Source organism: Rousettus aegyptiacus, unplaced genomic scaffold, assembly GCF_014176215.1.
Source record: "Rousettus aegyptiacus isolate mRouAeg1 unplaced genomic scaffold, mRouAeg1.p scaffold_m13_p_5, whole genome shotgun sequence".
Lineage (NCBI taxonomy): Eukaryota > Metazoa > Chordata > Mammalia > Chiroptera > Pteropodidae > Rousettus > Rousettus aegyptiacus.
Window position 1 is genome coordinate 79,038,488 of NW_023416308.1, and position 60,948 is coordinate 79,099,435.

Consider the following 60,948-nt stretch of genomic DNA (forward strand, 5'->3'; position numbering starts at 1 on the left):
CTTAGTTTAAAAAAGAAGTAAATAGTCTATGGCCATGCCACTCTGAACAAGCACATCATCTTTTAGTTCTTAAAATTCAATTTTAAAATAGCTTCCTTAAGAAAGTATTTTTATTGACTCCAAGATGAATTTAGATTCCCTTGATATAGTTCCTTGTGTGTCCCTTTATTCTCCTACTAAAATTCTTAGCAAAATAAATCACAATTCCTTGATTTATGTTTGTTGTGCTCACCAGACCATTAGCTGCATAAGGGAAGAAACTATCATCTTGTTTTCCAGTATTTTTTCCTTGTGCTCAGTACATGTCTCCTTTACAGACAGGAGAAGAGAGCATATGTGTAAATGGTTAAATAAAATGGAATGGAGACTACTTTGTACTGTATGGCTAGGGAATCACTTAATTTAGTTGAGATGTAAGATTTGTAAAAAATCACCTATTGTAAGAATTAAAAGGAGAATAGATGAGAAAAAACCATTGCTCTAAAAGAATAGAGTACAGTGAGAAAGGATAAATGTTATAAAGAAATAATTTCAATGTGAGCAAATATCAAATTATTTATGGCATTGTTAGCCAATTTAAAGAAATGAGATTTTTTAAATGTGTCATTCAAAAATATGTGTTATTCAAAAATATGACAGCTTTTTGGAGCATGGCTTGAAGGTAGAAAAAAAGAGGTGAGAAGTCAGTTATGAGGTATTTAAGAAGTTCGGATGAAAGTTAGAGGGCGTGTGATAGAAGCGAGGGAGGCATAAATATAGAACTAGAGAAATATTCCATTGTAGATATACAGTACATCTTCTTTATCCATTTATTGATGTACACAGGTTGCTTCCATATCTTGGCTATTGAGAATAATGCCGCAATGAACATAGAGGTGCATATATCTTTCAAATTAATATTTTTGTTTACTTTGGATAGATACCCAGAAATCAAAATTTGGGTCATACAATAGTTCTATTTTTAGTTTTTTGAGGCACTTTCATACTGTTTTCCATAGCAATTGCAGCAGTTTACAATCCCACCAGCAGTGCCCGAGGATTTTCCACATCCTTGCCAACACTTGTTATCTGTTGTCTTTTTGACAATAGCCAATCTGACAGGTGTGAGGGGATATCGCAGTGTGGCTTTTATTTGCAATTCCCAGATAATCAATAATACTGAGCATTGTTTCATATGTTTCTTGGCCGTCTGTATGTCTTCTTTGAAAAAAAATGTCTATTAACATCTTCCTATTTTTGAATCAGATTGTTTTGAGTTGTATAAGTTCTATAAAGAATTTATAGATATTTTGAATATCAAAACCTTATCAGATATATTATTTGCAAATACTTTCTCCCATTCAGTGAGTTGTCTTCTGGTGTTGTTGATGGTTTCTTTCACTGTGAAAAAGTTTTTAAATTTGATATAATCTCATTTGTTTATTTTTGTTGCCCTTGCCTAGGGAGACATATACAAAAAAAAAAAATGACCATAAAAAGAATGAAATCATGCCTTTTATGACAACATGGATGGACCTAAAGGGTATTACACTGTGTGAAATAAGTCCAACAGAGAGAAAAAAACTTTACTGAAGCCAACACAATGTATCATACCCAAATAATAATTAACATGTGTTTTCACAAGTTCCTTCTCTGTTGCCCCTGCTAAATGATGATAAACTTACTAGATTCTCAATGTCTCCAAATAAGCGCATTCATCACTACAGCACATTACCTAAAAATGGAATGTAAAGGATTCTATTCCTATTATGATATTGGTATTGACAGATTAAAATTTTTCTTTCCTTCTTTCTCTATTCCAAAATCACACATGTGATACCCAAACTACACGAATTAACCACATCATCTCTAATTTAGGAAAAAGAAAGTTGACTATTTACAGTCTAGTATGTTTCAAGTACTAGTAAGCAATTCATCTGTTTTATCTCATTTAACAGTCAAAACATCCTGGTGAGGTATGTTTGTTACAGATGACAAAACTGGATCAAGGAAGAAGTAAATTGTTTAGTTAGTAGATTTGTGACATAGATAGTAAGTTAGTAATAGATAACACCATCATTATGTATGTTATTTTATCTTCTTATTGTTAATTCTTAATTTTAAAAATAAGTTTAAAAATATTCATTAATTCAGGAATCCACACTAGTAATGAAACCGGGAAAAAGTCAAAGAGGGATACATATCTTCTGATTTCATTTATATGTGAAACCTAAAAAACAAAACAAATAAACAAAACAGAAACAGACTCATAAATATAGAGAACAAACTGATGGTTATGAGGGATGGGGGGATAAAAAGCTGAAGGGGAATAAGAGGTACAAATTTCCAGTTAGGAAATAAATAAGTCATGGGGATGTGACAATATAGCATCGAGAATACAGTCATTAGTATTGTAAGAACTTCGTACAATGACAGATGGTTACTAGACTTTTTGTGATGATCACTCCGTAAGGTATATAAAATGTTGAAAACTATGTTGTACATCTGAAATTATATAATATTGTATGTCAACTATACTTTAATTTTAAAAAAGAAATATTTAAAAATAGAACTAGAAAACTTGGTTCGTTAGATATGATTATGAGCAAAGAGACAAATCAAAGATAATTCACAGATAACAGGCATGAATAAGCAGATGGCGATACAATTTAATGAGGTGAGAAAAATTGACATTGTGGAGAAAGAACTAGAAAATAAGATTAAGAACATTGTTATTACCATATTAGTTTTGAAACGTCTGTGAGACATCAATAGGTGATGTCAGTTTTTATCTAGATGTTTGAGTTTGGAGCTTAGATTAGTAATTTTGTGAGTTCAGCATATAGCTGACATTTAAATTCATGAAAATAGCATTCATGGAAATAGAATTTAGGGAAAGTAAGAAAGGTGAGAGGTTTCTAAACAGAATGCCAAAAAATCCCATAACATTTACAGTTCTGTTAGAAGTGTACAATTTAGCAAAGGAGACTATGGGGAAGGTTAATTTAAAATTTTATATATATATATATATCTCCTATATATCTCCTCAAACCCATGAAAACAGAGTATTTAAAATATGAAGGAGAGAATTTTTGGTTTCTGTTTTTACATGCAAGAAGCTTAAAAGTTGTCTCTCCATCCTAACAAAAAGGTAAAAAGCTGAACAGACTGAAAAATGAACATTTTGTAGCCATAAGAGAGAGCCAAATACTGCCTCCAAGATTGCAGAGAGACACAGGTGAACACAGGGAGTCACAGCTCTCCAAAACAGAAACTCTTGAGACCGGAAAAACATAGCCTAATTCTGTGAATTGTTATAATTTGTTTCAAATTTCAAAGGATAATTAATGCGATCACAATAAATTAATAGCTAAATTGTGATTTTTGCTTAGCATTGTAAGAGTGAGTTAACATGGTTTTAAATTTGCTAATCCTAAGACCCAGGTTCTTCACCAACGAAATCAGGATGTCCATAAAGCACATAACAATTTAACAGCAGTTGGCAAATATTTCTAAGAGCATTGTTAAGAATATAGAAAAAGCAATGACTCCCTCCAGTCAGGGTCTTGAAATAGGATGATTGGAAAGCAGCCAGAGAAATAAAATTAGTTAAAATGACTTATTATGAAATGTGTTTGCTTCAGCTCTTAACCTAGTCATTTGTCCATGACATATTTATCTTTTCTTGAGTCTCATGTACAAAACATATGTTCTTATTCTTGTTTAATAGATTTGTTATGTTTACATAAAGTAGGAGGATAGCCTCAGGATTGGACTCTAAGCTGTAGCTGGAACATAAGTGCTCCTCATAAATTAGTTGTTGTTAAACAGATCACTTAATCTCTGTTTGATTTCAGGGAAAATAGAATGGAATTCTTCTCAGGGTGCAGACTGTGGTAGCTATGGAGGAAGAATGGGAAACCTTACCCCTAAATGGTTTGTTGGAAAACCTGAGTGCTGAGTACATATTCAATTTTGCCAAAAGACTTACTCATCCTGATAGAGCTGCTTAGTCATCACCTCTAGATTTGGGATACGAGGATCATAAACAACACTAGGTTTATAAAGGCAATGAGAAATATGATATTTCCATCACCCAAAAGAATCTAAGTTGCTGTCGTTGGGAAAATCCCTGAGCATTTTCCCTGGCAATCAGGCCAAGTAAAGGACCCTATTTATGAGTCTTTAGAACACTGCAATAAGTGTCATACAGCTAATTTTCAATGATTTGGTGATAATTCAGAACACAGGAGCAACTGAGCAGCTTAAAGTGAAGGAAGCACCCTGATAACTCAGGCTGCAAAGAACTGTCTGATCTGGATATGGGGATTCTAGGTGAGAGGAAGCTATGAGAGATGACCATCTATGGAGAATGTGGTTAGGACTAGATCTCAGACTGATGGCTGAGGGGACTGTTAGCAGAGTCAGTACCTGGTCCAAAACAAGATATCAAAGGTGGTCCAGGGATAAGGGCAAGAGGAAGAGCAGAGCTGAAAAGATCAAGGGGTAATTCGAAAGGAAAGTAAGAATGATTTCTTTGGCAGTGATATTCTGCTTGTGATGAAGTATAATCACATAATATTTTAAGTGCCTACTGTTTTTTAGATTTATACAATTAAGTTTTCTCATTAAATTTTCTTTTTTAACCATTTAAGCAAGTACAATTATGCTCAACTTTTACTCAGATCTGGAGATTCTTTCCTTAGGTTAGCAACTCAAGGACTTTACTTGTCATATCACCACCTACGTGAATATACATTTAATAGTAAACGTATTTGTAAGAAGATATACATGTTCATAGATTCACGCAAACTTGCAAACATGAATTCTACATCAAGGAGCATGGTTATACATATAGCTGCCCCCACATGTATGCATATGCATATGTTCATGTGTATGTTTACATGCTTATATAGATATATACATATATACCTACACATACACATGCATCCTCTCGTCCTGTTTTCTCAGAATTTGACTTATGACTCCCCAGAGAACATCTCCTGAGATATAATTATTTCTTCAGGCCCAGAGGCAATATGTTCTGAGACTGGTTTGCCTGTGTTTCCAAATACTGACTGGCAAAATTGGGGAAAGGAAAAGGCTAGTTCTGGAGTCATAATAAGAAGTCAAGAAGACCAGTCAGCTTCTGCCTCCAGGTAGTGAGCTGGAGACCAGGCCTGAAACCAAATACATTGAAAGGCAGGTGGGCCTTCATAGAGGAGTGGAGTTTGCTTGGGAGTCTAGCCTATTGGATCAGGAGGATGAGAAATCTGTTCCGGTGAGTTGAATGAGGGGTTTTTGTTCTGAGATGCTCTCATTTTATAAAAGATGAAGTACTTTTTTCCCCAAACTCCAAGCCTAAAAAATAACACCGTATATTAGTGTGTACCTTATTTCCTGCCTTACCTATTCACTATCTCTCTTCTCATTTCTTAAGCCCTGGTGATATGCTTAAAATATAGGCTGTAGGTCTTCTTTGGAAGAGCTTGCAAACAACTAGAAGTCACATAAACTAGATTAAAGGGTAGTGCTGTCAGAGGCTGTTATATATAAGTGAGGAAAAAAATCACAGAATTGACATCTAAGCTAGATGTTATAAAACAATGGTGGAAGTTGTATTTATTTGAAAATATAAATTTTTATTAGCATAGAATATATTTTTTAAAATTTCTGTTGAATGATAAGGGACTGCTGATAACATTTCTAATGCAGACTTAATTCATGGAGAATATTTCAATGTAATATTAACTGAGCAAATTATATATACATAATATGTACACATGCATGCATAATATATACACACATATAATATACATATTCACATAATATATATATACATGTGCATAAGCACACATATACCCATATACAAATCCATTCATAGTAATAATATCCCACTGAAATAGTAGGTATTCTGTATGTTCAGTTAATGATGTCAAATGATATAGAAAATGCTTATTTCATTTGGTTACAGTTCTGCTAATTTTGCTGCTGTCTAATCATATTGAACATGTTTAACCTTTTTCTTTTTCTGTGACTTAAGAGCTTAAATATAAGTGAATGGTAAAATAAAAAGAGAAATCCGAAATTAATTAATTAATTGAAAAACAAATTTCAGTTGAACTGAATGCCAGAGTGTTTATGAAAGGAAAAAAATAATAAAGCAAACAACAATAACAAAAACAAAACAAATTTATAAAATCATAGGAATTACAAGAAGGGAAAATATAAGTTAGGCCTTAACAAGTGCACCATTCAAAGAGAGTACATGTATGGGTTATAAAGAATCTTCCTTTCATCTTTAACAGTAACACAGGGAACAAAATCACTGTTCCCCTTATTAATTCACACTGATGGGTAATGTTCAGATGCCATAAACTTCCTCTCCACCAGACCATTTTGCAGTGCCAGGGGATATCATGTATTTTAGAATCAGTTTTCTTCACTTTTTTCATGATGTCTCCAAATTTAACATACTCACCAATAGACAGTGAAGATGACAGACTCAAACTCTAGGCTAGATCCCAGACCACTTTTACCTCCCACAACCTGAATCACAATAAGCATATTCTTTCTCAAACCTTATCTGCTTCTGTTTATACAGCTAGGGATACTTAGCCCTGACAGTTCTACACAGTGACTCATTTTCCATACAAACATTTTTTTCTCTGTTTTTAATGTTCAGAGGAGCTTATGGAAAACAGCAGACTTTTTAAATATGTGTGAGATGTAATATCCTTTATGGATCAGAAGACAGGGTCAAACGATTTCTTCGAGACATTCCAGATTCTTGTAATGACTCAGTAGAATAAGGCTGGAATAAAGATGGAAAGTTAATATCTTCAAGCCAGAAAATTTTAAACAATTAAGAAACTGCTTCATTGCCAAAAAAAAAAAAAAAGAAAGAAAAAAAATACATATTATCCATAAGGATGGGGAGAGAAAAGTCTGAAAAAAAAAATGATTATAGATAAAATGCTTGACTTATATTGATGACAATTATTATTACTATTATTATTTCGCTATTGCTAATGTTTACTGAAAGTATATTGTACGCTAACTGCTCCATACACATTAGTTTATTTAAGCCTCAAAACAAGCCTATGGGCTACATATTATAATTATCTCTGCTTTATAGACAGGAAAATGGAGAACGAGTCAGAAAGTGACTGAACCAGGATTCCAATTGCGGCAATCTGACCTCAGAGTCTGCAGTCCTCCCTTTCATATGCAGTGCTCTCAAATTCCATTATCCATACGTGAACTCTGAGAACAATAAATAAGGTACACAATTATAAATGAATAGTGTTAAGTAATCCAAGAAAATTTTTGGATACATATCAAAATCGTAAGCACTAAAATTAGAAAGTAAATGACTTAGACTATTAATACTCTGAATTGAGGCATGAATGGGTTGATTTGAAAGGGGCAATACACTCCAAATATTAATTTAAAAGAGATCAAGCTCAGAGTATCAACAGCACAAGTGGTTCCTAATTATGGAATCCTTATGTGATCACTAAAGTTTATCCCTCAGTGAAAAGTAAGTCTTCACTGAAGATCTGATGTCTCCCACAATGAACGATATTACTTTCTTTTAGCTGGGTGATTATTGCAGTTTAGAAAACTCTTTTACACACATTATTATATTGTTAATATAATATTATACTTATTAAATATAGAATTTCCCCCATTTTACATATTTAAACTTCAAGCTCAAAAACTAGCCCACTGGAAAATAGAAATTAAGGGTTTAAAATCATATCTGAAGATTTAATTGTAAGTTCTGAGCAATTTTACACTAACATGGAAGTAATTTTATTCTTAACCTCTGTGAACATCAGTCACTTAAAATCCAACATGCTCTAACAAGGAATTTATAGAATATCTGATAGATTATAACATTTTTTTATGTCAATGTCTTTGTAATGTCACCTTTAAACAGCATAATATCTTTTAGGTTTTTTTTTTTTTAAATTAAGTTTCTTGGGGCACCATTGGTTAATACAATTATATAATTTTCAAGTGCACATTATAATTTGACATCTGTATATTCTATTGTGTGTTTATCACCCAAAGTCCAGTTTCCTTCACCTACCATATATTTAATCCCCTTTACCCACCCTCCCCCTACCCCTTTATTAGACCCCCTTTAACCGTCTACCTACCTCCTCTTCCCAAACCCTACCCTCTGGTAACCATGAGTCCATTGTTCATGTTCGTGAGTGTCTGTTTGTTTGTCCTGCTCATTTGTTGCTTTTAGGTTTATATCCCACATATAAGTGATATCATGTGATTTTCGACATTTTCTGTCTGGCTTATTCTGCTTAGCATGATTATCTTAAGGTCCATTCTTGTCGTCAAAAATGGCAGTATTTCATCTCTTCTTATGGCTGAGTAATATTCCATTGCATATATGTACCACAGCTTCTTTAGCCAATCATCTATCATAGGACACTTTGGTTGTTTCCATGTCCTGGCCACTGTGAATAATGCTGATATGAACATCAGTGTGCAAATATCTTTTCGGATATTGGTTTTCAAGTCTTTGGGATAAATACCCAGTAGAGGGATTGCTGGATCATATGATAGATCAATTCTTAGATTTTGAGGAACCTCCAAACTGTTTTCCATAGTGGCTGTACCAATTTGCAGTCCCACCAGCAATGTATGAGGGATCCTTTTTCTCTGCATCCTCTCCAGCATTTGTTATTACTTGTCCTCTTGATTATAGCTATTTTAGTAGGTGTCAGATGGCATCTCATTATAGTTTTGATTTTCATTTCCCTAATATCTAGTGATTGTCAGTATCTTTTCAAATATTTGTTGGCCATTTGTATGTCCTCTAGGGAGAAGTGTCTGCTCATGTCCTCTGCCTATTTGTTAATTGGGTCATTTGTTTTTTTGTTGTTATTAAGTCATATGAGCTCTTTGCATATTTTAGACATTAGGGTGTTGCTTGAAAATATATTTTTACATTTGGATGGTTCTCTCTTCACTTTATTAATGATTTCTTTTGCTGAGCAGAAACTTTGTAGTTTGATGTAGCCCCATTCATTTATTTTAGTTTTTATTTCCCTTGCTTTGGAGGTCAAATTCATAACATCCTCTTTAAATCCAAGGTTCTTAAGTTTAATTCCTATGTTTTCTTCTATGCATTTTACTGTTTCAGGTCTTAGATTCAGGTCCTTAATTCATTTTGAGTTAATTTTGGTGTGTGGTGATAGACACCAATCTAGTTTCATTCTTTTGCAGGCGGCTTTCCAGTTTTCCCAGCACTATTTATTGAAGAGGTTTTCCTTTTTCTACTGTGTTTTTGGCGTTTTCTTTTTTTTTTTCAAAAATTATTTGCCCATATAAATATAGGTTTACTTCTGGGCTCTCAATTCTGTTCCACAGATCCAAGTGTCTGTTTTGCTGCCAATACCATTGTGTTTTGATTGCTGTCACTTTGTAGCATAATTTGAAGTTTGGCAGACTGATGCCACTTGCCTTGCTCTTTTTTTCTCAGGATGATTTTGTGGGGTTTTTTGTGCTTCCAATACAAATCCGATGATTTTTTGTTCTATTTCTTGAAAAAATGCCAATGAGATTTATATGGGGATTGCATTAAATCTGTATAATGCTTTCGGTAATATGGTCACTTAACTATGTTGATTCTTATGACCAAAAAACACAGAATATCTTTCCATTTCTTTGTATCTTCTTCCATTTCTTTTAATAGGGTCTTGTAGTTTTCATTATATAGGTCCTTCACATGTTTCATTAGATTTATTCCTAGGTATTTCATTCTTTTTGTTGCAATTACAAAAGAAATTATTTTTTTCCACTTTTTTTTTTTCTGATGCTTCATTATTAGAGTATAGGAATGCAATGGATTTTTTAACTTTGATTTTGTATCCAGAGACTATTGTATGTGCTTATTGTTTCTAGTAGTGTTCTTGTGGAGTCTTTAAGGTTTTCTATATAGAGAATCATGTCATCCACAAATAATGACAGTTCGACTTCTTTGTTTCCTCTTTGGATGCCTTTTATATTTCCCTCTTACCTGATTGCATGTGCTAGGACCTCCAATGTTATATTGAATAACAGCAGAGAGAGTGGACACCTTGCCTTGTTCCTGATCTTAGAGGGAAGGTTTTTATTTTTTCACCATTAAGTATAATGTTGGCTTAGGGTTTGCCATAGATGACCATTATTATGTTAAGGTGCTTTCTTTCTATACCGATGTTGTTAAGTATTTTGATCATAAATGGTTACTGTATCTTGTCGAAGACTTTTTGTGCATCTATTGATATGATCATATATTCTTATTTTTTAATTTATATAGTATATCACATTAATTAATTTGCATATGTTGAACCATCCCTGTGCCTCTGGGATGAAGCCCACTTGATGCAACTGTATTGCATTCCCTAGTATGTTATTTAGGATTTTTGCATCTGTGTTCATGAGAGATAATGGTCTGTAGTTTTCTTTTTTTGTGTAATCTTTACCAGATTTTGGTATCAGAGTAATACTTGCCACATAAAATATGTTGGGAAATATTGCCACCTCTTCAATTTTTTGGAAGAGTTTTGGAATAGGTATTAAATCTTACAATGTTTGGTAGAATTCACTAGTGAAGTCATCTGGTCTTGGACTTTTACTTTTTGGTAGGTTTTGGATGATTGTTTCAATTTCCATACTGCTGATCAGTCTATTTATATTTTCTATTTCTTCTTGATTCACTCTAGGAAGGCTGTATTTTTCTAAGTACTGGCCCATTTCTTCTAGGTTAAAAAATTTGGTGTTATATATTTTTTCATAGTATTTTTGTATGAGTCTTTGTATTTCTGTGATATCATCCCTGATTTTGTTTATTTGTGTCTTTTCTCTTTTTACTTTAGTGGGTCTAGCCAGGGCTTTGTCAATTTTATTAATCTGCTCAAAGAAACAGCTTTTTGTTGCATTTATTTTTTTCTATTGTTTTTGTTTTCAATTGCATTTATTTCTGCTCTAATTTTGATGATTTCTTTCCTTCTGCTGACTTAGGCCTCATTTGTTCTTCCTTTTCTAGTTTTTTAAGATGAAGCGTAAGGTTGTTTATTTGGGCTCATTCCTGTTTTTGGAGACAGGCTTGTAATAATATGAACTTTCTTCTTATGATTGCCATGTCTCAAAAGTTTTGATATGTTTTACTCTCACTATCATTCATTTCTATGTATCTTTTGATCTCTCTTTTTATTTCTTGCCTGACCCAGTTATTCTCCATGTATCTGTGCTTCTTCCTGCTTTCTTTTTGCAGCTGATTTCTAGTTTCAAAGAATTATGATCAGAGAATATGGTTGGTGTGATTTCAACCCTCTTATAATTGTTGAGGCTATCTCTGTGCCCCAGTATGTGGTCAAGTCTTGAGAATGTTCCATATGCACTGGAGAAGAATGTATAAGCAGCTGTTTTGGGACGAAGGCTCTCTGTGTGTCGATTATGTCTAGTTGGTCTAATGTGTCACTTAAGGATATTATTTCCTTACTGATTTTCTGTTTGGATGATCAGTCTATATCTGACAGCGTGGTATTTAGATTCCCTACTTTGATAGTGTTTTGGTATATTTCTCCCTTTAGTTCTGTTAATAATTACTTTACATATTTCGGGGATCCCTGATTGGGAGCATAGATATTAATAAGTGTTATGTCTTCTTGGTGCTTGATTCCTTTTATCATTATGAAGTGTCCCTCAGTATCTTTCTTTACCTTTTTTATTTTAAAATCTATTTCATCTGATATTAGTACCACTACAGCTTTTCTCTGAATGCCATTTGCTTGAAATATTATTTTCTACCTTTTCAATTTGAGTCTGTATTTGTCTCTGGAGCTGAGTTATGTCTCTTGGAGGTAGCATCTGATTGTGTTTTGTTTTTTGATCCATTCTGCAACTCTGTGCCTTTTTATTGGTGAGTTCTGTACATGTACATTTAACGTTATTGAAATATGATGTCTTCTTATAGTCATTTTGTTTTTTGCTTTCTGGCAGCTCAGTGTTTCCATTGTTTCCTTGTCTTTGTGCTTCTGTTTTCTTTGTTTTAGTTGTCTTTTGAGGGTTCTGCCTCTGGTTCTTCTTGTTTTATGTTATATACTTCAACATTGAATCTTTAGTGTGTAGTTACCATTATGAATATGAAAAAGATAGTTATATATAAACAGTCATCCTTTTTCTTCTGTGAGTCCCTTATCTCCATTCCCCTTTGTAAATTTGGATCTTTGAATCCTCCCCTTTTCAATCATTGTTATCTCAATTTGTTTTTACGTATGCTGAACTTTCATTACTATCTTGCTATAGCAATTCTCTTCTTATTATTTAAGCTTATAATGCCCTGTTCTTGGTAAGGATTGCAGTCCGGCTTCTATTTGCCTGATAGCCATTTTACACCAAATTATGGTGTTTTTGTTTTGTTTTGTTTTGTTTTAGGTGAGCTGACCGCTTTCAGTATTTCCTATAGTTCAGGCCTCGTAGTGGAGAATTCTGGAAAGGTCTTAATTTCTTCTTATCTAAAGGATAGCTTAGCTGGATACATTATTCTAGGCTGGTAGTTCCTTTCACTTAATAGCTTAAATATTTAATTCCATTCCTTTTTGGCTTTTAAAGTCTGCACAGAGAAGTCCAATGATAATCTAATGGGTTTTCCTTTATACATTACCATTTTCTTCTCCCTGGCTACCCTGAGAAGTCTATTTTTGTCATTGATGTTTGATAACTTTAATACAATATGTTGGCTAAGGCCTTTTTGGGTTGAGATAATTAGGTGTTCTGTTGGATTCTTGAATTCCAAGCTCCAGCTCATTCGTTAGATTTGGAAATTCTCGTCCAATATTTGACTGAAGATGCTTTCTAGTCCCTGCTCCTTTTTCTCACCTTCGGTAATGCCCTTTATTCTTGTTTCCTCACCTGAAGGTATAAGCTAGCTCTTGAATTTCTCTTTCATTATTTTTCATTCTTTGGTTTCTCTCTTCTTCCTTCTGATTTATTTCTAGATTTCTGTCTTAGATATTACTGATTCTTTCCTCCATTTTGTCAACTCTATTTCCCAAGCTTCCTATTTATTTTTCAGCTCTTGCAGTGTGTTCTTCATCTCCAGAAGATCCATTCTATTCTTCTTGAGAGTGTTAATCTCCTTGTTCTGCTCATCTAGTTGTTGGTTCAATTCCTGAAATTGTTGATATGATTTGTTTCAGAACTCACTGAGTTTTTTCAGAAGTACCATTCTGAATTCTCTGTCCTTTAAATTGCATATTTCTATGTCTGTAAGCTTATTTTCTGGAGATTTTTCTCTTTCTTTCTGACATGCCTTGTCACTTTGGTAGTTCATGGTGTTTAATGGACTATTTCTCTGCCTAAGCATTAATGGAAATGTATTCTACTTTTTTTTCCAGAAAGAAGATTTATTATATAAAGATCTCTCTTTAGCCTGTTGCAAAGAAGGCACTTTTCTTTTGATTTCCAGTAGGTGGTGTCTACGGCTCTTGGACCTCCGCTTTATACAAAGCCTAAATAATGTCTTTTTTATTTTCTTGTAGATATTTAATCACACTAGTTACTCTCATTCAGTCACTGTCAGTGTTAGCAACAGTTTTGGTATCATTTGCTCAGATTCCCCTGGAGCTCCATGGTGTTCAGTCTCGGAGGATATGAGGGAAGGGCCTTCTGGGTTGGGGGTTTGGGGCTGCTGCTCAGCCTCAGTTTTATAACTGGGGTCGGTAAAAATCAACTGCTGTTTCTCTGTGGTCCTGTCTTGCTTTTCTGCTTTCTGCCCTGATAACTCAACCCTGCTGCTGACTGCATAGAAGTCACGGCACTTCCAGGCATAGCTGTTCAGTGAAGTCACTGCACCTTCACTGCTCCCCTTCCTCCTGCAAGGAGCTCTGGAGGCTGGGAGAGACAACTCCTTTATTTTTCTCAGTCTATCGCCCAAAACATGGGGTTCTGACCTGTGGCATTCTTATGTGCAGATCCCATGCTCAGACGTGCTGGTGTACAGTTTGTGTTTTTTTGTTCAGTTTTAGATGTTCAACTTATTGTTGTTTCAAGGAGTGAAATCTGAGAATGTCTCCCCACCATGTTTCCCAAAATCCCTAGTAAAACATCTTTATTCCTGTTTTTGACACTTTTTTTTTTCATTTGAAAGAAGTCCCTCCAATATTTTCTGTAATACTGGCTTGATGATGATAAATTCCTCTAGCTCATTTTTGTCTGAGTTTTTTTTTATCTCTTCTTCAACTCTAAATGATAGCTTTGCTGGATTAAGTATCCTTGGTTGTAGATCCTGGGTCTTCATCTTGTCAAATATGTTTGACCAAGCTCTTCTGTCCTGCACAGTTTCTTTTGAGAAATCAGCTGCCAGTCTTATGGGTGTTCCCTTATAGGTAACTATCTGTTTTTTCTCTTGCTGCTTTTAATATTCTTTCTTTGTATTTAACTTTTGGCATTTTAATAATGATGTGTCTTGGTGTTGGCCCCTTCACATCCCTGATTTTTGGAATTCTTTAAGCTTCCTGGGGTTTTATGTCTATTTCCTTAACCAGGTTAGGGAAGTTTTTCATCATTATTTCTTCAAACGGTTGTTCAACATCTTGATTTTCTTCAGTTATGCTGACCAGATGAATATTTAGACCCTTAATAGTTTCCTATATGCTCCTTAAATTATTTTTATGGTTTTGGCATCTTATCTCTTGCCATTCTGATTGCATGTTTTTGGCTTTCCTGACCTCTAGATAGGGTGCTTGAACCTTTTCTTTATTCACTTTGTTTATTCCTTTTAATACACTTCTCATCTGAGATAATGTGTTCTTCATTTCAGACTAGTTCCCTTTTATAATTTCCATTTCCATTTTTATGTTTTTTCTTATCTCTTTGTTGAAGTTCTCACTGAATTTATCTATACTTCTTTTAGTTAAATGAGCATCTTTATAACCAATGTTTTGAACTCTGCATCTGTTAGATTCCTTTATATCTAGATTTCTGTTCTGTTCTCTCATGTGGTTTCTGCTTCCTTGTCTTCCCATTTTGGCTGCATTTGCATGTCTGTTTCTATGTACTAAGCAAAGCTCCTAAGTCTCCTGGTCTTATTAGTGTGGATTTGTGAAGTAGGCATCCAGTGGCACAGTCCTGAGAGGGGTTCAGCTGCAGGCCAAATTTAGCCCAAGCCTTTACCCCTCCAGGGCCACCTGTTAAGATTCAGCAAGCAATTCACTGATGCTGTGTTTATAGTTGCCTCAAAAAACCACACCAGAAACCAAGGCCAACTGCCTCCAGTGTGAGTCTAGGTGCTGCTCAGCAAGGAACACCTGACTTGCTGAGAATATACCTGGCTGTGACTTGGGTGGAGCCATGAGTAGGGGGAGGCAGGGTCTCAGGGAATCCTCTGGGTGGAGCAACCTGTTATGCAGTTTGATGACGTCAAGGTTATGGTGGCACTGTGTCAGGCACATTGGTATGGAGGAGGGCTCAACATGAAACAATGGATACTGCAGACACTTCAGTACAGAGCAAGTGTTGCCTCGGCCCTCACTGCAACAATGTCCCTCTGTAAGTCCCTGGTGCCCGCCGAGCACAGCCTAATCAGCACTGGTGCTTAGAGTCAGCAGGTCCATCAACATGAAAATCCACTCACAGATGCAGCCCCTTTAAGAGGCTTCTGCCATTGTTGCAGCCACCTTCTCACTCAGCCACTGGAGCCCCAGCGGCCCCATGTCCGTTGTAGAGTGATTTCTTAGATTTCTCCCTAGTTGTATGGGTTATTCATCCCAGGTGATTTTTCCTTGCTGCTGCTCTTGTGTCCGTCACAACTTTGATTTGGTCTCCAGAGGGATGAACAGAACCTCCAGCATCTACACCATTTTTTTCTTCTTCCCACAATAACATCTCTTGATAGAGACATGAGAAACGTTCAGTTCCTACCAAGTATACACAGTGAAACCAGTATGGAGATTAGTTTTCTACCAGATACCCTTATTCTGGAGATATGCCTATTTGTAAGTCATGACTCAACATTTTTATTTAGTGCTGAAGACCAAATGGAACTGATTACAGATAGAAGGAGGGATATAAATTGGCAGTAGTACTAGGCGGAGATATTTGTGGGTCCTTCTCTGATATTTGTAGTTCTATTAACCATTATGTGTCTCATTCCAGGTTGTATCCCTGGCACCTGCTTAAGTCAAAGTCACTCGATTCCAGACATAAGGAAATGTTCAACAGCAGTCAATTCACCCCAAAATATTTTCTTCTGACTGGTCTTCCTGGTCTGGAGGCCCTGTACCCTTGGCTTATTTTCCCATTCTGCTCCATCTATCTTGTGGCCCTTGTGGGCAATACCCTGATACTGGCAGTGATCAAGAAAAACAGCTCTCTGCACCAGCCAATGCACCTATTCCTAGCTATGCTGGCTTGTGCAGAGCTTGGTGTGTCTGCTTCTACACTGCCCACAGTGCTGGGCATCTTCCTTTTTGGTACCAATGAAATATGCTTTGAAGCCTGTCTTTTGCAAATGTTCTCCATACATTCATTTTCTATCATGGAATCAGGAGTTCTGTTGGCCATGTCTGTGGACCGTTTTGTGGCCATCTACAACCCATTGCGGTACACTGCCATCCTGACCCTGCCTCGTATTGCTGGTACTGGAGTTGCACTTGGACTAAAGAGTGTGATGCTCATGCTCCCACTGCCATTTCTTCTGAAGCGTCTGCCCTTCTGTGGCCACAACATCCTCTCCCACTCCTATTGTCTCCACTCTGATCTAATCCAACTGCCCTGTGCGGACACTCGTCCCAACAGCATTCTGGGGCTCTGCATTGTTACTTCTACTTTCGGTCTGGACTCGTTGCTCATCATCATCTCTTATGTGCTGATTCTCTACACGGTGCTGGGCATTACGTCTGGGGAGGAGCAGCGGAAGGCCCTCAACACATGTGTATCACACATCTGTGCAGTCCTTGTGTACTATGTGCCCATGATCAGCGTGGCTCTGGTACATCGCTTCATGAAGCACACTGGGCCTGCTGTCCGTCTGCTCCTGGCCAATGTCTATCTTCTGGTGCCTCCTGTGCTCAATCCCATCATCTACAGTGTTAAGGCCAAGCAGATTCGCCGGGGACTAATCCGACTCTTTCTTCAAAGAAAATAATAAAAAGATCAATAACAATGAGATTGTTACCCTAAAGCCAGTCATTTGCACCATCAAAGGTGATTCAGGAAAGGAAGGAGAGCTTATTACCTTGTAAAAGTTAGAAAATTTGAAAAATGTGTAGACAGTGCACATTTTTTTATTTTAGATGTTGTAACCTAAAATAGAACTGTATAGTATTTTATCATCTATCTTGCTGTATGTGTCAACTTAAAATGTACATGCTCTTTCTTTCACCCAGATATTTCGATTCTTAGCACTGCTCTAAATTCATACTCTGATGCTTATTCATGAACATGAGACTTGAAGAAAATTTTTACTTTGGTAATGTTTTCAATAAAATTAAAAAAAAACTAAATGTCCATCAGTATGTAAATAGTTAAATAAGTTAAGATCTGTCCATATTGTGGAGCATTCTACAGTTTGTTAGGTATTCAAGCCTTAAGCAAGAAATAAAAAATTATACATATATATATATATATGCACATACACATATATACATATATTTGATAAAACTTTTTAAAAACATTTAATCACATGAAAATATTGATTAGTTTATGTGTGTAAAAAAATTGATAATGATAATAGAATAAGAATATCCAATGGGAAAAAGAACAAAAACAGATCTCACTTTATATATATATATATTGTTTTAAAAATACCAAGAATAATACACTACTAAGATGAAGATGTTTTTCCCAAACAACTTACTGTGCTATATGACTTTCTTTAACATACTAAGAGCAATACAGATACATGTTCTTCTAAGTGCTGCGTACATATCCTTGGTCCATATCTCAGTGTCTGCTTTAAAGGGGAGGAGAATAAGTTATTCTATCCTTTTTTATAATTCTGCTGATGCAGAGATGATTGCCAGTGGTGACATCTATATGATAACCTCATTGTTTTATTGATCTAGATTGAAAGAACAAATTTTCCTTGTCCTCCAAGAAGAAATTTAAATTTGTGGACATTTAAGACATTTTACATTATAAGAAACACTTATGAAAAATGTTAAATAATTGTCAAAATATATTTAAAGTATTTTAAGAAATTAAGGAGAATTAATACTGATACAATGTTCTGGAATACAAAAAAAATCATAAGTTCGTTAGTGGGAATAACCTACTAAACTTAAAATATCACATGGCTAGAAATTAACATTGTGGCTGTGTGTGTGTGTGTGTGTGTGTGTGTGTGTGTGTGTTTGTGTGTGCCAGTTTTAGGGGTTTTTTTCTTTGATCTATCCCATTAAGCCCATGGAACCAACCTTATGAAAGATTCAATTTATTTTTCTAAGCTAAGCGAGATATCCTATTGTCGTCCTACTGTTGGCATTTCCATTGTGTCAAAAGTAAAATAACTGGTCTTAAAAATAAAATAATAAAATAAAATAAAATAAAATAAAATGGTATTTTTTTCTTAAAGAAACTTGTATTTTTGATAGATTAGATAGATGGATAGATGTATAGATGGACAGATAAATAGATTAGATAGATAGAAGGATGATTTTGGCTAAACTACACAGAAAATGGATGACTAAATGATTATCTTAAAATGCATAAAATTTATGTAAAATTAAGGTCTACACACAATGCAAATATATTTCTGATAGTATAAACCAAAATATGTGTTCTATGTGTTTACATGTGTGGGGTATTGGGATTTTGCTGCTTTTTATTAATTATGGTAAAACTTCATATGAGATACGGAATACAAAAATATACTGTTTGATGCTTCGAAATTCCTAATGTTTTTTAAAATATAAATTACATAATTCCTGTTTCCTTGTTGTAGAAAAGTATAGCCTCCGTGTTATAAAATTATAAATTCTATCCCAATGTTCCCACTAATGTATATTCTTCTCAGTAAATTATCGCACAGCTGAAAAATAAGTTGGTGGGCAAATATATCTCACAGAAACATTGCAAATATTTTCTGTTTCATTAGTTGCAATGATATAAAATGTGTCTTTCTGAGAAAGGTGGGAGGTGTTGTTCTTGGTGTGGCTTAATTATAATAAATGCAATAATAATAAATTATAATGAATGCAGTTACAATAAGTTTTAAATAAATTATAATAAAAACAAACACTAATTTTCATATCTTGGTTGAGAGAAAAACAATGTTTAAAAGTATAATGAGTGTTAAGAGTGTTGGAAATTTGTAAAGAAAAATTTGACCAAATATATTCCAAAACACAATCCCAGTTTATAATGGAAAATGGCAACCTTCTTCGTGTGTATATTTTTGCTAATGTTTACAACAGGCACTGACATTTGGGGAAAAATATATCAGCTTTTCAAATTGAGCCCAGTGTCTATATTTATCATCCATTCAATGATCTTACATCACAGCTTCTAATTTTCTTCAATTGCAATAAAATTGAATTCAATTCTGCTTTGGCCTCTCTCACTAAATGGCCATATGGACATATTCTAGACCTAGTCATGAAGCAGAGGTATTTCTTTTCTATTCATTTTCTGATCATTTATCTCCTAACTTCTCTCATTATTTTTTTATTAAATTATTGGGGTGACATTAGTTAATAAAATTATATAAATTTCAAGTATACAATTCAATAACATGTCATCTGTATATTGCACTGTCTGTTCATCACTCAAAGTCAAATCTCTGTCACCATATATCTAACCCCCTATACCCTTAACTACTTCCCCCCTTCTTCCTTTCCCTCTGGTAATCACTAAACTATTTCTGTGTCTACAAGTTTTTCTTTCTCTTGTTTATTTGTTGCTTTCATTTTTATATCCTACATATGAGTGAAATCTTATAGATCTCAGTTTTTCCTGTCTGACTTATTTCGCTTAGCAGGATAATCTCAAGATCTATCCATGTTGTCACAAATGGCAGTATTTCATTTTTTTCTTATAGCTGAGTAATATTCTATTGCATACATGTATCAGATCTTATTCATACTAGATTTTTTTGACTGTATTATAACCGTGTCTCACTTAATCCATTTCTCCAAGTCTCAGCTCACTCTTGACTTTATTTGTATTTGGATCTAATCTACCCATGTAATATGTTGTTTAAAGCATCTTCTTACCAATTACACAGAGCTCCCTTCTTTCTTGTTAAAACAGCAGCACAAAAAATATATTTTCAGAACAACTTTAAAAGTCCTATTAATATGTCATGGTGGATTTTTAAGTCAAATCATTATTTTTCTATTGTCAGTCAGAAAATAAGCCAGCAAACCAGACACCTACAAATAATACAAACTCATTGATTCTGCAATTTTAAATCCTCTTTAGTATTGGGTTCTAGATATACTCATTTTCTGCTAACTCTCTCTAGTAACCTTGTCCTGGGAGCTCTGTTTGTTATATCTTCCTGATCAATCTTCCCCTCTCCTGCCCCAACCCAAACTGGCAATTTTCTCATAATTGCTTAACCCCTCGGATTCTGTCATATCCTGATATTATACACCCTTGATGTTCTCTGGATGCCAACGATTTTGTATACTGCTCTTTACTTGTTAAATGTATGTTTATTAAAGTGATAGTTGATAAGCCATAGTAGATTAACATATTATTTCTCCAGGAAATAATAGTTACAATATTAGCTAACCCTTATGGTGGACTTTTTATGAACCAGACACTTTTCTAGGCAATTTAAACATATTAAATATTTTATTTCTCTGTAGATGAGTAATATTATTATACTCATTTCACAGAGATACTGACTTTACACCCTTACTTGTTTCCCTTAGAGTCCCTGGACATTGCAAAGAGGTGATGTAGTTAACTGAGTAATTACTCCTCAGGGAACCCATGTCCCTCTCCACTCCTCCCCATCCCAGAGCTGATCATTTTACAAAGAGGGAAGCAGCATTACAGCCCTAGGACTCGAGAAGTGTTAATATCAACGTGGCAGAGACTTGAGGAAGTGAGGCCAAAGATCTGTTCTGCTTGTAGTGAGTGTTCGATCCCATGATCTTCTAAAACGGCTTCCAGAAGGAGCCCCAACTCTACCCCAAAATTAGCTCTCTAGACTTTCCTTGGTCAATAATCACCACCACCACCCCACCACAGCTTCCTGAATCTGTGTGATAGATAGAACAAGAGGAAGCTTTTCTTAAACTTGATGGCAGGTGAAAACCAGAGGATAAAGTCAGAGAATGCCATGTATTCTAGAAACATTTTTGCCATGTAATATTTTGAGTTAGTTATGCATATATCCTGTTTATATGCTCATCTGTAAATTATGTCCTTGTCTCCCTCAAAAATGAGATCTGAGTATCATTAAGGCAATGACAAGAGATCATTATTAACAGAAATTTGAGGATAATTTGAATTTGAGTGATCCTTTTTGAGAATGTGTGGGAGAGAAGGTAGAAAGAATGAGGGGATATGAATGCTCACTGATTGCTAAAGTCCCACACGAAGTTGTCAGAACCATTCTCTGAGGTAGGTATTAACATCTCTATGTTTAAAATTAAAGAAATGAAGCTGCAAAAAGCTTAAGCAGGTAAAGTTATACTGCACATAGCATTCATCTCCAATTCCCTCTATGTCCAGGGATATAGTATTAACTGCACCACATTCTTCTCTTTCTGCTGATTTGTTGTGTTCTATTAGAGTGAACTTAGACTAAATAAGTCCTTTTTACTTCTCCCAACCTAAAATATTCTTGATCGATATATAGATAGATAGATAAATAAATAGATAGATAGATAGATAGATAGATAGATAGATAGATAGATATAGATATATAGATATATCTCCTAAACTCAGGAGAATATATTTTTGAAAGAGATCTGATCCCTGTTTGGCTGTGAAGACTCTGAAGGTAGAGAATGGGAATGATGCAATAATAAAGCAAAAATGATGGAAGGGAGGAAGAAGGGAGGAGGGGAGGAAAAGAGAGAGAGAGGGAAAAGAGAGAGAAAGAGAAGAAGGAAGGAAGGAAGGAAGGAAGGAAGGAAGGAAGGAAAGAAGGAAGGAAGGAAGGAAAGAAGGAAGGAAGGAAGGAAGAAAAGATTAAAAGAGAGGGTGGAGAGGCAGAGAACATGGCTAATAGGGAAATGGAAACCCTAGGGTCAAGTATCCCTCAAGATTTGTCTCTTCAAGTATCAGGTCATTTGGGGTGATATTGGCAAGAAATATGGTGCAATAGGGTCAATGGTGCAGTGATGTCACGTGCAAGAGGAACAGCTTCTCAACCCCAAGGCAGATCAATATTTGGTCTATTTAAAGAGTTAAGAAAGATACATTGGGCTTTTGAAGGTAAGGAGAGAACATGGAAAAGGCCATAACAAGTGGAGAATGGAAGTGACCCTCAGTTCCCTCAGCCATGGGAATTTCTGAAATGTGTAATTATTTCTGAAGGTCAATAATTTGTCTCTGAATTTACCTACCCTGAATTTGAGCATAGTCTACAGCACAGTTTTCCCTAAGCTAAAATTTGCTGCGATTAAGTTGAATCAAACTATAAGACGTGCACAGGGAGTCTGTATTTAGGCAGGCAATGGACCTTTTTTAAAAAAAAATTCTCATATTTTCATGAAAGTAAAAATTATGAAAAATATCCACAGTTTTAATATCCTAGCGCATCAACCATTTTCATTTCTTCATGTCTTCTTTTATGTCAAAGTAGAGTCTTACATATCCACTGTCATAATATTTTCTGTGTCACATTACACCCAACCTCTCCATTTTGACTAGAAAAACTCTACTAATTCCTCAGGTCTCAGCTGAAATACCACTTTCTGAGGAAAGCTTTCCCTGACTTTTAAAAATAAGTTAGACTTTTCCTTCCAGGTCTCTCCCATTGTATCTTAAACTTTTTTTTTTTTTTTGGTAGTACTTAACTACATAACTAGCTTAGATAGAAAACTTCAGGATATCTGATAATTGCATTTAAATATTCATGAGAGAAAATGTGTTCATTGACCTGTGGTTGAAACATACAGAGATTTTTTTGAGTAGAGCCAGGACTCTGCTTTGCCAGAGTCCTGTATGGTACATGGCATAAAGGAGTGCTGATTAGTTATAGATGTGCAGGGCAAAGAAGAATTTAATAATAACCAGCATGTAATAATGAGGTCCCTATAAGTCCAACAGTGACTGAATGAAGAGTACAGGACTTCAGCCAAGTGTGAAAATATGTATATGTGCAAGTGTGTGGACAAATGTGTGTGTGTGAAAGTTTTTTAAAAAATACATTCAGGAGTCTTTCCTACTCTGTCAGTCTAAGATTCTACCATTGTTCCTATGCTGGCCCATACAGTGCTGAGTTTAAAACACCCAATTTTGAGAGGTAGACTTCTCCTCACTTCTGTTGCCTTCCTCTCCTGCCAGTGTTTCTGTTGCAGTGTATTCAGAAGTGCATCTGAGCCAGAGGGAAGTCTCAGCGGATCAGGTGGGTTGCCTTTAAAAACTGTGAGTTGAAAGATTGTAAATATATCATGACAGAATATTTTCATGAGCCTTAAAGTCTGCATACAAATCTACCAACCTTGGTTCTTGCCTTATTCTGTCCTTTACACATAATCTTTCCAGTTGCTTCCTACTCCTTTTAAAGCCCAGAACAGCTAAATCCAGTGTGAATCCAAGCTCCGTTCTTTTCTACTTTAATTTTCCAGTCACTTGTTCCAGGTTCTTGTCACTGCCACTTCTCAGCCTTCTTATAGACCTCAATTATTTGTATATCTATATTCATTTTTAGGTATTTCAGCTGTTCTTATGTACCGTGTTCTTTGCCTTATATCTATATATTTACCAGTAATACCAGTAATATCTCTCCTGACCTATTCTTAATATTGGTCCATATCTTATGCTGAGATTGTCTACACATGCTTCTCTCCCTAGACACTTTCTATACCAACCACAATATGGGACATGTCAGACATATCCATGCCAAGACAAGGCGGCTATATATCTCTTACCAGATCCATGATGAACTACAATTTACAAAGATACTTTTCTATTAAGTCCTTGAACTTCTCTCTGATGGAGACTATAACCCCTTAATAGTGGAAATTTCCTGATTGTGGCCATCAGTCAATTTTCAGTCATGAGACCTTTGGCCACCTATATCTATGAGCTCTGTTTTCTTCTTTACTTCTTCATTGCCCATAGGCCTTTTTCTATTATAATGTTATTTCACTAGTTTGTTTCTAATTTTCAAGGTAACACTGCTCTCATGAATGAGATTTCAACATGAAGAACTCCAGTAGCTCTTTGGAGTTCTTACCTACAACGTTCATTCTGGTTGGCATCTCAGGGCTGGAGGCAGAGCACATCTGGACATCCATTCTCTTCAGCCTGATGTACATTAGCATCTTCCTTGGGAATGGCGCCATTCTTCATGTCATCAGAACAGATACCGCCCTACACCAGCCCATGTACCTCTTTCTTTCCATGTTGGCACTGGTTGAGGTTGGTGTCTCTGCATCCACTCTGCCTACAGTGCTAGGCATTTTCCTTTTTGACATTACTGAAATTAGTTTTAATGCATGTCTTCTCCAGATGTTCTTCATTCATTCCTTCTCTATTATGGAGTCAGCTGTACTACTGGCCATGTCCATGGATCGATTTGTGGCCATCTACAGCCCACTGCGCTATACAACCATTCTAACATCGCCCCGCATCTTTGGCACAGGAGCTGTCATTGCGCTGAAAAGCATTATGCTCATGGCCCCATTACCCATGCTCTTACGGCGCCTGCCCTTCTGTGGCCATAATGCCCTCTCTCATTCCTATTGCCTCCACCCTAACCTTATCCAACTACCTTGTGGAGACATTTCTATCAACAATGTCTATGGACTTTTCATTGTTATCTCCACATTTGGGCTGGATTCTCTGCTCATTATAGTCTCCTATGGGCTTATACTCCACACTGTCCTGAATATTGCCACTGGGGAGGAGCGTAGAAAGGCACTTAACACATGTGGCTCACATGTCTGTGCTGTGCTTGCTTATTACGTGCCTATGATTAGCTTGTCAATGGTGCACCGCTTTGGACGCCATGTGTCTCCTCTGCTGCATACTATGATGGCCAATGCTTACCTATTCTTCCCACCCATTGTAAACCCCATTGTGTACAGCATTAAGACTAAGGAGATCCGCCGTGGAATTGTTCGAATGCTATCAGAGAAGAGATCCAGAGTTTAGACAAAGGACAAAGTAATCCCAAATGGTTCTAGCTCCTAAATGGTTCTAGCTCACATGTTATGCTAATGGTACTATCTCAAAATGTAGTGTCTAACAGGAGGTTCTTTATAATCTGGCATTGAACTGGAGTCTGGTCCAAGTGGGGTTGGATTATATATGACAGAGCATGTTGTGCAACATGAGGTTTTATATTACTTTGCACAACTGGAGCAAGGATGCAGGAAAGATTTTTTAAGAAAACATAGCACTTCCCATAAGGAAAACATAGTCAAGAGTTAGAAGGTGTCCTGGGAAATCTAGTGATCCTTATGTTCTAGAAAAAAGAGAAAATAAATGGGTTACAGTCTCTTGAGTTATTTATATGAGCTCAATAGCAAGAAGACACACTAGCTAGATCAAAGGGGTCTTCAAGTACCAGTTCTGATGTGGAATTCACTAAACCTCACCAAGGCTCCAAGTCGGGAGTTCCAAAAATTACAAATCTTGTTCATTATGCAAAATCTAAAGGTCTCCCATCCAGAATGCAGAATCTTTCAATAAGGCAAGCATCCTTTTGTGAACATTAACATTTTCTGTCTGATTGGATATTTCTTTGCAGATATTAGAAATAATGTAAAATATTTACATTTATATTTTCAGGGAAAATAAGACTTTTGAGGTGCAAATTCATACTAGGCATTTTGTTATTTCAGTCATTACCCGCAACAACCCAATGAGCTAGGCTTAATTACATTATTATTATTTTTCAGATGAAAAACTGGTACTTCAATATAGTAATCAACTTGTTCAAACCTATGCATCCAAGAGCTGCTGGCACAAAAATCAGGTTGGGTCAAACTCCAGAGTCTAAGCTATTAGCCCCTTAACTATACTATCAGCTGAGTAAAAACTGCAGCTCCTTGGATCCTTTTTACTAGCCAGTCAAGTAGCATTAATTGAGCATGTTTAGTAGGTTAGGTATATATTTAGGCCTTAGAGATTTCCCAGGTGACCAAAGAGACAAAGTCCCTTCCTTCCCTCATAGAGTTTAGAAATAATTTTTTTCTGCCTCTGCAGAGCTCTTCTTTGTGCTTCCTGGAGTGATGTTTAGAACCAATTTTAAATAGACCTTATAACACTTTAATACACAAATGAAGTTTTTAAATATGAATTTAAATTTTTTAAAGTTTTTTTTGCATTATGCATTATAGAGATGCCAAAAACAGCCAAAATATTTTTGTAAGAGTTAATTATGTGACTCTCTCTACCTTCTGGTTTCCAGATAGCCTGTTTGCAAAGATTCTTACCTAGGAATCTTCAATTGCTCATAACAATATCCTAGAATCAAAGCTCTCTGGTGTAAGGCAAAACTCTGCAGAGAACTAAGACTTAGAAATATCAAGTGAAACCAAGCAGATATAACCCACATGAAGGAAGAGTCCAGGGAGGAGATGAAGGGATGTTTAGAGTATCTAGAGAAAGATATCCTATAGCAAGAGAAGTAGAGGAAGAGATGACAGAAGTAGATTGTCTAGTGGCATGACATAAAATGAAAATCTTGGGAACTTACTTCCATTTTCTCTCTGAAATTACATGTTGAATCTTCAAGCTTCTTAAATATGATTACTCCTATATATAAGACCATCGATGACACTGAGATTCTAAATGTAGGTATTTTTTGTCATCATGGATACAATGCGGCTCCACCCTAGAAAGAACTCAATACATAATGTCTCTTCTAACTCCATTTTTTATCTTTATCATTCTATTTCCCTGCAGTCCAATCTCAGTGACAACCTCGGAATGAGACAAAATCCTAGAAAAGCACAAATGAAGAGTCTCGAAGTCTCTGAGTGTCTATGAAATTGAATCCATTATGACTTTGGAGGAAAATATAGTTTAGATCCATCTTTTTCTGCCATTATATTTACTAGAGTAACTTAAAATTTGGATGTTTAGAAACTACCTTGATCTTTTATTTCCTCAACAAGGCAAAACAATGTCATTATATTCAGATAGTCATGAAGCTAAATTATAAATTAGAATAATTTAGAAAAATGGATGAAATAGTGTAAGCATTTTCACATTCATCAAAGATACTAATTTATTTTAGACCAATTCTTCTGCCAAGAACAATTAGAAAAGTTAGTGAAATATTTTGTAAATTACTTCAGAGAGCATCCAATGCAACAAGGATGTAGAGGCTGAAATTCCGTCTACAGCCATACTATCCTGAATAAGCCTAATTTCATCTGATTGCAGAAGCTAAGCAGGGTTGGGCCTGGTTAATACTTGAATGGGAGACCACCTAGAAAAACTAGGTGCTGTAGATGCAATAAATAAATAAATAAATAAATAAATAAATAAACAAACAAACAAACAAATAAGGAATTGTAAGTTGACAAGGTCCTTGCAATCTGTGAGGTCAACCAAGGGCTGCCTCGCCTGCAAAAATAAATGAATGAATGAATGAATGAATGAATGAATATAAAGAAAGAAATAGATAGATAAAGGCTGAGAGTCTATAAATTAGGGAAACATAGAGAAGTGAACCTGATATTTTGTGCCATTTTTCCCACTTAAGGTATTTGTCATTTAAAATGTAATAGCTGATAAAATGAGAAGAGCTTACAGCAGCCTCAAAGGGCTGGAGGGCAGAAGGACAAAAATTGGAATACAGGGAACTTCATGGACCAGGGAGATTGATTAATTTCTAGGCATTTATTTGGATTCCAGAAAATGTACACCTTGGACTAAGGAATATTATAAATAGATTGGCTTAATAAAGGTTATTTTTAATCACCTCATTACTTAATTTTACTACTCTGTAAGAATTAGGGTGACTGACTATCTTATTTTCTTTCAGGACTCTTCTAGTTTTATTTCAGAAAGTACCTGGGAAACCCCTCAACCACAAACTGTGATGGTTGGTCACTCTAATAAGAAGTAAAATTAAATACTCTTGGCGGGAAGATATTAACAAGGATCTAAAATTATTCTTATAATTTTTCATGATGTTCATTAAAATATAACTAGAAATGCAAAATACAAGAATTCAAAACGATCAGGAGAAAAAAGAAAACACAAAAGTTAGATTTACAGAAGATTTAACTATTGGAGTTGACATACCCAGACGTTAAAATAATTTTGATTAATATTGCCTAGAATTTAAATTTCAAAGTGTAGGATTTAAGAAACAAATTCACAACTATGAAAAATAAAATGGAAATTCTAGAACTAAAAAATAACTCAAATTAAAATTTCGATAGATATGTTTAATCATATTGGACACATTGAATAAAGAATCAAAGTAATGGAAAATAATTTCGAGTATATCTAGGCTATACACACACACACACACATGTATATATATACACATAAAAGAACAAAGAATAATAAAAAAGAAAAAGAAAAAGTAAAAATCTTTAAAGGATATATGGTATTTGCTGGAATTACACAGGTAATTGGAGCCCCAAAAAGAGAGTATCCTGAAGCAAAAGCAACATTTGAGTATAATGACATAAATATTTTTCAGAACTGACATAAACATAAGCCAAAGTTCCAAGAAGCACCATAGACTACATACGGTTTAAATTTCATGAAACTTACATTTTAATGTAAATATTATTGACAATGTTAGACATTCACACATTTGAATTTTCCTAGTTGAATGCATATATATTGAAAATATTTATTTTAAATCTCTATTTCAATCATCCTGGTGTCTTTCTTCAGAGCCAACAAAAATTTCCATTTTATTGCATTTCTCTTTAGGAAAGAATTTATACATAAATAGGAAATTACATGTGTTTATGCTATTTCCCAGTAAAAATTATTCACTGTTCTAAACTTGACTTTTAATATACACATATATCTTTGAGATAATTCATAACCTGTACATGAAGAGCATTATTATTTATTTTTACATCTACAAAACATTTTATTGTGTTGATCCTGGTACATTGTATGTTACCAGAATTTATTTATAGTTGATGAATATCTAGTTTGTTTCCCTTTTTTAGTGTGTGTTCTTATAAATAATATTATAGTGTATAATCATGTATATAGGTCAGTTTGCACACATATAAATACATTTGTAAACTAAATTTTTAGAAGTGGAATTGCTGAGTAATAATTTTGTGTATTTATAATTTTTATAGGTACAGTACTTTCATTTCCCTTAGATAAGTCATACCTATTAACTGTCCCATCAGCAACTGTGAAAGTGCTTCTTTCATCCTACCCTTGCCAACCAATCTGTTTTAACATTTTTGGATTCGGGTACTATAACGAATAAAAAATAATCTCAATTTGATTTCAATTACTTTCTACCTTAAATGAGAGCAAATGGCATTTTATATGACCAGGAAATATTTGTATCTCTGTTTCTCTGAAATTTGCTTATCTCCTATGTCCACTTCCTATTATGTCAGAAGTCAGCAAATTTTTTTCTTCAAGGAAGGGGCAGATAATAAATATTTTAGGCTTTGTGTGACATTTAGCTTCTTTTAAAACTATTCAATTATGCCATTGTAGTGTGAAGGGAGCCATAGATAACACATAAATAAGTGAGAATAAGTGTATTGCAATAAAACTTTATACCTGGACACTGAATTTTGAATTTAATGTAAGTAATGTGTGCCAAAAAATATCATTGCTTATTGTTTAATTTTTTTCAATAACTTAAAAACAAAAGTGATTTTTATCTTGTGAGCCATACAAACACACACAGTATCTACTCTTTTAATATAAATAATAATAAAGAAACAATGATATAAATAATAATGGATTTCCCAGTCTGCCACCATCTTCTACCTACTATCTTATTTTTAAAATATTTTATTAGGGAAATGTTCAGACATACATAAAAATAGAGAATATTATAAAGAATTTTTATATATTCTTTCTTTAACCTCAACTTCAAGATTAATCAATAGTATCAATATTTTATCAACTTTGACATTTTAGCTTTATACCGGTAAATATAGTGATTGGTTTAATGCTTTAATGCTTTTTTTCCCCCAATTTTAAATTTTGTCTTTTAAACCTTAACCTAAGAATGGAGTAATCACATATTTAATACTATATCCTAAAAATAATTCAATACTATATTCCCAACCAAATTGTGTCTTTATTTAAATTTTATATTTTCAGGGTTTATAACCTTATATTCTGCTCTATGATCATAACTTCCCTGTTGGAGCAGTGGGAATCATATAGAGGTGGAAATTCCTTGAAGCTTAGATCTTAAAAACCAAGTAGGCCAGATACAGAGGAGATCACAAAAATAAGCCATATTCGTGGAAACACCATGCCTTCGGTGATAAAAATCAAAAGAAATGTTCACAATGAACCCTTAAACAGCTGCCAATTTCCACCATCTATAGAGAAGTAAAATCTAAATAAAGTCTCGCATAAAACCTTAAGTCATTTGTCTCTAGGTGGTACTCATCACAGCTCTTTTTCACATGAGTAAAGATCCAGCATTTCTAGTGAAAAAGTAAAGGACAATGTATGTCAGAGCTAATATCTGTAAGACTCTGAGAACAGAAAATCCCATTTTGCCTTTCTGACTTTTGAATCTATCAAGAGATCTCAGATGCCTTCCCCAAAATCCTCAAGGTGTATCAAATCTGAGTTTGGTCATATTCAAGCTGACGGCATCAAAGAGCAACTCTATTCCAACTTGACTGTCCTTCTCAAAGCTACATAAACTACTATAGTAAGCAGAAGGAAACTAATGATCACTGAAAAAAATAATCTTCCAGAATACGGGCTCTGTCTTTTCCATGTCATCTAACAAAATCTTCACATTCCCTTGAGTCGGTTAACTCAATTATTGGTACATGTTTAGCACTCGATAAATGTTAGCAGCTATTACCTTTATTATTACTGCTATTTCTCCCGGTTTTGTCCCTTGGGGCCTCTGGTCTCAGAGTATAATTTCCATACTTCTATAAGATTCCTATAAGACCCAGACGTTTCCCCATATACCTCTTGTATTCCAGCCTGAAATCTTCAGGAGCATATAACCACACTCAGCCACAGAGCAGAGAATAGAAGCCAGAAAAAGCATTGAAAGAACAAGAAAGCACAAAGGTAAGGACTACTCCACGGATGATCAGTAACAAGAAGAGGAGTATACCTCGGGAGTGAGAACAGAAAGTACTCCATAGAGACAAAGGGGAGAATGCAGCCAATCCATTTTAGAAATATGTTGACAGGATGCAAGATGAACATGCCATAGCAGTTCATCGAAATATTTATCGCTGTCCTCCAACTGAGTTAAAAAAGTAGCCCTGATGCTGTTATTCTCTTGTATACCAAAACTGTGATTATCAAAGCTGAAGAGTTTTCAGTGCATGTTGGTAAATGTCAGCATATCATCTATCGACAAATCCTGCCTTGAAAATGGAACATTCCTGGGTAGTTCCTGGGCCATTCCTGGATATTTTTACTTGTCCTCCTCTCTGCCCTGCAAATGGCTCAACAAATATCTCAGAAAGAGGTGGGTTCAAGGGAAGCACGAAAAGCACTTGATGAAAAATGAACAGAAGTCAGCATGAACCAGCCAGGGGTTCATGAAGTACACTGCCTTCCAGTAAGATCTTGAGAGGTTAGAAGCGAATATAAAGGTTAAAAAAAAAAATCGTTTCCTCAATATTTGCAGTTACTGAGTTCACACCTTAACACACAACACTATGTCACAGAAGCAAAGAAAAGAAGCAGAGCTGGAAGAAACCTAAAGATCACAATGAACTATCCTACAGCTAATGCAAGAGTCCTCACCATCTGCTCTTGGTAGGGAATCTCTAAGAATTTCAACTATTGGGAGAGTTAGAGCTACTTGAGGGACTAAAAATAAATGCCCTTCAGCCGAGAAAAATTATTATCAGGTTTTTACTGATAGTAAGATTTGATTTTTTTTTTTTTTCCTTAACACATACCATTGGCTTTAGATATGTCCTGAGGCCGAAAATATTAAGTTTGAGTCTTTAAATTCTGTATTTTCTGATACACTTTAGAATAATGTATCTTGTCTTCTGTCATGTCTTCTTTTTGTGTCCCACTCCCTCCCACACACATGTGGCCATAAACACTAACATGCCCACACATACTCACAGACACACACACACACACTCCTATTTATCAGCTGCCTCTCTTTAGAAAAGTTTAATTTCTCCCTAAGTCTATCTTGTTTTATGCAGGCCCACATCCTCTCTCTCAACTAAAAATGTGGTGACCTTACTCCCTGATTTAAAGCTGTTGATGAACCCACTGTCATCCTTTAAAGGCCTTACTCTGTTCTCGCCCTTTTTCTGCCTCAATTCCTACCACCCCTGCAATCGGGCCCACATTTGAGGGCTATAGAGAACTAGAGGACATCATTTCCTGTCAATGTACTACCACCATTTGCTTTATTTGAAATACTTATTTTCCATGTTACCACCCCCTCTCCCCAGGTTTCTTTTTGAGTTTCCACTCAAAACAAAAAACAGCTGATAGACCACTCCCTCCATTAAGACTTCCCTGGCTTTTCAAGGAAAAAAAAACAAAAAACTACTCCTTCATCATTACCATGTGTTCCTCATTATTTAAAGTGATAAATATCAATTATGCAATTATTAAGTGAATTAAAATAAGTAAATTTCTAGGAAGCATATCTGACACATAGTAAGTTCTCTGCAAATGATGCTACTGTCACTATTCCCTACACTCTGCCATCCACAGCAATAAGCACCTCACATGGATTATCTCAATTTTATTCAACCGCAGAAGTATGAGACATTTCATTCATAGAGAATATACTGAAGTTTGAAATACTGAAGCTTTAGAGAAAATGGTTGGAAGTCACAAAGAAATTATGTCTTGACTCTCAAGAATCCTCTCAATATGATGTTATTTTACTCACAGTAATTTTTTTTTAGAATTCAAGGTCTTAGCTTCGTTAGCCATAAATATGATTTCTGTCAAAATCAAACATATCACTCTCTTAATATTACCACTAACCAAGCTTAAGTAAACTGAAATATTAAAAACAAAGGGAAGTACAGTCATCTCTCCTTATTCCCAGTTTCACTTTTTCAGTTACGTGTGGTCAATTGTCGTCTAAAACTATGAAATACAAAAATCCAGAAAAACATAATTCATTAGTTCTAAATAGTATGCCATTCCGAGTAGCATAATGATATCTCATACAATCTCACGCTATTCCACCTGGGAAGTGAATCATCTCTTTGCCCAAAATATTCATGCTGTATATGTTACCCGTTCTTTAGTCACTTTAGTGGCTGTTTCAGCTATCAGATAGTTTATGAGAGAGAGAAAGACCATATTCACATAACTTTAATTACAGCATATTGTTACAATTGTTCTATTTTATAATTAGTTATAGCTGTTAATCTCTTACTGTCCCTAGTTTATAAAAATAATCTTTATCATAAGTGTGTATGTATAGAAATAAACTATATAAAGCATTTGATACTACCTACGGATTCAGGCATCCACTGGGGGTCTTAGAATGTATCCCCCATGAATAAAAGGAGACTACTATACCGCATGCATGAAAAAATGTGTGCCCACTATACAAAAAAAAAAAAAAAGATGTAGGGATCCAAATTATGATTAAGATTCCTGAATCTTAGAAAGAATTCAGTCGATTAAATGCTGAGTAGTACCAAGCTAGATGGCCTCAAGCGGTCATCATATAGATGTGTCATTTCCTGGAGATATAAATAAGTCCTGCCCTATACAGTGTTTGGATGGGCACCATCATCTTTTGTCACTAGGAGTGTCTTTCTTTTATGTTTCTACGAATGATCAAACATCTTTCTGATAGGCATATTCTTTATTTAGTATATGTTAGTTTTTAATACCTTAGATATATTAATCAAGCCTATTAGGACTTGGTGCTAAGAAGTTTTAAAAACCTTTGCCCTGGCCTCTTGTCTTTTAGTTTAGAGTTTAAGTCCTAAAAAACATTCATATTACTATTATTTACTATTCTATTGGTGACCACTCGTGGCTTCTGAAATTTCCCTGTAGTTTTGGCTCTCCCATTACATTTCATTCTAAATGTTGGCCTATATTTTTTTTTTCTTGATCAGATTTGCTTGAGGGTTTCAAATTACATTGACTCTTTTAAGAAAATAATTTTTGAATTTTTAAATATTTTTCTGTTCTTCTAATTCAAAAAACTACATTTTTATTTCTTCTTCATTTTCCCATTTTTAAATTTTCTTTTGTATTATTTTAGATTCTTGAGTTTAATGATTTACCAGAGATTCTTAGTTTGACATTTAAGGATACTTTAGGGAAAATATGATTAGACTCCGTGAATAGGAACTCATCAAAAGCTTGTGTATTTCTGGATGAGAAGATCCACAGCTTTCATTCTCAAAACACTCCAAAAATTAAAAACCATTCATTTACTAACGTTAAACTCATTCTTTTATTTAAAGAATAAATGTCTGCATTTATACCCTAGAGGGCAGTATAACTCCCCCTTTAGAATATATGGTCTATAGAAACTATCTCCAACTCTTCAAATCAATTCACTACTCAGGCCACTTTAATTAAGTTTCTTTTCCTATCATTCTACTGAAATGTCTTTCCAAAAGGTTACTACTAAGATCCACATGCCTAAATCGAATAGACACTTTCCAGTACTCGTTTTATTGAATATCTAAGCAGCACCAAACTGTGATGACAACACCCTTTGCTTTCTCTGTGACCCCTGTTTTCTTTGTTTTTCACCCACTTCTTTAAACAGTCCTTCAAGTTTCCTTTGCTTTTCTTTCACATCTATCCAACTACTAAATTTTGCTTTTTCGTATAGAGTGTTCCTCAATCTCTTTCCTTTCTCACTCTAAATTCTTGCCTAGGTTATCACACCAACTCCTAGGGTTCCAGCTACTATCAATATGCCACAGACTCCCCAAATTCCAGCAGGCTTCTTCTCTGTCCTCTTAGATCTCATATCCATTTGCCTAATTGTCATTTCTCTTGGAACATCGATTCAATGTGCACAAACCAAATCTGTGATCTTTCCCCCAAAGTCTGCTCCTACTCTAATGTTCCAGATAAAATTAAGTGACTGCGATCCATGTAGTTGCTTAGACATAACACCTGGGCATAGCCGTGATGCATCCCGCCTTCAATAACATTTCCATTCAATTGAATAGAAGGAAATAAGAAGTGAGCAGAATCTTATTTTTCTGTGTCAAGTAGAATAGGAACTAAAATGAGTCTCTTGATTTGGTTATTACAATATTATTTGAAATATTGATGAGAGAAGTTTCAGTTTAAAATAGAGATGTATATGTATGTATACATAAATACAAGAGTGGGAAATGAATTACAAGGTTTGCAAGAAGCATTAAGTTAAATTTTAGTACAGAGCGGTGAGCTAGAAGTTGGGAAAATAAGGTAATTTTAAAAAGAAATATAGGGCAGAAGAAGCCATAGTTCCAAGTGTTAGTGCTCTGGCTAGAGTATTGCTCAATGGTGTTAGTAAAACAATCCCAGGCACATATTTGAATATTGGATGGAAAATATAATGACTCTATGGCAGTAGCACACTAATGCAATTCTTATTACAGAACACACAGATTCTGGTTTTGCATTCATCGAGCATGTCCGAAGTGATAAACACCACCAAAGACCCTTTCTACTTCATCCTCACCGGCATACCTGGATTTGAGGCTTCCCACATCTGGATCTCCATCCCCTTCTGCTGTCTCTACACGATCTCTATCATGGGAAATACTGCCATTCTCACTGTCATCCGCACAGAACCATCTCTCCACCAGCCCATGTACCTATTTCTCTCTATGCTGGCCTTGACCGACCTGGGTCTCACCCTCACCACCCTGCCCACAGTCATGCCACTCCTCTGGTTTGACATTCGTAAGATTAGCTTTGAGGTCTGTTTTGCTCAGTTTTTCTTCCTCCATGGATTCTCCTTTATGGAATCATCCGTGTTGTTGGCCATGTCCTTTGACCGTTATGTGGCCATCTGCCACCCCCTCCATTATGTCACCATCCTCACCAGTCAGGTCATTGGCAGAATCGGGTTAGCCATCATTTGCCGCTGTGTTCTGGCTGTGCTTCCCTCTCTTTTCCTACTCAAGCGCCTGCCCTTCTGCCGTTCTCGCCTTCTCTCACACTCCTACTGCCTCCACCAGGACATGATTCACCTGGTCTGTGGTGACATCCGGTTCAACAGCTGGTATGGATTTGCTCTAGTTTTGCTCATTATTGTGATGGACCCTCTGCTCATCATGCTGTCTTATACACTCATCCTGAAAAGTATCTTGGGCACAGCCACCTGGACTGAGAGGCTCCGGGCCCTCAACAACTGTCTGTCCCATATTCTGGCTGTTCTGGTTCTCTATGCTCCCATGGTTGGGCTTTCTATGACCCACCGCTTTGCCAAGCATGCCTCTCCTCTGGTCCATGTTACCATAGCCAATATCTACCTGTTGGCACCTCCTGTGATGAACCCCATCATTTATAGTGTAAAGACTAAGCAGATCCGCCAAGGAATTATCTGCCTCCTTTCCCAAAGAAATGCGCATTTAAGATAAAAGAATGAATTTGTTAAATTACTCAGGAGTTAGAGCCATAGGCTTGCAGGGAGAGTATAGTCAGAATTAAGAAATGGAGTCTGAAAAATAAAACTCCATCATATTTTTTTAAGGCAATATGATATGGTCTTGGCTTTTAGCAGATTTTTGGCTTGGAGCAAGCTACAAGTATTTTATTCAAAAGAGATACAGATCTGAGTTGATTACATTCTAGCACATTTTACCTATGGCACATTTTACCATTTTAGCTATGCCAGTGGGATAAGCTTCATCATTTGAGTAAAGGTCTGTTCAAGTTTTTTCATCCTTTCTGGATATTCTTTACCCCCATGAGCTTGGTTACATAAGTTAGAAAGAAACACTTAGTTGTTGCTCCCACTACCCTTTCTCTTAGGTAGATTCTCTAGGGAGTTCAGGTAAACTCTAGCCCCATGACCCTGGCTCAGCCTAGTGCATAGGTGTGCTCTGATTTTATCTTTCAAAAGAGTGGCAAATCTTTGAGGGTGGATGAATACAGAACAAGTTTCTCAGTTATTGAAGTTTGCCTAATCAGCAACCAGCATGATTTCAGTAGATTGAAAGAGCACTTACAGAGTCTAAATATCGAGGTAGGGTGTTTACATCTCCTATAGCTAGAATAAGGCTCCTGCCTCACTAGAAATCCTTAGTATTTAAAATTAAAAATTTAAGTAAGCCTACAGATCATATTTGTAGGAATATAAGCTCATTTTTCTGACCAGAGCAGACTGTCTTTTAAATTTTTATGTTCTTTATATGGCTCAAATTCTTGATGGACACGTTCCTTTTGGCATCAGGATGTTGTACTAGAAAAGGTTCTGGTAAAGAGATATAGCCTTAATGATTATAAAGATTATTTTGTAGAAACCGGGTAGGCTTTCTCAGAAATATAAGTTTGAAGGACATCCATATTTTCATCATAACTTCTGATTACTGAACTCATGGTATAGGTCACCAATATTAAGACTAACTTAGATTTTAATCAAAATAGGCAGGACTTCTGTGGGAACATTGTGAGAGGGAGAATTAGGAAGTGACAGGTAGAGAGCAAGTGAAGAAAGGATATCTTTCTCCTCTAACATCTTTTTCCTTCCCTTTTTTTCCAATTTGTTTTCACCAGAGCCTAGAAGTTATGTTTCTCTAAAGAGTCATAAACCAGCTAGTGTGTGGAAATAAAGTGTAGAATGGGAGACACATACAATGTCAGAATAAGGGAATTTAGGACAAAGAAATCTAAATGCTAAAAAAAAAAAAAGTCAAGGAAATGGGTAGAAATATGGATCAAAGGAGACTTTTCTTTCAATGGATGAATCTGGCTCGAGAATCTCCCAAAACAGCATGAGGAGAAAATAAATCTTGGGATTACACCCGTTTTTAAGGAGCACATAACACAATTAATAATCTCTTGAGAGTTATCTATCAATTGGACTTTATGGTCACAGATCATGAACTCCGGACAATGATTAATCTTTAACTGGAAATAAAATAAAAATCTGCCCTTGTTCTTTGCTCTTCTACCTTTTCTATTATTTCCTTTCCCTAAACAAAACTGTTCATTATTCTGTGAGTGTGTGTGTGTACATCTGTATATTCTTGTGAGCTTTATGACTTAAAAAACAGCATGATACATTAAGATTTCAAAATAGATTTGATTTTTGGAAACATTTTTCTTGGTAAGTGTTTTTGCATGTTGTTTAGTGAATAGAATGTAAATAACTATACTGACATTTTAATACAGAAGTATTTTTCTATTTCATGAAACTTTGAGGGTGGTTTTATTAACCTTTTGTAAATTATTTTGAATGAAATATATGAGGAAATAAGATTGAATATCAATTTTTTAGAAATACTAAAATTATTACGCTAGTTCAAGTAAAAAATAGTCTAAGCTACTGCTATTGAAGGAACTAAATTTTATTCAGGCACCTAATCTTTCTGTAAGTAATGAGCATAAAAAGAAAAGAGACAGAAAACTAAGCAACCAAGATATCCTTCAGTAGGCAACTGGATAAACATTGTGGTACATCCATACAACGTAATACTATTCAGAAATTAAAAAGGAATGAGCTCTCAAAAAACATAGAAACATGAATGAATCTTAAATGTACATTGTTAAGTGAAAGAAGAAAGGACAATCATAAAAGTCTAAAAAATGTATGATTTTATTTTTATGAAATTCTTGAAAAAATGAAACTGTAGAGTAAGTTTATCAGCAGTAACCAAGAATTTGGGGGAGTAAATTGTTGAATTGTTGAAGCACAGGGAATTTTTTAGGGTAATTAATCTGTAATACTGTAATTGTGCACGTGAGATACTATTCATTTGCCAAAATCCATAGAACTTTACGACAGCACAGGATTAACTTTAATGTATGCAAACTTTACAAAATCATTTATGACATCAGGGAATCCCAGGATTAAATGCAGAATGTGATCAACAAGTTATAATTCTATTATAAATATATAAAAGAACCACACTGAAAGGGACTGGGGGAAACATTGCTGACCTAAGTAACTTTGGAAATGGGTAGAATCTGTAAGATTGAGGGCAAAAGGAAGTATAATTAATGTTATACTCTAGTTGATAAAATAACTTCTTATGGGGGTGTGGGTTAACAGTTCCGCATTATTTGTGTACTAGAACTGAACAATTAAGTAAATGAACAGAATTTGGTAGGGGCCAGGTTTCTCACTGTTAGATGGTAGGTTACAAGAAAATGAAGTAAAATGTTTAACTGATACATTAGCTGGAGTTGGAAACATCATTATAAAGTCATGTTTGGCTTAATGTAGATGCAGATGGTAAATATAGAAATATATATAGGTAGTTATATATACATAGGTTAGTATCTAGACATACATTTCCTTGCCAGCTGAGAGGGACTAGAAACAATGACAACCTAATAACAACAATCAAATGCATTCACAGAAACAAATGTTTTTGGAAACAACTTTAATTTATGTGATAAATAAAATTAGTATAAGAAATTTTGAAACTAAAAATTATTAGATTTTCAATGAGAAAATAAACTGAAGACTTCCATGTATTAAAATGTTATTCTGAAATTATATTCCATACTGGAATAATATCAGGCCAACAAAAGTTTTAAATTTTTTTTATAAAAATACAAAATTAGTCTAATTTGTCCAACAATTCACCCTTATCAGGAATACTAAGTAAATTTGAATATTTATATAATCCTTCTGCATTTATTTACAAAATATTAAAACATTTTACATACCACTTATGTCTTCATATAAACATAACTGGTGAATTTTTTATGAATATGGATTTCTTACTTAATTGTATTTCTATGCCTCTCATCCTGTAAGCTAGGTTTTAGTCATTACAATATCATGGTTTGAGTCTCTTTCATATATATATATATCAAGTTCTCTAAACTAGAATATTATTTTCTCTGTCCTTCACATTAGAAATTTTATGACCTTAGAACCCCACAAAAGTCATTAAACAAAGAAATACCAATAGACATTTTTAAATTTATTACTTTATTTCACTATAACTTCTCATTAGTTTCCACATTTTAACTTCTAACCTAGTGGTGTCCAGTAGATGTATAATACAAGCATATGTTAGTTAGAATTTTTCTAGTAGTAATATTAAAAAAAAAAAAGAAATAATTGAAAATAATTTTCAAAGTATATATTGTTTAACCCAACATATCTAAACATGTAACCTATGCTTAAATTTAATAAAACATTCTACATTCATTTTTATATGTTAGGTCTTCAAAATCTGGTCACATGTCATTATAACACATGTCAATTTAAACTAACTACATTTCAAGGGCTCAATAGCAATTTGTAGCTAGTGGCCACTGTATTAGACAGTGTAGCTTTAACTTTAACATTTATAAGGCTGCAAACATCTGTACTATTGTCATTTGGAATTGTTACTCAAAGTCACAGTCTTTGAGAAAGTCAGAAGATAGCCAAAATGACTTACTAGATAATATTCTAATATCTTTTTTTTTTACAATCATGCAACTATCACTTTTGATTTTTCTAAGTCTTGGATCCCTGAACAAGTGTGAAATAAATCTGTTAAAAGTGATCTGTACTCTGAGCATTGCTGCTAAGCAAACATACTCCCAGAAGTGATGGTTTTTATCATAAAATAAGTAACTACAAAAGCAATCCTACTTAAAATGAGATTCGATCACGTATTCAAAGTCTAATCATGGTTGTTTATGCTTTTGACTTGTGGCTTACATGATATATCCATCTGCTATGACATTTAAAACCTAGAAGGAAATATTAGATGAGCCCCACAAAATCAGTGCGCCATCCATTGTTAAGTTTTTAGATTTACTCTCTATGTTGCATTTAAAAATAAAATATTTTTATAAATCTACTTTTTACATGTAATAGGTGCTCAAAGATGTTATTTGAATAAAGATAGTAATTATTCACTCTTTAGTGCAAGATGCCTATATTTACTCATGAATCTTTAGGTACTACTCCAAAAGATATCATTTTCCCTGACATATGACAATGTGATTTGACCAGAATTTTTCCAAAACAGTCACCTTGACTTTATAGAAGCTGTCACTAGTGGGTATCTAATCTAGTGATCTTTAATCTAATTATATGCTCCTTTAGAGAAATGTGAAGACATTCTTGGAAGTGCCTGAACATAAAGATTTTTAAGGAAATGACTTTTTAAGATATTAAATATCTTCAAAGTTTCTTTGCTTAAATCGCTTTTCCATGAGTATACCTGGCTTTACTGTGTCTCTGTTACATTATTTTTTTTTCCTTTTCACAATTGTATTCACTCACTTTAATAAAAAAAAAATGTATTTTAATTTTAAAAGATGGAAAAAAATAAAATAGGCATAGCTTTGCTCTTAAAGCCATCTGGAATATTTCTGTGATATACCACAACATGTAAAACTTGCTGAGCTACCAAAAAAAGAAACTCTTGCAAATATTAGCTTAGATTTTGATAAAGCAAATGACACCTATGACTGGATAACATACTCTAGTATAAAACAAATGGCATCGATTTTATTACATTCAATAAAAGTAAAGAGGGATTCATTGGAATTATCACTTATTAGGTCATTAAATTAATATTTGATAAGAGATTATCACATGTTTTTTGTCACTTAATTCCAAAAGTATTTTAAATGACACTGAGTTATGATTAAATGATTCCAGTAACATCTTATTTACGTAGTCAAACTTATCAGTATTAACTTTTACAGAAAAAAAAAGGAAATAGAAATAGATTTATTGCTAAATTATCTCTCATTCATTTAATTAAAAAATATTCATTTTAAAATCCAAGAAGAAAGCCAGGGCATCCCATTAAGAGATAAATATCTAATTAAATTTTTCTTTCGATATAGCAAAATTTTATTATATTACATTGCTTTGATCAATTATGTACTAATAAGTATTGGGTAAGTAACTCAATGCAGAGTACATTTTTAAACTATACTTTATGTGCTACCAATTTTTAAATATCAAAATTAATATAATTTTGTTAACCAATGTCACCTCAATACATTTAATAAAATGTTTTTAAATATACACATATTTTTGTTACATTTAAGTATGATAGAGTGATTATTAAAAATAGTTTCAAACATAAAAATACATTACATGGTCAAAACTCTTTGGCAGAGGTTAAATAAAATTTGAGTTCAAAGAAAAAGTGACTAATACGTGAATGTTAAAGAATGTATTTGTGTATTTTAAAATCCATGGTATGATGTGTCAAAACATAAGGTATTTAAATTTCATTGGATACTTAAAGTTGCAGTATAACAATTTATTTTTAACTGATTTTATTTTCTATATATCCCCAAATGCATGCTCAACCAGTATGTAAATTTATGGTAAAAATTTCAGATGTCAATCTAAAAACGTATAAAAGGTGCATTTTTTCTATTCATTATTTTAGAGAACACAAAAATTTGGTGACCACTATTCTAAACAGATTGAGTACTTCAAAAAGACCATTATGTAAAGGTGACCCTGATGAGCAGGATGAGGTTGGGAAGAATAGCATGTAGTGAGGAAAACATTTTCATTGTCATTAAAGGCCCTGAAGTGAAAGAAGCTGAAAATCTGAGTTATCACTGACCAACCAGCACAGTCCTGTCTGTCTACTCTACACAGAACTCTGTACTGTTTGGGAGATGTGAGGATGGTCTTTCCCAATTGACCAAAGCTTCAGAAAACCATAGTGAGCCACAGACAGAGGCAAGCAGTGTCAACTAACCCTATGCTGACAGAGCTAGAATGGGGTAAAGGAACAGATAAAAATACCCATCACATGGCATGGTGAGGTTACTAATTCTGAAGGGACAGGTAAAAAGAGAACAGGAATGCCCACACACAGTAACACCAGATCTATTTGACTCTAAAAATAGGGCCTGAAATTATGTTAAAGCACAATTTGGTGTTTTGCTGGGCTTCTTAGGATCCCTGGGCATTGTGAGGTTGTCCATATTTTACTTTGTACCTAAATTGAGGCCATTTAATCATCCTCAGAGTCTCCTTGGATGGTGGGTCATCCGGAGAGTCTGGCTTTTTATATAACAGGAAGAATGTCCCTTCATTGGTATGCTTACCATATATTGTTTAAACAAGGACAATTTGAGAGGGAAAGAGAGTACTATGAATAATGATGCTGAGGAAAATAAGCGTAAACTATGACTATCTGGGGCAAACCATGAAGTATGCTCACCATACTCAAAGGAATGTACTTAGAATGAGCATTTTGTTTTGTTTTGTTTTGTTTTGTTTTGTTTTGTTTTGTTTTGTTTTGTTTTTGCAGGGGTGAGGGGATGCTTAATCCCTGCCTAACTCATCAAAAAAGAAATTTGTTTTATTTCAATTCAATATCAGTAAGCCTCAATGCTTCACTGTTAACTTACTATTTGCCAGGCTTTTTAGCTAGGAGTTTCAAGGGGCAAAGGGAAAGAGAATTTCATGATCCCTGCCCTGAAGTTTGATTGTTTCTGTTAAAGATGACATACACATGTGCACCAACAGAGACATGCATATGTTGATAAGATGTGAGGTTGGAAAGGCTATGGATAACTCTTATGATGCAGACTCAAGCCTTTAGCAAAGCTTCGAATGCTTTATTTCTGTTCTCCTAACAATGCCTGGTGTAGAGTTTTGTCCCCAGCAAAAACACCATCAGAGTTCGTGGACCGACTCAAAGTTCCTGCCAACCTTAGAGTAATTCAAAGCAATTCCCTTTTGCAGGAAAACAAGGTAGCAATTCCCTGTCTGATAGGCTTGGTTTTGACACTGTAGATGATGGGGTTGAGCACAGGAGGCACGAAGAGGTAGATACTAGACATGAGGGTGTGGACCAGGGGTGAGACATGCTTGGCAACCCGATGCATTACAGACACACCAATCATAGGCACATAGTACACAAGCACTGCACAAATGTGTGACACACACGTGTTGAGGGCCTTCCACCGTCCCTCCCTAGAAGCAATGCCCAGCACTGTGTAAAGAATTAGTATATAAGAGACTACGATGAGCAATGAGTCCAGCCCAAAAGTGGCCAGGACAATGGCCAAGCCCAGGATACTATTGAGCTTAGTGTCAGCACAAGGAAGTTGGATAAGGTCTGAGTGGAGGCAATAAGAGTGGGAGAGGACATTGGTGTGGCAATAGGGCAGTTGCCTCAAAAGAATTGGAAGTGGGGCCATGAGTATCACACTCTTCAGTGTAATGCCCAGACCCATGTAGATGATACGTGGTATTGTCAGGATGATTGTATAGCGCAGTGGATTGTAGATGGCTACAAAGCGATCGTAACTCATTGCCAACAGAACTCCAGACTCCATGCAGGAGAAAGTATGAATGAAGAACATCTGGGCCAGGCAGCCCTCAAAGTCAACCTGGCGGACATCAAACCAAAGAATGCCCATAACAGTGGGTAGTGTAGACACAGAGACACCCACCTCAGTCACAGCCAACATGGAAAGAAACAGGTACATTGGCTCATGTAGGGCATGGTTCACCTGCACTGCTACCATGATCAGGCTGTTGCCCACAATGGCCACAATGTACATGATGAAGAAGGGGCTGGAAAGCAAGCCGTGATGGGCCTCCAATCCTGGTATTCCAGTCAGAAAGATGGATAAGAGATCAAGACTTGCATTGTTCTCGTTTCCCATATCATCAGTATTCACCTGTCCTGTGAAAAATAAAACAAAGTTAACTCCCACCTCTAGAATCCTCTGCCTTAGCAGCTCACCTCAAAGGCTGAAGGAGGGAGATACAAGGAGGTGGGGGAACCTGGAGTCATTGATATCATTCTAAGTAAAATGTGACAGATATTCTCCTCTCACCTCCTCTTTCCCTGACAGAAAGAATACTGAAATTTTACATATAAAAAAGATATTTGAGACTTCCCAATCTTCTGAGAGACAGCATAGCTTACAAATTATTAGCAGAAACACAAGAATAAATCAAAACTGGATCAAAATCAGACAGTTACTAGATATGTGATGTGGACAACTTATTTATACGCTGATCCAAAGTTTGTTTGTTTTTTTAACTTGTAAAATGTGGATAATAATAACACTGTTCTCTTATTTGGATATAAAAAAAATGAGAAAATTGACATCATATGTTCAGTGTTTTGAAACTCTACAAATGAATTCTGGCAGACCTTAGTTTGAAGCCCAATTTATGATTTACTCTCAGTGTGACCTTGAACAGCTAACTTAACCTTTTCAAGTTTCCGTGTGTCCATTTGTAAACTAGGAATAAAAATACATCTGCCTCATATGGTTGTTGTAAAGGTAAATAATATATTGTATGACATATGAAACACTGAATAAATATAAATTCTTTTATTCTTAGGGAGATACTAAGGCCAAGAGAGGAAGAGTGACAATGTACCAAAAACTGAAGAATCAATTTCTGCAAATTCTAAGTGATAGCTTAGACCCACAGACTCTTCTTATAGTAATGTCTCCATTTCCCTATGGAGATGACAGTAAACTTCAGTCTGATCTCAAATGGAGTCATAAGAAAGGATTAAGTTGGAGCTATGCCAATATGGATCTGGTCATCTCCATGTGTCCCCACTCCACTCCGGGGGAAGAAACACTTTGAATGAGAGTGAGACAGTGATTTTAGAAAGCAGAAAAGTAGAGAAATATGAAGAAAGGTGGTGAAGGATATAGACACTCTAGGTAAAAATTATACTAGTATGCAAGTGACTTCTATGTTTAAAAATAGAGTTCAGAAAAGCTATGAAATAAATATGTAGTGGCTTCAAAATAGTCTATTTGATCTAGAATCCATGGAGAGATCAAAGGCACAAAGATAAAGGACTCCATCAATGGCGAAGAGATCAGAGAGAAATAGTTAAACCCCAAACGGAAGGTGAAAATAATAATTATAATATAATATAATAATATAATATAATATAATATAATATAATATAATATAATATAATATAATATAATATAATATAATATAATGTAATATAATATAATACAATGCATATAATGTAATATAATGTAACAATACTTAATAAAACATTAAATTTGTAAAATAAATTTTTTTAAAAATGAAGTAGAAAGGTGAAGTCACAACCATTTATTCATTCAACTGACTCAGACATATAATTCACCAATTCTTTATCAACTTTTTATCTTGCAATTACCCAGTGTTGATGTGAAATGGTCCATAGCTAAAGACATAGCTAAAGAGTTTGATGAGAATGCTCCCCTGGAATGGATGAAAAGTAGGAGACTATACAGCTAAAGGAATTCAAAGAGCTATGGACCATAGGGACGCTTACAGCATAGTATTGAGGGAGGCTCCAGAACTCGCAACCTCTTACTGTCTTTACTTTCAAGCCCTCTCTTCAGGCACAAGCCCTACAGAAATTCCATGCATCCTATCTCTGTGCTTCCCTCAAGATCAACAGCTTCTCTGACAGGTGACATATATTTGTGTTTGCCTTTTATTCATTAGTGTCCATTGTTTTTGCCTCTTACATCAGTGGTTCTCAATGTTGTCTACACACAGGAACCACCTGCCAACTTAAAAATCCCAGTGCCTAAATAACATCCCATATCAATTAAATTAGAGTTTCTGGATTTTGTGTCTAGTTATCAAAAGTTGAAAACCACTCCAGAACCATTTGGTGTCATTTTAGTCAAATGAAGTCATAAGAAAAGATTGAGTCGGCATTCTGGAGCTCCTCTAAATAAACTTAGATTTATTCATAATGTTTCAATGTGGTGGCCACAGAGGTAGCCTAGGTGTGAGGCATGTCACTTCCTTGGAGGTGCACCAAAAGGAGAGAAGGGCCTGGTAGGAGCATTTTGAGGCTTTGTCTAATCATCTCAGCTGCTTGTAGTCTTAACTTTCCTCACCTAAGACTTCCTACCACTGGTAAAACCTCATCTTGAGCAGAAAGTAACAATGAAGGCTTGGAACACTAACTGTGACCCATGTCATGGAAGAGGAACATGAATGATAGAGAATAGGAAAGGCGAAAGAGCATAGCTACAGGAAATGCACTCACTCTTTGGGTGGCAGAAAGGATAAACAGAGAGGCAATTGCCTCACCACCAAACTGTCTCATTTCAGACCCGTAACAACCATGTTAAGGGGCTTGTCTTAAACCAATAAGTGGCTAAGTTGGGATTAGAATTTAGTTTTTTCAACTCTAAATCCTATGGCCTTTCCTAAGAAACACAGAAGCCAGCCTTCTGAAGCTAAAGCCACCTAAGAAGGAAGAATGGACAGATGCTAGAGAAGTTGGTCATCTTTATTTTCACAGGCAGAGAAAAAGACATAATTTTGGATAGACTGTTTTCCTGCTTCATATGCTGACTGGGAGCCAGACTGAAGAAACTAGAAGTTAAGTGACCTTCTGAAGTGACCTCCTCTCAGAAGTCCACTGATTCATTTGTCAACTTGATAGGCTCTCTAGGACCTGAAACTAGAGTCTAGTCTTATATCCACTGAGAGAACCTCCTCCACAGCATCCTTATTAAACTGTCACCTACACTTGGCTTGAACACTCCCAATGACTGGGAGCTCATTGGATCTAAAGCCACCATACCGGTTAGGTCACACTGCCTTATTAAGTGCTTTCTCACAGTGGGCTTTAACCTACTTCCTCCACATTATACATAATGCTGTAGACACAGAGATATGATAATCTTTTTTAAGTTTCACTTAAATATTGTTATTTGTGGTATCAGTTATTTTCTTGTAAAGTACATCTTAATTTGTAAACATGTATTTACTTGTATAATTTTTTGTGTAATGCCCATATCCCCTAGTAGATTGTAAACTCCATCAGAGTAAGATTAGTATTGACTACTTGTTTCTTTATTATTATTATTATTGTAAATCACTAGATACCCAAAACTAGCATAGGATCAAGCACATAGCAGATGTGTAATAAATATTTAATTGGAAAAATAATCAAATAGATCAATAGTATCTGAAAGTTTCAATTATAATATCCTGTGATCTCTCTTCTTCAGATTATCTATTCTAAATTCTTTTAGCTACTTAAAGTACTTGATTTTTAATTTCTTCACCACAGATTCTCTTGTCAGGGTGTCTCATGGATAGTAAGTCTAATATAAGTCAGCAGGGTGATATGCAGTTTACAAAAGATTGATGGATTTTAGGTTTTATTAATAGAGGTGTTTTATTCAGAAGATATGTTCTAAAATGTACACTTATAATTCTATGCTTTATTTCTTTTTCCTCTTGTAATGTCTTTTTCTTCCTTATTAGTTTTACTAATATTCATACTCAAAATTTTTATTTTATCTGCAACTTTTCCTACTACTATTTAAACAGAAATTATAACTCTCATCTGGGATTTTATATTTTATTCTGATTTTTCTTATTTTATTGGAATTACGTGTATACCCTGTTCTCTCTTTCACAATTTGGGCTTTTTTAGTTAGATTTGTTTGTAGTTTGTACTTATTTTCCCCAGCACTTTATGATTCTAACACAAAGACATGCTCAATAATGATTAATAAAAGCATGAACATACTGCTCAGGGCCATAACAGAAGTATATTCATCTCCAGGTTCCGTATTCTAGTTTGGAGTTAAACTGACCGGTACACAACCAAAAGGCAAATGGGATCAGTCACCAAAGTAACCAATGGTGCTTTGTTTTGAGAAGAGAATACCGTAGAAGAGATGAAAGGGTGAGTGTGGGCATAAGAGTAGTGGTGAGTGATAGGTGAAAATCACAAGGAGACAGTCTGGGCTCAACTAAAGAAGATTTTTCTAAGAGGCAGAGCAGTACAACAAAGTAGTACATTTCTGGTCATTGGAAATGTTCAAGCAAAGACTGAATGACCCTTGATGGGAATGCTGGAGAGATGACTCTGGCATCTGCCTAACTGGAATAAAGGCCCTTTTAACTCTCCTTCTTCTGCCCTCAGGTCTTATGTTCTAGACTGTCAAGGTCTCTCCTACTCCATGACATTGAGAATATCATGGCTGTTGATCTGTATGGGCCAAAGCAGAGGCAAGTTCTCCGTCTCTGTTATGTGATCAGTATGTCTTTCACTGCTAAAGCAGTTTCTGGCAGCTTTGAAAGTGTATGGGAGGACACAAGAGCATTTGAATGAATAGTACTCTTTTTGTAAAATACCTACATGAAAATAAAATGTGGAGATTTTCTGTCTTAAACTTCTTCATAGTAGGTCAAACAAATTGCAGCTAATACACAAAAACACACATGTATACATCGACAGAGACTCACTCAAAGATACAGAGACATGAGAGAGACGGAAAGAACCACACAGAGCCTCAAACAAAACTGTAGAAAGAAACACACCTTTCATGCACGTGCCTGGAAGACACAAACAAATTCAAACTCACCTGAGAGAGCTTTGAGAAGAGACAGTTGGATTAAAAGACAGAAGGTGAAAGCTCCCAATGACTCCAGAATGGGCATTGGGTAGGCACGAGCCAAGAAAGGAGGCAAACTTTATGTCTCCAAATGAGAGTTCACGGAGGCCAGGGCCTCTGGGGTCCTGTTTTGCCTGAGTATGTTGCTGTGTTGGTGATGGGGGAAAATGGGAGATTAGATTTTATCTTAGGAGCAGAAATAAAATTAAAATCATGTCCCCTGGAGATACTGGCCTCTCTCCATAGAGAAAATAAAATTCTAACTCCTTCCAAACTTTGTCTCCAAATGAGAGTTCCCACAGGCCGAGGTCTTTGGGGCCCTATTTTGCCTGAGTGTGACACTATGCTAATAACGGGGATAAAAGGGGGATTAAATCTCATTTTGGGAGCAGAAATAAAATTAAAAAAACATGTTCCCTGGAGATACTGCCCTCTCTCCACAAAGAAAATAAAATTCCAACTCCTTCTATGTGATGTAGAGAAGGATGGAGACAAATTTCTCCAAAAACTGTAGCAATGTCCCCCAAATCCCAATTATCCAGTTTCAAAGCTGGAACTCTGAGCACAGAATCCAAAGTTTAATTCCCTGAATTCTGAGCTTAAAATCAATACTGCTGGAGCATAATGGGTAAATTCCAGGGTTCAGACCCCAGAGAACAGAGCTTAGAGCCCAGAGCCAGCCCCAGGATTTCGCCGGTAGATAATTTAAGCATGCCTGCCTTCATCCACTTATCACTGTTTCCTACTTGACTCCCATTCAACCTTCCACCAAATTGCACAAGACTAGGGTCTCCTCCAGGGGAGATATCTCAGAGTACTGAAAAACCATGAGGTTCAAAGTCACACAAACATAAATCAGAGTACTCGTTTTGCCGTCTACCAGCTTTATGACTTTAGGAGATTGGCATATCTTCAACTTGGAGCCTAATATATAAAGAAGATAGTGCCTATCTTTGAGAACCACAAAGGGTAGAGATGCAAAACAACAAAAAAAAGAAAGTAATATTTATATATTTTTAATGTGTTTGTAACATACTTAATCATTATCCTTATCCTGAGTTCTCCTGGAGCCTCCAATTTCAGGTCCCCTAAATAAACTTTTCCCAAGTACTTAGTCTTCCCCTTAAATATTTTATTTAACTCTTCCTTACTTCAAATAGAGTAAAAGTATGTTGAAAGAAGAAATGGCAGAAGAGCTTTCTCCCTCTTCTTTCAAGGGGTGGGATGGATCAAAGGAAGCAAACAAAAGATGAACACAGAAAATTTTCCCTTCTCCTTATGGAATTTGAAGTATTTCAAAGAGGCAATTTGAGAACACTTTTTGCTTTCCATTACTGTAGAGTGACTGTGGAGTGGCTGGAGATTTTTCATTGAATCTTCTGTGTTAGCTATTTCTGTGCTGTATCTACACCACCTCGTACAGATAATAGGCTATGGGTCTGCATTTCCTTTCACCACTAACATCATATACCTAGTTGTCAGTTTTCCCAAGCTTTAAAAATCACCCATGATCTGACTAAGGAAATCTCTCAAGATCTTGTTTCCCAAGCTTCTTTATGTGAAACCTCCCCCCTTCCTAAACAAACTTGTTTGCAACTCTCCTAGATATTATAGACCAATATTCTAGGTTAAAGATTCTCAGCCTTTAATATATATATCAGAATTACTTGGAAGTCTCATTGAAACACAGGTTGCTGGACTTCAACCCCTAAAATTTCTAGTTCAGGATATCTGAAGAAGGACTTTAGAATTTGCATGCCTAACAATTTCCCAACAGATGTCGATGATGCTAGTCTGGGCATCTCACTTTGAAAACCACTTTCCCAGGCTCATGTTAATCATGAGTCTTGTTATTTTTGTTATATATCAGATCATCATTACCTGAGCAGTGTTAGAAAAGAGAAGCACTGTGCTTCTCAAGTTTTAATTACCCAAGTGTCATATTAAATATAATTTGAAGCCAGTAAGTTTTGTGTGAGGTCTAAGATTCTGTTTCTCTAACAAGCTGTCAGATATACCAATGCTATTTGCCACATTTGGAATAGCAAGATTCTGAACTTTCTTGCCTAAATATTTATTCTCAGGCAACTACTTATGCCAAAATCACTACCTGTCTTCTTCCTACCATCTTGTACCAAGTTTTCTAACTCTTTTCATCTTTCACAAGCTACTTCACAAACACCCACAAAAACTTATCTTCATTGGCACAAACCAAAGAGGCCTTCTCTGTCACAAGAAGCACCAAGGCTCCACAGAATTTTATTTGTCTCCAAATCATTTCTCTGGGCGGTAGTGTGATTGTATTCAAGTCTATTTGCTCTGTAGTATTTCCATTATTTCCATATATGTACAACATTTTTCAGGGCATCTTTACTCTTTTTTTAAATGGTCCCCCACCCCCTTGATATGTCTATCTCTTATTTAATATGCCTTTTTCATTACTATAACATTCTTAGTGACTAGCACAGATTTTTCAAATAGTAAATATTCAATACACATTTGTCATTTTACTGAGTCAGATGTTCTTTTATTGGATCCATATTAAGAACTATGAAGATCTGGTTCTTCTCCTTGCTTTAGCATTCCTTAAGTTGGCAAACAAGTCCTAGTCCTTTCTCCAAAAGAATTTTCTCAGGGTCTGCAGCCTTCCTCAGCTCTGGGATTTATAGAAGACTTTGAAAATCCCTCTGCGTATTTCCTTTGTCTTCACACTGTAGATGATGGGGTTAAGCATGGGTGGCACAAAGAGATAGACGTTGGACATCATGACATGAACAACAGGTGGGGCACTTTTCCAGAAGCGGTGGATCATGGAGACAGCAATTATGGGCACATAAAAGGCCAGCACTGCACAGATGTGTGACATGCAGGTGTTGAGTGCCTTGAGCCGCTGCTCCTGAGATGCGATGGCCAGCACAGCTCTCAGAATCAATGCATAAGACAGCAGAATAAAAGTTGAGTCAATGCCATAAGTGAAAATCACCACAAAGAGCCCATAGATGTTATTAACGTGGATGTCTCCACATGCCACTTTCATGAGATCTGGATGGAGGCAGTATGAGTGATGCAAAACATTGCCCTTACAGAAGGGAAGTCGTTTCACCAGAAAGGGAAAGGGGAAAAGAGTAGTGAAACTCTTAGCAAGGATACCCAGGCCCATTGCCAAGATGCGGCTGTTGGTGAGCACAGTAGCATAACGTAGTGGGTCACAAATAGCCACAAAACGATCAAAGCTCATGGCCAGCAGTATGCCTGATTCCATGAAAGAGAAAGTGTGGATGAAGAACATCTGAACCAAACAGGCATTAAAGCCAATATGGCAGTAGCTGAAGCAGAAGGTAGCAAGCACAGTGGGCAGTGTAGAGAAGGACACTCCCAGATCATTGAGAGACAACATAGAGAGGAAGTAGTACATGGGCTGGTGTAGAGAAGACTCCCGAACCACCAGAGCGAGGATGCTGAGATTTCCTATGATGGAGATCAGGTAGAAGGTGCAGAAAATCAGGGCAACCCAGGCATGGCCTGTCTGCATTCCAGGAATGCCTGTTAGCTGGAGTGTGTCTGGCTGGAAATAAGTACCATTGAAGCCCAACATGGCAGGTAGGTGGGAGAATATAGTTGGGAGATGAGCCCAAAATCGTGTTTGGGGGAATTCTTCACTTTCTTTCAGACATCCTGTCTCCAACATAAAAGGTCAAAGATTGAAAGTGTTTGTCTATATTCCTGTTTCCCCATTAGACTATGAGCTCTTTGAAGACAGCAACTGGGTTCTACTCATCTCTGTATCACCAGAGCCCAGTATCCTGCTTAGTTGTCTAGGCCATAGTAGAAATTCCATGAAGATGTGATGATCCCATAGCAGGGCAACAGGTAGGAGACAATATGAACAAAGTCCCCTAATTCTCACCTCAAATTGTAGTATCCCTTCACTTCTGCATCTCACCACAGAAGCCACATTTGGGGAACTTTAGGAAAAGCATGAATTAAGATAAAGAGAAGGAAACACTGCTCAAACTTTTGGAAACCCTTTGGCAGATGGTGTGGATAGAACTTCTATAGCTATAAAATTATAGCTTCAATAACCTTTACTCAAATTTCACCTCAGCCTCCCAATTCTTCCCAAACTACCCCTGAATGTGTCATCACCCAAAGGTATTCCACCTCTGAAATCTTAAATTCCAATTTTTTTTTACAATGTGACCACAGCCTTCTACCTTTCAGTCTTTTACCTTCTTGTACCCATGCACTTGCTCTCAGAGACCAAATAATTTTTCCATTTTCTCCTGATCTGTTTGTCTTTTAGCAATTTCTTCTTTACTTTTTCCTGACCTACTCTCCCACCAGGATTGGTACCTTTTCTCCTTTTTGGCTCTCTTTTACATTCACACAGTCAACCCTAACTTTGAGAAATTTTATAATCTGAGTGTGCAGCTGGATAAAACCGAAGTGGCAAATGTTGCATTGGGAAGGGAAGAAGAACTGCCTAAATTTTAAGCTTATTCACATCTTTACTCTCTTATTTACAATCTTACTCTCTGATTTCTGAGAAAGAGGTCTCTTTCTCCGAGGCCGGCCTTTCATCTTCAGGATTCCATTTCTTGCCATCTCTTTCAGAGGCCTCTTTCATTAGTCCATCGTATCGTAGCTTCCACCTCTCCTTTTCTCTACCTTTCCCTTCAGTCAATGAGCATGTGCAAGACCATCCCAACCTAAAAACATAACCTTCCCTTTGTAGCTGCCACTCCAGTCCCCTTCCTCAATTTTTATTCAAGCTTCTTGAAACACTGTTTCTCCAGATGCCAAAGAAGGGGAGTTTGTTTATGTTCCTGTTTCCCTAATTCCATTCTGAGATCCTCAAAGTCATGGATTCAACCTTCTTGACCTTACCTTCTATTACCGCTCAATTTACTATATTGTGGTTTCCATATTCCACCCTTCCAAGTGAAACCAATTTCTCTAAGATGTCTTTTCCTTACTCCCCCTCTAAACTCTCTCTTCCTCCCAAGCCAGGTTTAAAGATCATATTTCTTTTTACTGGATGCAAGAAAATTTCTTACATCCAGCATATCCAGATCTACTACTTTTGCCATCTTCACTCCAAAATTGTCTCTAGGTACTGAAGAAATGGAAAGACTCTTAGCAACAGACACTAAAGATTCTACTATAAGATAGGTTTACCTCACTGTCCTTAACCCCTGTGGTACAGATGTAGGTACTTAAGAAGGGCATATTTCACCCATGCTCCAGATTCTCCTCAGTATGGAAAACAACTTTGAAAATGTCTCCCTTGAGGAAAACATGCTCTGCTACACCAAACAACCATTTATTCTTTGTTTTGACCATGAACGTGTCAGTTAAGCCTTACTACTTATAACCAATCTGGAGAGAAATGTCAAGAGGTTGGAGACAGACACAGCAATGCACTTCTTTTGCACAGCATATGCAAGAGTGTATACACACACAAACACACACACACACACACACACACACACACATACACAAAGGTACCAGAAAATATGCATTTTAAACTTCTACACACATTAATTCATAGATTCCATCTCACATCGTACAGACAAAAACTATTGCACCCTCCCTTGGTCACAAATAATACCAGCGCAACCATAGAATTTAAAAAGATTCATAGTTATTCATTGGTATTATACCCTATGTTTCAGATATCCTCCCATGTTTAAACCAGCCTGAACACATACTTATAAACACACACACACACGGAGCCACAAATGCATCAGAATTAACAGACCCAAAATAATATTTCACCAATTATATTCCCATGACATACTAAATACTGAAAATCCAGCTTGGATTGAAGACCACATTGTTGAATGATTTCGGTTCATTTGGTTCTGTGATTTTTTTTCTCCAGCTGCACACACAAGACTTAGGAATATAAGACAATAATTCAAATTGCAGGGTTTAGAAGTATGAAACACCCTTAGGACAAAAATCTGGATCTGAGGCATCAGCCCCTTAATGTAAGGTTATGTGATTTGGTATTAGAATCTTGATTCAGATGGGAACCTGGTATCAGTCTGTGATTGTGACCTTTGGAAGGAAACATATTTGGCTAATGTTTAGAGGGGAAATATGAGGGCCAGAGTCTTCCTGGGGTTGTAATGGGGTGTTAAAGTTTGAGATAAGTTCTAGATAAGAAGTCCAGGTGGGCAACGTGAGGGAGGGGCACTCACTGGATAGCAGAAGTTTCTTTTCCCTGTAGCTGAATGTATTGGTCTGTCAGGCCAGGTGGCAGAGTAGCAGCAGCTCACTCACCTAAGACTTATAAATGTATGAATACCCCAGAGTCTTTAAGAATGTTTGTTTGTGGTTGGAGGAGGGAAAGTGGAAAAAATGGGGAGGACGGAGATCAATGAGTAGTGCTGGGCCATAGGAGAATTGCTCCCAGGATAATCCCTTTTTTGGTCCCATCAATTCCTAATGTTTTGTAAAAATATATGTGAGCATCCATATAACATTTCCTTATGCTAGCATTCCTTTTATTCCATTACTGTATGGGGCCTAAAAATTATAAACTTAGTTTAGTTCAACTGAAAGCTAACCAAAAAAAAAAAAAAAAAAAAGATAGAGAAATACATTTTTAACACGATTTTTCTCTAGATAGTATTCTAAGCACTAATTTTATACAGAAAAATAAAGTCATGGCACCTGTTCTTGCAAAGACAATGAATATTGAAAAATTGATCCACTCAAAAGTCCAGATGCTACCTAGAGACAAATACGCCTCCAGATGCTACCTAGAAATATGTTATATAAACAATTTCACAACAAAATCAATGCATTTGTCAAAACTTATTTAATGTACACATAAGATCTGTGCATTATGTTAAAAAAAAAGATGTAAATAATTAAACTTTAATTCATTTTATGAATGCTGAAATATTTAAAAGGAAGTATATTGATGTTGCAACTTACCTTTGAAATACATCAATAAGGTAAACAGATTGATGGATAAATAAAAAGACAGACACAGGGTAGATATATGACAAAGAAAGTAAAAAATATTAATGATGTAGTATAGGTGGTGAGTATACTGGTGTTTACTGCTGAATTCTCTCGTTTTCAGTGTGTCTGAAATTTTACATAATAAAATATTAGGAAATTTTTAAAAATTATTATTATACTTGGCATACAATATTATATTAGTTTCAGGTATACAATATAGTGAGTGATTTAACATTTATATACTTTATAATGTGATCACCACACTAAGTCTAGTAAAATTTTTAAATTAAAAGACAAAAGAAAACATGGTTTATGGAGCAGGACATAAACCAATTTTCTGAAAAAACAAACCATTGTTCAAAACTGCAATGGAATTTAACCAAATACAAATGATCTCACGGCCTAATTTAAACCAGCCCTGAGCACCTTTTGTGTAAACTCAGTATTACTATGTGTTATGAGATGAATTTTATGTGTTTGGCACAATTGACATCTTTCACACAGTTAAAGACAAGAAGCAAATTTCTCAGCTGCATCTTGTTTCATTCCAAGGCTCACCACTTATGACTAGCAAAAACGATTCCCTTTCATACCTGTGCCTCATGCTAGGGCCATCTAATTCTTTCCCCAGACTGCTTTCTTTCTTTGGAGACTATAGAACCATGTAGAGCCAACTACAATAGAATGTGATCACTACTTTCGTGGTGGAAATAAACAATGTTATTAAGAGAGAGTCATCAATTCTCTGTAGTGGATAAGATTTTAGGGATAAAGGAAAGTTTTGATCATGTGCCTATCTTGTAGTTTTCAGAAAAAATCTGTCTATATGGCTTTGAGAGGGAAGATCATTTTACATAACAGGATTTCTACTCCTCAGAACTCGAGAAGTCCAATTCTCACCTTTCGCGAACTACAGTGAGTTGACACTTTACATGGTGCTGACTCTGAAGGTGAGAGTCCATGGGAAATTATACATTTTACAATGCTAATTATACAAGAAGACTGAAGTCGAATGAATGAATTATGTTTTATTCTGTGCCACGGACAAGCCTAATTACCCTCCGCTTCTACTCTCACTCTTCTGCAGCTGATCTCCATATCACAGAAGTCTAATGGTTACTTGAAGAATATTCCAAACTCCAGTGTCAGTGGACTTCCAGCTATTGGGAAGCATTGGCAGATGGAGGGTGTGTCACTCACTCTACTCTCCCTTCTAAAGCAATCTCTAGCATAGGTTTGCGTCTCATCCACACTCCAGCTTCCGCTAGTCAAGGCCACCTTGGCTCCTGTTCCTGCAACACCACCTTTGACTCTCTAATCCAGAGGTGGTAGTGGCTTTCTGCTGTTGCAAATCTCTAGGTTGTATTACCATCTACTGGTCAGTTTCTCAGCTGTTTCAATTTGTGTAAACAATTCCTAAAATTAGGTTCATTGTTTCATTGTATTGGTTATTATGTTATCATCTCTCGATTTCAATCCCACCTTTTATATTCTTTGTGATACTGGGGCCGAGCCTCTGCAAAATGTGCTTCTTTTTCAAACAGCTCCCAAGAACTGCACATGAGGGTGGCAGGGAGCTCTAGGAAGCTGGAGAAAAAAGAAGGAGTTGCTTTCTGTTGCTGTCCGTGTTACCCCAGTAAAATTTCTTCATCCAGGCGCCAGTAGTTAATTTCAGTGGCATTAGTTGGTTTCATTGTGCAGCTTTCCAACACTCCCAGAAATAGTCCATGACCTCTTAAAGATCTTAAATCAAGTCAAGGATGTCCCCGACCCTTCCCATCTCAGGGGTGTAAGTCCCAGTCATTCATGGCCTCTTGTCTGCACTCTGAGACCTCAGAACCACCTAAACAGTGGCCAATGTTCAAAAATCTGAGATTCAGCTCTGCAGCACTCCTTTCTCCAAGCTTGCATGATTTAATAATTCTGGACCACTCCCTTTGTCCCTCCAGGCCTAGGTTTAGAAGCTACTTCCCAAAGTTACTACCTCTAATGACATCTTCATATTTTCTTTTTGTCTTCTGCATTCTATAATATTTGGTTAACAATTTTTTTACATTAATTTTTCCTAATTAAAGGAATTGGTGTGGTTCTTATCTAACCAGAATGTAACTGGACCCTGTTTTTTGTTTCTTGGGTTAGATTGTGACTAATACTTATGAATTCAATGGAGAGTCACTAAATACTACATTTCAACTGTATTCTAGGGCCTGGAGACATAGTGATGATCAAAACCAGTGAGATGCTTCTCTGGGAGAATTTATGATATAGTTGGAAATATAATAAGTGAATCTATTATAATCAATTAAGGAACTGCTATCAAGAAAGTAAGGTATATTGTGGGAGTACGTGAACTTACATTATGCAAATAATCAGAAATATTTGAACAGAGAAGACACTCACAATGGTATACCGCTAAGTCATTTATTCATATTCATTCATGTTATTATTCAACGGACACTAGTAAATATCCAATATTTACTAAGGGGAGGTGAGGGGAACCAGATTCCTTCCTTCTTCATGGTTCCCATGTTGAGTATGTGATGATAGCCTGAGAAAATTGTAAATAAATTCCCTCATTGATGATACATGTAACAGTCCAGGTAAACAAAAAAGGAAGTCCATTGTTGCCAGAACAAAGTTCAAACCCTCAGGGTTAAAACTGCCCAAATTCCATGCAATATTCTGAAAATGGTTGGTAGTACGCCCCTTATTATTTCTCCAGTAAATATTTTTCACCTTCGTTTTAAAGAGACTTTAAAAATCAATGAATGTCAGCAAATAAAGATGATACCGTTTTAGGTTACATGTGATAACTGCTAATTTATGAGAACATCTTTAGCTATTTCCCTGAATATGTACATTTGCATGGGCTCACTTCATTCCAAAAGCAACTGCAAAATACCCATATCACACAAAGACCTGCCAGGCCCTGAATGAGACATGGTTGCTGCAATCATGAAGCTGACAATAATTTTATTAATTCATTCATGCTAAGGATCAGCCAAGTCCCAGGCACTGAGCTAAGTAATGAGGGTTTATAATCTACTTAAGGTTTAAGAACATTTCAGTAGTATTTGATAAACTCTGTAATGGAGAAAAGTTAAGGACCCAGGGTGCTACAAAAAAAGCTCAAAAGATTAGGGAAAGAATCAAATAGCAGAAAAAGCTTATTATAATGAATCTTTAACTGGGGTATACACCAGGAAGAGTTTCAAGTGGCAGAATTCCTTTCAGGGGAAATGATGTGGATTAAATCATAGATGCACAAAGTCATGCAACAGAGAATTTGTTTGAGAATCTATAAGAGGTTACATAAGACAAGAAAAGATATTGTGAGAATTGGAGTGAAGAGAGATCATTGGAAAGAAGCAATAAAAGGCCTTGTACATATTCAGTAGCTGCAATCCTTGCAGAGGGAATGGCTTGAGAACAGGGTATAGGCAAATCTCAAATTGCATAATTATAGCTCAGAAAAAAATGCCTTTGGAGAAGACAATTTCCAACCTGCTTAAAGTTTGATATGTACTTGTATATGGAACACAATTTCAAAATGGATTCTTCATATCTCAAAATGACCAATACATGGAGATAATGGATACTGTAGTCCTAATGGACAATCATGAGAAAATTTTTAATTAGTTTTCAGAGAACCAGTTTACTTTTTAACCCCTTCTCTGCTTTTAGTGTTCTCAGAGGATCTTTGGCAATGTCTGGAGATACTTTTAGGTGTCATAACTGGGGCAGAACATCTACTGGGTAAAGACCAGGAGTGTCGTTAAATATTCCACAGGACATCACACCACAACATTCCACAGAACATCACACCACAACAAAAAAAGAAGTTATCTAGCCAAAAATCTTAATAGTGCTGAGGTTGAGAGATTCTTTCCTAATTAAAGGTACAAATGAGTTATGAGTTGGAGGATTTAAATAAAGATTTCTGAAGAGATCCTTCGGAAAGAGCCGAAAATCGAACCCCACACTGCACACTCAAGAGAAAGGGATAGGATGGTACATTCCATTTTACCTTGCGTCCAAAGAGAGGACCCTCAAGGATTCTACTCAGGAAACATGTGTCCCTGAAATATGAGGAGAGAGGGACACAGCAGACTGGTTCTTTATTCATACCTGAAAATCTAAATGGAGAGATTTAGATATCTTGTTCTGATAGCAGGGTTGAACAAGACA

At 35.7% G+C, this 60,948-nt stretch overlaps 5 protein-coding genes across 5 annotated transcripts; 3 read left to right on the top strand and 2 right to left on the bottom strand.

The window, feature by feature from the left end:
* Nucleotides 1–16,204: 16,204 nt before the first annotated feature.
* LOC107501217 (olfactory receptor 51I2-like) lies at nucleotides 16,205–17,140 on the top strand. Its single transcript, XM_016127143.2, has one exon. It carries the CDS (start codon nucleotides 16,205–16,207, stop codon nucleotides 17,138–17,140), a length of 936 nt encoding a protein of 311 aa, XP_015982629.1.
* A 7,184-nt stretch (nucleotides 17,141–24,324) lies between these two features.
* Nucleotides 24,325–25,278, top strand: LOC107501222 (olfactory receptor 51J1). Its single transcript, XM_016127152.2, is given in 3 exon segments — nucleotides 24,325–24,625; nucleotides 24,628–24,887; nucleotides 24,889–25,278. Coding segments are annotated over 3 exon segments (951 nt in total).
* Nucleotides 25,279–35,876: 10,598 nt separating this feature from the next.
* On the top strand, nucleotides 35,877–36,845 carry LOC107501157 (olfactory receptor 51Q1). The gene has a single exon (XM_016127036.2). The coding sequence runs from the start codon at nucleotides 35,892–35,894 to the stop codon at nucleotides 36,843–36,845; it is 954 nt and encodes a 317-aa protein (XP_015982522.1). The 5' UTR covers nucleotides 35,877–35,891.
* A 7,243-nt stretch (nucleotides 36,846–44,088) lies between these two features.
* On the bottom strand, nucleotides 44,089–45,039 carry LOC107501099 (olfactory receptor 51I2-like). The gene has a single exon (XM_016126907.2). The coding sequence runs from the start codon at nucleotides 45,037–45,039 to the stop codon at nucleotides 44,089–44,091; it is 951 nt and encodes a 316-aa protein (XP_015982393.2).
* A 7,390-nt stretch (nucleotides 45,040–52,429) lies between these two features.
* On the bottom strand, nucleotides 52,430–53,418 carry LOC107501107 (olfactory receptor 51I1). Its single transcript, XM_016126935.2, has one exon. The coding sequence runs from the start codon at nucleotides 53,375–53,377 to the stop codon at nucleotides 52,433–52,435; it is 945 nt and encodes a 314-aa protein (XP_015982421.2). The 5' UTR covers nucleotides 53,378–53,418; the 3' UTR covers nucleotides 52,430–52,432.
* Nucleotides 53,419–60,948: the final 7,530 nt, after the last annotated feature.

Bases quoted from the DNA above. Each gene is read 5' to 3' on its own strand.
- LOC107501217 (XM_016127143.2), top strand. From the start codon at position 16,205: ATGTTCAACAGCAGTCAATTCACCCCAAAATATTTTCTTCTGACTGGT.
- LOC107501157 (XM_016127036.2), top strand. From the start codon at position 35,892: ATGTCCGAAGTGATAAACACCACCAAAGACCCTTTCTACTTCATCCTC.
- LOC107501099 (XM_016126907.2), bottom strand. From the start codon at position 45,039: ATGGGAAACGAGAACAATGCAAGTCTTGATCTCTTATCCATCTTTCTG.
- LOC107501107 (XM_016126935.2), bottom strand. From the start codon at position 53,377: ATGTTGGGCTTCAATGGTACTTATTTCCAGCCAGACACACTCCAGCTA.